The 62,137-nt window shown below is 36.6% G+C and overlaps 1 protein-coding gene across 1 annotated transcript; it reads right to left on the bottom strand.

Annotated features, from left to right (window-relative positions):
• Positions 1-4,073: 4,073 nt before the first annotated feature.
• Positions 4,074-36,238, bottom strand: LOC113639484 (neurexophilin-1). Its single transcript, XM_027141337.2, has 2 exons — positions 35,684-36,238; positions 4,074-11,257 (listed from the first exon to the last, which is right to left on the bottom strand). The coding sequence occupies exons 1-2, from the start codon at positions 35,735-35,737 to the stop codon at positions 10,463-10,465; spliced, it is 849 nt and encodes a 282-aa protein (XP_026997138.1). The 5' UTR covers positions 35,738-36,238; the 3' UTR covers positions 4,074-10,462.
• Between the last annotated feature and the right edge of the window lie 25,899 nt (positions 36,239-62,137).

Genomic DNA, 62,137 nt, shown 5'->3' with positions numbered 1-62,137 from the left:
TCAAATATCTAACTTTTTAAGCTCACTCAAAAGAACTCTAGTTAATTTTCAATTACATTTCTAATTGTTAGAGCTGTGAATAAAGACATTATGAAAAATAAAGTGTTGAATGGCTGACATAAAAGCTACCCCTTGAAAGAGCTAAACACTGAACCAGGATGTAACATGAATAGTACAACCAATTAAATAATGTGATTTCATTTGAAATTAACTCTAGATTCCAGGTTTCTAGCTTTGGTCTGGGGGGAAAAAATGAAAGCACATTTGGATACCCCTTCAGTCCTGTGGTAATTTAGGAGTGTGTGCAGTACTGTATAGCAGTGCGTCATCCAGACTTAAGTGTTCTGAAGATTATTTTAATTATCAGTTTATTCACTCCATCTTGTTCAGGGCCCTGCAGGACTTTTATTTCAAACAATCCCTCTCTCTTACTCGCTTTTCATTTCCCCATTAACTCAATTACCCTTTTCATTTAAATAACATTTCCTCTTATATTTTTTTGTTTTATTCCTGGGTCCATGAACTTAGCAAACATTTTCTTTTATTCCATATCCATTTACCTCTTCCTTGTCACACTCTCTCATGTTCTGTATTTGAGTTATAAATATTAAATAAGGGTTTATAGGTTTTTAGAGTTTTTTTTTAAGAAGAGTGTGAACCAATGACTCCATAATCACCAGTTAAAGGTTTCTGTGCTTTAGTCTGTTTTTTTAAATGTCATTAAGCCACCTGGCTACATTATCACCCACTCACTGTTGTCACGGTGATCATGAAATAATATTAAGATGCCTGCCCATGCAGCCACATACAGCAAGTGTGTGTATCTTACATGACCATACACACAACTCAGCAGCAAACTAATATTACTTCGAACAAGACATATTAGCATGCATTTGAACTGGATGAGTAAAGCTATGCTAGTCTCTTGCCTCTAGACCTCTTTGGTTGCTAAGTAACCACACCCCTTAATTGGTTGTAATTGATATGCTGTTCTTCTTCTATGTTTAATCCTTCCTTTCTCTCCCTTTTTGCCGCCTTATATGGTGTAAGTCATCGGAAACGTTATTAACCTTACAGTAAAAACTAATTTGGTTTAATCATGACATCAGAGCCTACTTCTGAATAGAGAGCTCCAAATGTGTGCGGACACCTGACCATCTCACCCACACGAGCAGTTTAAACATCCACTTTCATATTCAGTCCTTTTTGCTCTTATTATCACTGCTGTTATTATAAGCTTCACTCTTCTAGGAAGGCTTTCTGGTCATGGTCATTATGAAACAGATTGCTTGGACACCTTATTTCCAAAGTGTAATGCTACTATAATGACATGCAATACAACTGTGAGCTTCTAAATGTGCAATAATTTGGGTAATAACCACATATGGGTGTGATGGTCATGCGTCCACAAACATTTGTTCAAATGGTGTACATTCATGACTCACATAAACATATCAACATCTTGATTTTGTCTGTTTTGATGTCAAACACTTGCATCATGTGACACAGATTTGCAGAGAATTTCCCTGGGGTAGAAAATACTTGAGTAGCTGAACTGTGTTACTATACTTCGAGGTGTTTACACTCAATAACTTGCCTAAACCCTCCAGAAGCACTGCTCCTCTAACAAATCCTTTTATATCTTCTGAATATTTTATTGTTCTGCTTTTTAAACTCAGCCAATACTTGTTTTTGTTTGATTTCAGTTGTAGATTATAGAAAAGTGCATTTAATCTCTACACTGAAGAAAAGCATAACACCTCTGTTCCCAGTGGATATAACAGAATCATTCCACATGTACGAATGAGCTGTCTGTAAATATGACTGACGTGACAAATTTGGATTCTAGTAATAATTAAACTAAGCCACCTCCCAATTTAAATCTAATCCAGTCTGAATAGGGCTTTAGACTCCAAGCTGATGTATATGATCGCGATTTAGTTAATGTGACACAGCGTAAATTGCAGGGGTTTTCTGAGGGTGTTGATGATGAGCTACATTCAAATAAGGTAACTAAGGTTAGAGCACAGTTCATAAAGCAAACATCATCATTTTGATCCATCCAAGTTAAAGTCCATTAACTCGTGTGCACTAGATAATACGCCTTCCTTAACAGACATGTACTGTATTGCCTGTTCTGAGCTTGACATTTAATAAGTTTACTTGTTTGTTCTGAGAAAACTATATCAGTGACCTTCACAGTAATGTCTGAAATCAGAGCCACATCAGACCAGAATTAACTTGTTTGGTAGAAAAAGTTTATATTGTGTGTTAAATTAGTAGAACATATTGGAATAAAATGTTTCAAAGCAGACCCAGCTCCCTCCATGCCTTTGGTATGAGTTAATTTGTGCATTGATCCATTGCAACGGTTCCAGGCAGTGAAAGATGTCACCCTCTTGAGAGTCATTTAGCTTCTCACTGTATATGATCAACATCTCACAGTAAATCTCAACAACCTCAACACTACACAATTTACTGGATTTGCTGTTTTAATACACCTGGGAATACCTGGGTATATAAGCTAAGATATAAAGATAAGCTAATGTATAAATGAATGTAATATTTATTTTATCATAGTAGTTCTAGCAAGGGACCATTGTAATGTAATGATAATGTAAAAATCACTATTGGCTCTACATTTATATCTTTGTTCATCCTTTTGACATTAAAATGCAGATTCCCAATCAGGTCCTGAAAGTTCAGTCTCCACGGTTATGAATACAACTCATGGGATCACCAGGCTGCCACTGTCTCAATTAAACCTTCACTCAATTGTTAGAGGCTTTGGATAAAATAATTGATCCAAATGTGTCCAAATGTAAAAGTAAATCATTTTAAATCAGCCAATTATCAGGCCTTTCTGAATTGTGGTAAGTGTCTTAGAACACTAATATGTGACTAGGACCAGGGTCAGACATTAGAAAGTTCTACTTTGTTTTTTAAAGTGTACAAACTCACGAACCCTTGTCTAGAGTAAGTAACTTTAAGATCATTTTAAATCTACATTGTCAGATTTTCAAAGTTATGTGAAATCAAAAAAGAGATTAGTATTTAGAATAGACGCCTATATTTTGTCACATATACATTGCAGATCAGTGAATTTCTTTCTTCACATACTGGATCCCAACTTTGGATGTCAGCGCACAGGGTCAGCTTTGATGCAGCACCCCAGAGCAGAAAGGGTTAAGGGCCTTACTCAAGTTTCCAACAGTGGCAGCTTGGCAGTGCTGGGGACCTTAAAGACTTGAGCCATCATTGAATTTGAACAATTTGAACTACAAGCTAAACGTTAGCAGCATTTCATCATACTTCTATATGAATTTTCATTGTGTAGACTTGTTACTACAGGGTAATTGAGTGATGCTTAATAGGCAACTAATTGACTTACTAGCTTCTGGGCAAGGCAGAGCTTCTTTACTCTATCTATGCAAGAATTTTGTCAGCACAGCAGGTTTTACAGTGTCATATTTTCTGAAGAACAATGTTTGAAGAGATTTAGTTCAGAACAACTAGGAGGGAAATGTGATGGAAAAAATACCTGATATTTTAATTTGGGTAAAGTCTTTAGTTTTCAAATTGGCTAGTCAAAATTCTAAAGAGTCAATTTTAAAATATAAAGATTTTCTGTGTTTAAATAAAATTTGCTTGGTATTAAATGGAAAATAAGATCAATCCTAGTGTTTCCGATTAGAAATTAACAGTTAAAATTAAAGCAAGTGAAAATGCAGCAGAATCAACCGAACACACAGAACAGCAGAACTGAATAAAAAGACTGCATGAAATCCCATTTTTTCTTTACTTTGGGATGATTAATTCTAGCAAATAGAACAGGAGACTAGAACAGGAAATTTGCTGAGATTTTGAGACTGTATGTCCATTTATTAGCACAAATGGTGCATTGTTTTGTTCTGGCCACACTGGAAGCTGACAACTTGCTATTGGACCAAAGGATAAAATAAGCAAAATTTTATGCAAGACTGAACTTTGCGTCAAGTTGTGTAAAGCTTTTTGTTCTTCAAAATCCCTATAATGTATCAGAGGTTTTAGCATGGCCCTCTTGTGGTTTAAATATAACACAATGTGTATCTAAACATACAGGAAATTAACACCTTTTTTTAAAAGTGAAGGTTAACTTTATTTACGCAACATTCTCTTCATGATTTCCTTGTACACATACAAATGAATGTTGTCTTTGTCACTCATGATGAACACATCTTTTGTTACACATGTATTTACACTTTGATTGTGTTCCTTTAAATGTTCTTTGTGCTATGTTTTAAAAGATCTTTTCCTGGTATACCTTGGCCTTCTTTTGTCATTTCTAAAAGCTAAATGAAGATTGTAGGAAATAAATTGTTTTTATTTCAACAGGTCGAAAAATCATAGCATCGTAAGATCCATATATGAATGCCATAGTTGATAAAATGACACACAACACACAGCTGCTTTAAATCGTTGTAGAGAAATGTTCAGCCACAAGCTTTTTACAAAGAACATGAAGGAAAGAACTTGAAGGAAGGGATAAGTATAAGACAAACTCCTAGAAATGTCAGTGGCCCTGTCGATTAATAATGTGCATTTGGTAAGCCAACAATCTCAACCACAGTATGTACACAACTATAATGCAGCCTCAACAAATTTATAGAATTCAACAGATTCTAGGATCTTATCATCTACCCACGCTGATATTCTAAAATATTAAATTAACAGTATAGATTGTCCACTAAATTTAAAATAGAAAAAAAAAAAAATGAACAAATTAGCTGTAAATTCAGTGCCAAAGCAATATGTTTGATAGCCACTGCCTTAAAAGTTCTACAATTTCTTTAAATGTCAAAAACTTCCAAACTTTAACCTCTCGAATATGATTGGGGTAGACTTCATGTTGGATGAACAAAAATGCTGAGGAAAGGTTCTGACTTTAAAAGTCCATCCTCAAAATATTGAATCTTCAAATTTAAACCACTCAGTAGTTCAATAGTAAAAGACTGAGTGATAAAATGCAGCTAGAATTAAAAAGATTTCTGATTCATCTCATTGTTCAGACATCTAAATTTGTAGATTTAGGTCCATTTGGTCTTTAAAGCTAAATCATTTGTTCAGGTCTTATGATTCACTTTTCTAGAACAACAGTTCGAGGTTTGTTCTCGTTTTCCTGTCATTCTTTATGCTTTTCCTCTTTTTCTCTGTGCTACATTTTCGTTCATCTCTTGCTGGTTATTTGGCTTCAGAGCCACTCTGCTCTTTTAAATTACATTACATCGCGTTGAGTGGGAGCCGACCTTCCAAATTAGATCTACGTTCCCTCCTGTTGACTTTTTCCCCCTTCTTTCATCATTTTCACGAAGGTTATCTGGAGGCAGGCTGCACTCTTACAAGGGAATAAAAGGGTGCCTGCCTTGAGGGAATGAAGAGAGGAGAGGAGTGATGGATAAAGGAAGAGAGATGGAGAACGAAAAAGTTAGAGAGAGGGGAGTGGGTGTGAGTGAAATGGAGCAGAGAGGTGGAGGTGTCGATAACTAGGCTGTAATCGATCTTGTTTAAAGCTGTGTAGCATGCTGACTGTTTGAACTCTTCTGCTTGTTACCAGTAATCAAAGATTTAATTAAGGTGCCAAGCAGATTTAAAGTCAATTAGGCCCCAAAATGAGTGCAAAAAGTGTGTTCATTAATTCAAAACGGTGAGAACGTCTGAAAACAGAAACAGACACAATGCAGGAAGTGGGAGAATAATATAATAGAAAGAAGGTAAAAATATCATGATAGAATTAAAGAAGGCCCAAACGAAATTTGCCTCAGTTGGTACAGAGATTGTGTAAAATATTGTTCCATTAATCTCCCTCTAACACAATTTCTCTCATTCTCTCACTTGCATGCTTCTCTGTATGGATTATTACCTGCACCTTTTGTCCGAGCTTTGTGTTGCCGTGGGCATTCAATTGGAGTATGCAAATGCAGCGATAATGAAGACTTCCATATCAGGTCTGTCTGAAACTAAAGAGAGATAAAAGAATTGATACTTCGATGCTTTGCTGCCAGTGCTTTCTTTCATAGCTATGAACAAACCAAATGGAGGCAGCAAAAAGACATTACTTTATTGACAGCTGCTACCTGACGTAGTAAAATTAGCCTTTAATAATGCCTTTAATTTCATCTGATTTCTCACCAAAATAAAAATACAAAGCAGTCAAAACTGTTACAAATAATTGGGTGCCAGATTTGCAAGCAAGCTGTAAGTGGGTTAACATATATTTATGTATGATGGAATTAAATATTTACATAATGGCTGGAAAAAATAATGCACATACTGTAATCTGTGATCTCACCAGCTAATTTTTATCCGGAAAAATACATTTATTTACTCCTCTTCAGTAAACAACTTATCCCTTATCCTGCTGAAGCACACTGGGTGGGAATACACCCTGGATGGGATGCCATTGCAGGGCATTATGCACACAAACACACCGATTTACAGTTTAGTCTAGTCTACGTATTTAGTCCAATCCAATTGGAGGACACCAGAGAACCTGGATGAAACCAACAAAGTAACAGGCAGAACATAAACACTTCATAGAGACATTGAGTTCAGGATGGAACTGGAGACACAAATGAAAAATAATTTAGCATATATAGCTTATACCATAGCATACAGCATAAACTCTACCTGTTGTGTTGTACTGTACTAGCTCCTAGGATCACCCTGATATCATAAAATACAATTAGACCAATAAATTAAAATAAATCATGCCTGTGTTGATTAGTTTTAAAAAAATGTACAAATGCTAATTCTGCATCTAAATCCCATCCTAACTCTTATATTTTCATCTAAATTTTGCAAATACGATGCCATGTTGGCTAGGATACATAGCACAATATAAACTGCCCCAGAAAATGAGCAAATATTACATTTGGACATAGATAGATACCTTCCTATTTGAGAATAATGCAAGCATCTCTTCAATTTCTGTCACACTTGTGGACATGCATTTCTTTTTGCTATATCTTCGTCAAAACAGTGCTAAAACATGGATACTCTTCAACTCAGCAACATCCTACCTTATCTTCTCAGCTGATTTTACCCATATACAGTACATAATCGATTTGACGATTCTTCAGACGACTCATGTTCTTCTGCATGGTTAGTATGAAAACCCGCAGCCCCACCGACCCAGTCCACACTGGACACCCGATTTATTGTTTAACCCATTGAACTCAGAAGGGAAATTCAGCACACCTGTCTAGTTTATTGATATATTTTTTTTCCAGAGGTCAGAAAACCACAATAAATGCCACCATTATCATCCATACACTACATCAACATGATGCACATGGAAAAAAAAACAATGTAAAAAAGAGAGAAATAAACAAACCTTAAATGAGCTAGAGAGTCTACTTGAGTGTCCCATACAATAGATCCCGTTCCACCGCAGGGTTTGTGAGGATATATATTTATATATTTATATAATGATGTATTTTATATAGTATTGACAGTACCATCTACCATGAGAGAGCTCAGTCTCAGTTTGTATGGAGCACTAACTCAGTTCCGAGCCAAGTGTCCGAGGCTCCGTCCACACTTCACAGGGGCCGGTTGCTATGACAACTGGCACATTCCACCACTTGAACTTTTCTCCTTTTGTTGGCAACACCCACCAGCGCGTGACAGTACAAGTTCATCCTTTCCTCTCACTCTCCAGTTGAGGCCTATTGCTGAATTGCTGTCCACAAACGACAGCTCGCTTGATGACAAAATCTGTTTTTTTGGAGTGAAAGGAGCAAAGAACAGATGCTACATTATGTAAAATAATTAAGCTGCTTTAGCTTACTTGCTGAAGATAAAGTCCCACATAGAGCTCTCTGACCATTAAAAATCCATTTCTTTTGCATCTATATCTGAATAATTTCCTAAACCATGAGGTGTTTTTCTTCTCATTCATCTTTTTTTTTTTTTAACATTTGTTTAGTGACATGGCACTTTAAGGATAACAGAATCCCTCAGAAGGATGATGAGAATCTTGTATGATGGTGATGTTTAACAAGCAGTAATGTAAGATTGGGTATTGGTGATACATTGTGTGAATTGTGAACCATGTAACACATGTGGGTCCAGCTGCCCAAAGGTGAACATAGGTGAAAAAGCAGAAATTGGTGGTAAGAGAGAGAGCTTAGCTTAAGTTAGCATGTACATAACCTGGAGGAGATTAGATTGTGTTTAGACTAAAGGAGATTGGACTCTATTTATATATGAGTGGATTGAATTGTGTTTAAATTGGAGGAGATTGGATTTTACTTAAACTGAAGGAGATTAGATTGTATTTAAACTGAAGGAGATTAGATTGTATTTAATTTTGAGGAAATTCGAGTTAAGATAAGATAGACAAGATTAGACAGGAGGAGATTAGACTTAAAATAATTGTAAGAGAGTAAACTTTATAGATAAGAAGGTAGTTAAACTGGAACAGATTAGTGTGTGTTGATGATTCATGCTCCAGGGTCACCTGAAAGCCACAGTACAGTACACACCCACTACACCATACCTAGTAGGTATATCCAAACATATATGTCTGTGGATATGTTAATATATACAATATTATATAATTTTGAGTATAAACAGTTAAAGGACCATTAAAATTATTGATCACTTGCATTTGAATAATATAGTAAGATGGGTGTTATATTTGATTGAGTTAGCTTTTTAAGAACTCAAATAAAAACATTTGAAAAATGGTTCTATGAGCAGTTCCTAATGAGCCTATGTAGGATGCAAAGGGAATAGAGTGAGATAAATGGAATGAGTACAGTGCTTCATAACCGAGCATAAATAGACGTAGCGTTCAGGATGCTCCTGTCTTCATATCAGTGCTAATGTGCAGGCCTGAGGGGAATACACCACACTGGCTTCTTCTTCAGGAAAGACATGCTTTTAGACATAAACCCATAAAAAGTCTGCCATTTACCTTCTCCTTCTTTCTTTCTCTGCGTTTTTATTTTTTCTTCCATTGAATCAAACAACATGATGCTTTGATGTTCCACATTGTGCTATTTTCCCTTTTCTTTGTCTGTCTTCTTCACTTGGTGTTCTAAAAACACCCTAACTATTTTCTTCTGACTATCACAGTTTGTGTTACTATAGCTGTTCTTTCACGGTCTCCCATCCGTTTTTTTCCTCTTCTGTCTTTATTTTTATACTCTTTAACTTTCTGACCTCATCACCCACTATCAAAGTTAATCTGTTTGTTACAACATGACCTTAACAGAAATGGTCATTAAATTACACAGCTATTGAAGGTCAGGTTGACTGCTGATTTGTCTCATGCAGTAATTTTGCCTGTCAAAAGCTTTCCCAATGCAAATGAATATCTGAATCTGTCCAATCCATTGAACAAAGTCTTTAAATAAGTCTTAAATTATGCATAATTATCACCATAATATTCTGCTATTTAATCACAGATTACAGGCTGACTCTAGCAGAAAAAGGATGGAGCAATCTTGCATTCAGTAGGTAACTTATCATGCTGAGAAATCAGGAGTCCTGTCAGCAACAAAATGTAATCTTTTTCCCTCATCTCATATGGCTGGAACAATAGAGCGGATGCTGCAATTCATACTCAACATCTCTCTCTGCTTCAATTTTAATTAAAAAGTGTCTAAACCCTCTCTCACTTTTACCTTTTCTTTTTTTTTCACTTTGTCTTTGCTGTGTTTTTTTGCATGCTCCATGTCTTAAACATCTCTTTCTTCACTCTTTTATATTGAGAACACTTGCAGTTGAGGATACCCAGAGGTCACGTATTTCTAAGTTGTTGTTGTTGGCTGTTCTCGAGAGTTCAACCTGAATTATACACTGCAAATATAGACTTCTTTAATCCTCAGGAACCTGAACACCACCCCTAGCATCTGCATAGTAGGCGTATTGAAATCAACATAGTAATTGTTCTTTGTTTTATGATTTCTCAGATATGTATGTCACCTTGCCCTGATGTAGGCCCAGTGGTGCAATAAAAGCACACCGGTGGGGGTTGCCTGTCACCAAAGCCTCATGTTAGTGTGCTCTCTCTCACCCACATACCTGCAGCAGAGAGCTTGATTTGCATATGTTGAGCTTTGCAGTCACATTTGTCAGGATTTTTTAGAGAGTTTCTTTAAAGACATTTATCACAGGAGCAAAATGCCTTACATTCACCTTAAGAATTTTACATGATGATCAAACACAATCCATGGAAAAATGCTCTGTTTGCAAAGGGGTCTTTTTCCAAATGGGTACAATTCCCTAAAAGATCCCACATACACCCTGAAGAGAGCTTTTCTACAACATAAAATATACTCAGACCTCCCACATCAATACTTCCAACCTCTTCATTCATGTTCTTTTCTCCTCATCCCTCCCTCCTTGGTTATATCGCTCCTCACTTCTTTTCAAATCCCAACCCTGACTTTCTGCCCCCTTTGCCCATTCCCTTCTATCCAGAGGGAAGGTAGGGCATCTCATTGTGGTAGTTGTAGTCTGGACAGACTTTCTGCACTAGCCGGTAGTCTGTGCTGTAGAATGAGATGTAGATGCAGATGACCTTGAAGGGCTTGGAGCAGATCCAGGACACATGGCTCTGGGTCTGCTCCTGAAAGCAGGTCTTGGATGGATCATAATTGCACAGAGAGGTGCGCTTGCTGCGGTCCACCTTCTCGTAGTCCACGCGACAGTTAAAGATCTTGGAGTCCTTAGGGTACACCACACTCTGTCGCTCCAAGTCGAATTCCACCGCCTTCACAGGTGGTACCAAGCTGACGGAGATGTTGCCTTGGCCTGTGGAATTGTGCCGGAAGTAGACGCTGAATGTCCCATTGCCATGGTCCACAATCTTGCCAGTGATGAGCAGGTTGAGACGCACCGTCTTGATGTTGGAATAGAAGTCGCCCCAACCAAACATCTTCTTAAACTTGCCTGTCTTGACGATGGGACGGCGCTTGACACGAGAGCTTGTCGAGGCATCATCATCAGAACTTGTGTCAGGCTTAAGGAGGTCACTGCCCAGCATCTCCCAGAATTCTTGCTTGGAGAAGGGCACAGGTGAGCGGTAGGGTAGCTCTAGTGCTGAAGCATTGGCTGCTCGACTTCGGCTGTGCATCACCCAACGGCTGAGGGGGGAGACAGAGCCCTGTCCACCCAGAACACTCAGCGTCTTAGAGGGTTCTACAATAGAGGAGGACTTAGGACTCAGCGAAGAGGAGGAGTGGCGTTCTTCCTGTGCCAAAACCAACTACAGAAATAGAGGGGGAGGGATTTCAATGCATTGGTAGGAAGTGATGATTAAAGTGATGAAAGAGAAAATGATAAGAATGTGCAAGAGGTGGAAAATCCATGGTTTGATTGATATGAATGAAGAAAAAATAAGAGACAAAAGAGAAATATGTTAGTTTTAAAATATACCACACATACCTCAAATACTGCCTCAGCAGCAATACAGTTCATAATCCTACTCCATTTTAACTTAATTATGCAACCTCAAGTGTCCAGAGAAGAACCATAGTTTAATCACTTGTTCATGCAGTACTTGAGGGAGGAATATAATCTTTTTGTAAACAGAAAGAAATGTACAAATGAATAATTAACACTTTTAATATATTAATAAAATAGATCACAGTGCACAATGCAAAGTAGACAGGAAAAAAAGAGCCAGAGAATAAAGAACGATGAAGACAATTATATTAGGTTGTGTAGTTATTTTTATGTATAATTAACGTGTATATATGTGATTATCAACCACATATATGCGATTATATTAGATGAGTGTTCATTAAATAAATGTGCCTTTTAATTTTATACGATTTCTTATAGCTTGTTTTCCGTTGCTGTTTCTCAGGTACTGTGGTTGAGTGATTATGCAGCATATCAATGCAGCAAAAATGTGTATTTTAAAATACTTTCATCAGATAAATCTAAGGCAGTCAGTGCTAAATCGTAGGATAAAAATGTATTCGGTCTTAGAAGTCTGAGACTAATTAATCATTAGTGAGAAAAGTAAAATAAAATGCCTGCTTTTTTTATGGAGGTATATCGCATTGGGGGTTGGTGGGGTAGGGGAGTTGGGTTGGGGGTTTAGGGAGTCTCTATCTTGCTCCCTAATGAGTTCTTTATTTCCTCTGGGGGAACCTTCAAAGTTAAATCCCTTTCAGAATTCTTTCTAAGTACTACTGCTTTAGAAAGCTAGAAATGTTCATGAGTATCAGGGCCAGTTCCAGACAATTACATTATGGTGGGCTGGTACAACTAGTTAGTGGGCAATCAGAGGTAATGTTGGTGCACTTTGGGGCACTTGTTGAGGACTGGAGGAGGAGCAGTGCTTGTGGAGGGTAAAATGGAATTAGCTGTACAATCTGATATGATGCTAGCAACAGAAACACAGACAGCACTAGTATTACTTCACAGGCATAAAACAATACATCTCGCATCAAGTTGTAACGATAGTCAAATAAACATAATAAAAGTTAAAGGCGGTCAAATTACGAGCATTCGTTACCTGCTGCACATCACAAATTGAAAAAAGTAAGTAAACGTTCATTAAATAAAAAAGTCAGAACGGAAATAAAGCCTGTATGCATGTCAAACTGAAAGTAGCATGAGGCGAGTGGTGAAAAACTATTCTAATAGTAACTATTCAAATACAACATGACATTTTAATGACTTTTGGATTCCTGTACCTTTGAAATTAATTGCATTTGCAACAAAGGGACTCCAAACCAAAACCACCAAACACCTCTCTCTCTGTTGAAATGCCACAATAGCTGCTTTTTTACAGCAAATAATCAGAGCCGTGCAGCTTTGTGTCTGGTCTGCTACATAGCTATATTTCTATGTTACTATTTAAAAAGTAAGATGATTATTGTTACTGGATTAGACACATTTAAACATGAAAACTACTGTATGTGTCAAAACCTTATCTTGCAGATTTATTAGAGGGGTGAAGAAAGAAGAATGAAGAAGACTGAGAAAAGTTTACATTTCTGGCATTTAACAGACACTCTTATCCTGTGTAACTTACATTTATTTTTTTATTTCAATTTATAAAACTGAGCACTTGAGCTTTAAGGGTCTTGCTTAGGGGCCCGGCAGTGGCAGCTTGGTGGACCTGGGATTCAAAGCCATGACCTTCCGATCAGTAGTTTAATACCTTAAACACGGAGCTACCACATCCCAAACTTTAAATGTATGGAAGTGTGTGTTCAGTGAGATATTGAAAGGAGAGAGTGAGCAAGACATTATCTTCCCCTTGGTATATGCATGGCTTAGTGGAGTGGCAAACAGGGAGAGGGTGAGTGGGTGTAATGGATAATTATTACATGATAATGATCTGTTTGAACACAAACACTCATGCACACACCATCCACCTTCAAGAGCACAGCTGAAGAGCTCCTGTCCTTCAGATCAGATGATGGAGTGTGTGGGTGCTTTTTAAGTTTGTGTGTGTTTGTCTGTGTCTGTTTGCCTTTTCATGTCACTGTATTCATAGTGCATCAGTAGTGAGCGGTGTCTGTTTGATGTATTGTTCATGTTTTGTCTGTTCCTGTGCACTGTTTGGGTTGGATATAAAAGTATTGTCTGGAATATCATCACTGTTATTAAACAGACTATACTGACCTGATCATGGGTTACAATAGATTCATTAGAAAAATGCATCCTTTCTGATAATTGTAAAATATTTAAAAAGCCTAAGAGATTTGAGTTATGTGTGTTATAATTAGTTTTGATATTCACTTATTTATTTTTTATATTATATATATTACATGCAGTTTAGTATGAACATGATTTTTATAGTTCTTACTAAAGATTTTCTGAAATGTTGTTTTATATATAAATGTATTGCTTTAGACATTTTCAAACGCAAAGTTATGTCATGTTTTTTGTCAGGTCTTTATAGACAACTGACAAAGATGAATATGGCTCTTCATTCGGCATCAAGTGGTTGCAATATGGAAAAAAAAATTTGGATTGGTTGCAAGTTGGAATGCAATATAAATTGGAATGCAGTACTATAATTTGAAACAATAGCATGGATGTCACAAGGGAGGGTCCGAGGGAGGGTCCGAGTTGTCTGCAGAATCATTCGGTCACAACCAGGATTAAAGGAAATGGACCCGTACACAGGATAGCTTTAAATGAAGGAGGTTTAATAAATAATAAAGACAAAGACAGTAAATGACGAGAACTAAAGCAATACCGATGACGACACTTAACAATGACTACAGTACACGTAACCAAGCGTAACTAATGATTCCGCGCTGCCGTTGGCAATGCGGCTCAATTTATATAAAAGACAATGATACAATTGATACAATGATACAATTAGGATCAGGTTTGGAGACAGGGAGGAGCAGACGAAGGTGGGGAAGACACATGACAACAACAATAACACATGGCCAGAAGTCTGGGCTGATCCCTGACAATGGAATAGAGAAAAATAATAATGATAATAATAAATAATAATGTAATACAGTTTTATAGAAACTACATTTCAGAACTGTAAATTTTAAATTATCCTAATTCAGTCATATTGTTTATATGTGTTTGATCATGAGTACTATTTCAGAAAATAATCCTGATTTATCATTTTAATGGCAAAACTGATAAACAAGGAGCACTGAAAATGGAAACTCATGTCAGTAGTTCTGACAATCCTTTAGGGCAGGAAAAGATTTATCAAAGCTGTTTTAAGCACATTTCCATGATATCACTCTTGAGAATTCCATAAAATAACACAAATTGGACAGCAAATCTGCACTGTTGTTCACTATAAAGGAACTAAATCCCAATTTAACATCTGAGTCTAATAGCTTTGCTCTATGTGTGCTCATATTTTAAAATAAGGATTAAAAAAGACATGGGGAGAGCACAGCTGGTTGTCTGTTTTTGTTGTTTTTTCAATCTCACACCTTGACTGATGCGCTGGCTGACTGCATGTGATTGTGCATACATGTCCTTCCTTCCATGTCTGATCTAGCCATCAGAATATATGACTTTGCATATTCAGTCAGTGTATCGCTGTGTGTTCTGGGTGGCTGAGTGTCTGAGTTCCTCTCCCTGGCAGAGCAGTCATATCCTCTGCATTTAAGCATCTGTCTCCTCCATAATGCATGGCACAGTGTCTCAGCCCTGATCCCCGTACCCACTCTTGCACTCCACACCTTCCTTATTCTGGCTTATTCCAGCTTATTCAGGCTTACTCACGCCTTCCCTGCCCCATTCCACCTTTTTGTATCTATTTCTGATCTTGATAAGACAGACTCCAGTCCATTTTGCTCATCCAGGATTAACGTGAAGCACTCACTGTAATTCCGGCTTACATACTCTTTTTCTGCCGGTTACTCATTCTGTTCATCCACCTCTGACTCCCTACTAGTCTCTGTTTCACCTACAGTAGGATTTTCAACGAAAACAAAAAGAGGAAAGAAATGGAATCGCTATACAGCAAAACTGTTGGATTAATAGCTGGCCATGGCATGTGCTTAATACCTAAAGCCCTTTTCGCTTGAATAATTCTTTAATATTAGATGGATTTCAAATCCACTAATCTTCAGTTTCATAAAGTAGCTCTCAGAGTGGTGGAACATTGGTTAATTAGAGTTATGAATACGAAATTGAATTACTTAGCGCAGTTCCTTTGCTCAGTAAATCATTCTCCTAGCAGGAGGACCTAAGCTGTGGTTTTGCGGCTTGGGTTAAATCCAGCCATGTGAAAGCTAATGCAGTCTCTCTCCTTTCTGTGTTGACAGTTGGACCGAGTGGGGCGTCATGTCTAAAAGAGTATAGTATTGATTTCAGTGCCCTTGTTTTACCCTGCTGCAGGGGGCTGTGGCTTTGGGTATTAGAGAGCTGTTTTTTTCTTAAATGATTTTACTCCTTAGTACAGTGGTGTGAGATTTATAGATGTAATTACAAATGGGTATAATTAACCACCAGGTTAATTGTCATAATAATGAACTCTATAACTTCCACTATGCTTAAATATTATATTTGAACATTTAAAACTTCAATTGTTTTACTGTTCATTCTCTTTTTTATTGTTCAACCACTATCAAAAATCTTATCTTATGAAAACGATTTATATTAAAATAAATTTTACCACATCAACCTGAGAGTAATGATTCAAAAGATAATTTTTTTTTCCAATTCTACCTATACTTTACAGTAATTTATAAGAATTAATAAAGAGAGAAAACATACTCCTAAAACTGACTTTTTCTTTTTTATATCATGTCCATATCTGCCACTCCAGAATTTCCAGACTATTCCCATGATCCCCAGCCTGTCAAATGGTCACATGATCACTAGTCAAACCTCTTATATAACTCCATATAAAACCCAGACTCATGTTGTGTCTTTACCGAGTGTCACTCCCGTATTGAGCCTGTGATCTTTCCTGCCTCTTTTGCTGTTTTGTTTTATCCACACGCCTGCTCCGTGTTTACTCCTTTAGCTGTGACTCGGTTTATGTTTATTTGTTAACGATCATTTGACTCACATTCTAACCCTTTTGTTTGTCTGTGTGATAAACCTGCACCTGCTGGTTTATCATCTGTCTGCATTTATGAAATTAGATAAGCATAATACGCCTCATGATGCTCATAAATTGTTATTAAAATTACTTCCTAAATGACAGCTCCTCCTTTTCAGACTATAACTGAAGACAGAATGACCTGAAGTCAAACAAGAAAATATGCCCAAGATGCATTCCAGATTTGAATCTGAATAAAACTACAAAATCAATTCCATCAGTTTTTCACAGGAAACATTGCCACAAAGCAGCATTAAAGAAATCCAGGTTTAAGTCTCTGCTTTAATGAGCTCATAAAATGAATGAAATCTCCCAGCAATAGAAGAAGCAAGAGGTACTGAGAGGAGCCAGACTTATAAAGGAATCCAACCTCATCTAGGCCAGGCAGTAATATGTTTTTAGAGGAAACATTGGAATTTCTGTTAATACACTGAATATATCATTAAATTTGTGCTGTTGCATTATGATAGTTGGCAAATATCTCCATTCTGTAATTATAGCTGCCAGGCAATGACTCGTACACTAAAAAGCTTTGACTAGTTCCGAGTGGCACATGGCCTGTCCCATGGGCTCTTCCTACAGTTTGACTCTGCGAATGCACTAATAGACTGCCTCTATTGTACAGTGTGAGCCAGGCTTAATCCGTCTAGGGGATATGTGGCACACTCCACCTTCCCCCGCTCAACCATAACAGCCTGCACTAGAAAAGCCTGCCAGCATATCTGATCTTCCTGATATCCCCCATGTGAGACCTGTGCTGGCCCCGGATTAATAATGAATAAAAATAAGAGGCAGAGTAGACGTATTGATTTTAATCTATTCAGGCCTCTCCTTCATTCCTCTCATTTATTTTCTAACTCTTTTCAAAGAGGCAAGGTTGGCGTGGAGTCAAAGCTGGGGTGGTGGGTTGATGAGAACAAACTGTAGTATTCCCCTGTACACCTGCCCTGCCACTCTCACTCCATCCATCCATCTCTCTCTCTCTCTCTCTCTCTCTCTCTCTCTCTCTCTCTCTCTCTCTCTCTCTCTCTCTCTCTCTCTCTCTCTCTCACTCCTCGGGTCATTGCATCTGTACTCTCCATCAGGGATCTTTTCTTTCTCAAGCTAACTCTTAAAGTACTGAAACAACACCCACATATGTATTTCGTTAAAAACATCAACTTTACCAGCAGCGGCTAAAAGACAGAGATGACACATGATGTGATTTGACACTTCTAGTACACTAGAAGTCAGTCTCAGCAGGGGAGCAAAAGCAGCATTAGACATAAACAGCCTATTATGAAACCTAAAGAGCTTAGAGGGCCCACTGATGTCTTTTGCAGCGGAGGCAAACTGCAGTTAGTATACTGTGGTACAGAGGCATAATTATGTGCAGTAGCTAGTGTGAATATTGGATATTCACTTCAGTTTGCAATCTGAAACTGATAGAATTCCCAAACAAGGATACCGTATACATTTTCCCTCAATATAAATTTGCTTTAGAGTGTTTACCAGATGCTTAAATGTAATTTAGTGATCAAAAAGTCTTGTAGGTTTAAATATAGATTTTTAACGAAATTCCTATCTGCTTTTTTTAATTGTTGGTAGCTTGTGAAATAGTGTGTGTGTTTATGCCCTGCGATGGATTAGCACCCCATATAGACTCCAGGTTCCCTGTAACCACGTGTAGGATAATCAGACTTGAAAAAGGACAGATGGTTTAATTTTCTTTTTGTTGACTTAAACCAGAAAGTTTGAATATTAGCAATGCCATTGTCGTCCATGGCAGAAGTCAAAAGGTCAAAATTGGCCATGTTTGTGGGTGAGAGGGATGGCATTACTCTCTCTCCTGTCCACAGTGTCTCTAGCATCTGTGAGCTCATATAAGTATGATGTACACTTTCTGTATACATGAGCTCACAGATACCCATGAATGACAAGCTGGCCCTGAATGTGTTATGTTGCATTATCACAGATGTTTTTGGTCATTTGCTATTTGCCAGAATTCAGCTGCAGCATTTAATGAGTTATCCCAGACCATTATAATGAAAACATGATCCTGTAGTATACCTGACCTAAACATTTTAGTGTTCCTATTTTATTGCACTCGTGCTCGATTTTTAAATAGGTGATTTGTTGGATATTATATCCAGCCGACATTGACGGAAGCATGTGTTTGCCCCACCATCCCTGGTTGTGGCTAATAATTGAACTACATAAGACATTGCAGAGTTACAACTTCTTTGCCAGAGAATATTAACTGAAATTGTATTGCACAGTGTTTTGCTTAAAGCAAAAATCTAATTTGGACTAAACACTGTGTTTACATACTACAAATATTTGTATGAAAACATATGATTATGGAATCTAATTAATAATCAATTAATATAATGAGAAAATTATCAAGTCAAATAATCCTGATTAAATAAATAAAATAAGTTCATACATATATATACTGATGGTCTAGTATAAAATATGTTGTATTGCCATCTTCATAATAGCATAAGAAGAAGAAATTGCTCAAAACAACCCAAAAGGGAGGCTCAAGCCTTCAATTTATGTTATAACCTTTAAAGTCTAAAACATGACGCCTTAACATTAAACTTAACCCAATACAAGCTTGTCAGCAAAGCTGCCGCCATTTATATTCCTCTCGGCTGAAGTCCTCCAAAAGATGTTTAAGGTTTTATGTGCACAATTAAATTAATTTCCCATAAGACTGATCTTACAACAAGCCAACTGATTATTGTTATAGTTGTTCTCAAAGCTAAATAAGTTGTAACACAACTTCACACAGTGTTTCAATCTTTGTGATTGGAGAAATTCAGAAATCAAAAATGTTAATGATAATTTCTTATGCTGCCTTCTGTAGTCTCTCTCCCCCTCTCCCCCCCTCTCTCTCTCTCACACACACACACACTCTTTGACACATATACACACATTATAACAATATGATACATTATACATTATGTCTGCTGTAATGCAATAAAATATTAGATTAGATCAGAAAATAAATTTGCCCATTTTTAGCACACAAAGTTGAGGAGCTTTAATAAACACAATCACTGATGCCATTAATCAACACATCTGCCACGATGGCAGCATATGGAGAGAAACACATTAGCGAACGTCTGCTTGATGTTCAAATTCATAACAATCTGCAGGAGTGGGGAGAGAAAACTCTGTCTACAAAATGTGAGCCAAAAACATTTGTGGTGTTAAAAATTTCTTTGACGTCGCCATGCTGGAGATGAGAAAATCAGCTCACTGTTTCCATAATAAGTAGCTACTACAGTACTTCATTCATTTATTTTCTTATTTATTTATTTGTTTGTTTATTTATTCTCATATCCAGGTGAATGTAAGTAAAATTTATAAACATTAGCATTTATTTATAACCTTTTGGCAAAAAGATGATTCACACACAAAAAAACAAAAAAATATATATACTGTATCATATTGCCAAAGTTTGAGCTTTTATTTTATGTAATTCTGAAAATTACATGAAAACAATTAAGCAGAAGTTAGTTAGTTAAAAATAATATTTGAAGGTACCTTTAGTTTTTAAAACCAAGTGGTGTTTACTGATTTAATTCAGCATCTTATTAAATAAATTAGAAACATAATCAATAATGTCTTTGACTACATGATCTATGGTTATTTTTATCACATCTTTTATTCTTAAACTGCAGCTGGTTAGTAGATGTGTAGTATGTGTTAACCTGGTTTCTTATTGTCTTTTCAGAAAGTCAGCAAAACCTTATTTTCTTTATAGTTTACATATTTGTATTTTCATATATTAGATATGTCAAAGTATGTTATAAGCAGAAAACTCCAGTTCTAGTAAAAAACAGGTTTTTTGGTTATTATTCGCCAGAATTCAGCTCTAGCAATATCTGCTGAATTATTCCAGACCACTACACTTACAATGTTACATCAATGCGTCTTAATCCTGGTCGTATACTACACCTGACCTGCAGGTTTTAGTGTTTTTACTACTTTAATGCATACGTGCTGGCTGTTAAATGGGCGATTTGTCAGATGTTGAATCTGGTGTATGACATCAGGACAATAAAGGGGCAGGCTGTACTACATGAGCATGGCCTTGAATCACACACTGCATTATCTTTAAAGACCATCATATTTAAAGCAAAACTCTAGGCATGTCAGCCAACCCAGTGCAAACCTTCTATTTTACAAAAAGGAATAGACATTTTCAGACCAGATGCTATGAATTAGGCCAAATCATATGCTCCACTGCAAATCTCTAAACTCTAAACTCACATTATTAATATGACTCATGAATCATTTTCAGTAACTGTTGTATCCTGGGAACGCTGGGAGCGAGGCAATAGTACACACTGGATGAGACACCAGTTCTCTGTAGAGCACCATGCAAACACACACACACACACACACACACACACACACACACACACACACACACACACACACACACACACACACACACACACACACACACACACACACACACACACACAGACACACACATTCATACCAATCCATCTACTGACATGTTTTTGGAGAACAGAAAACCCATGAGGACATTGAAAGAAGATGTGAAACCACAGAGACAGAATTCTGAGCTCTGAATCAAACCTGGAACCCTGGAGCTATGAAGACCAACAGATCCAGATTAATTAAAAAAGTATTTCCAGTAATTGTGGTTGTCAGTATTTCATTCAGATAAAAAATTTAAACATTTGTTCTAATATTCCAAAGTGGCAGACCCTGCCTTAAAGAACCTTTTCTTGTATGTAGCATAAGCAAGAATTCATCATAAGCAAGAATTAAAAACTAGCTTCTGACATTTCTCTGTTAGAGAGCCAACTGTATCCAAGGATCCAGTGCAGGTAAAATCTGTACTGTATGCCCAATTTCAGTGATATCACCTTAATGATAGTAATAGGCTTAATGTCTATAACTCAAGACTGTCTTGGTCATTTTATTCCATGCCGTAGTAAATCATTCCATCAATCGATTTAGCTGATGGCTCTAAAGGTCATGTTTAGCATGTGGTCATCATCATCATCATCATCATGTCTCAGAAAGGAAAGTGTGTATTGTGGGATGATCCCGGTGGGTGAGATAATGTGATCTCCGGCTCGGCTGGCTGAGCAGCGCTCTCTGTGGAGATTAGGATAGAATGTAGCCCGGGGCTGAGGAACACCATGTGGGACTGAGAGTATTGCAGCTGTCTAGACTTTGCAGCACTTGTAATCCTTAACTCCATCTGTGAGATGGCAGCGCTCGAAGGAGAGAGCCAAGTGAACAGCAAAATAGAAGGGTGAAATGCCTGAGGTGCTTGCTCCATTTAACTACCATTTAGACTTTTATAGGGATCACAATAATTCTGACATTATATTGTTTAGCTATAATGCACAGAAAATGTGCATGCATTACATATTCAAATGAAGAAAAAGATCTTTAATTGTATGCTTAAAGTTTTCTGCATGCTCATTATAACCTTGGGGCACAGAAGCTTTTAAAAAATGTACTGAAATACATATGAGGTAATGAGGATGAATTCAGACTTTCAGTGTGAAAAAAGGTATTAAGTTTTTATTCCTTTTAAAATGAAATATAGTTAAATTAGTAGTTTTTGCTCCTGTTCTCAATGCCATATATCTATAGTGTATGGATGGATAAGTGGAAGGAACTCACAATTATATCAAAATCAATCGTGATATTTAAAGACTTTCGAGTATTGCGATATCAAATATTGTGAATTTTTACTTATGCTGCAAAACAAGCAAGCTTTAAAGCTGCACTGTCAAATTTGACTTTTTTTTAGTAGAAAAATAAAATTTGTATTAATACGACTGTATAAAATCCTACCACAGTAAAAAAAAAAATCAGTATTTCCACATGCCTAATACATGGATGGATGGATAGATGGATAGATGGATGGATAGATATACTGGTCAATTAAAAGATCAGACAGATGGATGAATGGATGGGCAGATATAGAGATGGACAGAGGTATAATGATGAATTGACAGATAAATGTATGTATGGATGGATGAGTGGATGGTAGATAGATGGGTCAGTGATAAATGAAAAAATGGACAGACAGATGGTTCGATGCATAGATGGATGTATGGATGGATAGTCTACAGTGATCTTTGTCTCTCCTTATGTTAGCGTATATTAGTGTAGAAATGGAAATGGTGAAAAGAGGGGGTGATTGGTATTTTTATTTAACGTATGATGTGTCTTTCTCTCTATAATAATAATAATCATCATCATCATCGTCATAAGCAGCAGCAGCAGTGTTAGCAGCAGCAGAAAAGCATGCATGTTTATAAGCATCCTTACTAGCTGCTTACCAAGATGATAAAATATGTGATAAAACAAAAGCGGTCCACAAAAGAACTCTGCTTCAGGCAGCAGATGGTGAATAGTTGAGAAGCGGAGTAGAAGACCAAATGTTAAACAGAAAGATGTGGAAAGGAAAAAAATTGCTTGAGAAAAACAAATATATAAATAAATCTGTATGAGTTCAAGTTGAGTGAAGTAGATTTAGAGGTTTTTATGCCACGGGGCAGGCAATATGTCTGTTGCAGGGATGTAAGTCAATCTTAATACATTATTTGGATTGAAAAATACGCACAATTGATTGATTTTCCTGATTGTACACGGCATCTGCTTGAAATTATTGTTGTTTTTTTGTGAACTCAGATCCCATGGGCCACAAACAGTATATTGAACAATGGTCCTTAGTAACTGTCTGGTCATGGGGTCACGGTGGTTTAAATTAGACTACCAGTTTCTTATTATTTTGAAAAATGGAGCCATTCAATAGAACCAAAAACAAACAAAAAACAATTGATGGAATTTTAAAAATTCAATCTCAAGTTGAGACCAATTATGAGCTTGAGTGTACTTTCAGATTTCACAGACCATGCTTTTCTACCTCTCTGGGTTTTCTATATTTAAATAAAAGGAATACCTTTGGATCTAGGCTACACCCTGATCAGATTTCACTATGAAACAGATACATATAATAGAATTGTGTACATCTCCAGCCTGTAGATTGTATTATAGAGAGCTCCATATTGGGACCTCTAACAACTGTTTTTAATTAACTCTAGATAAATAACCCATTCTTTCACTGAATCATGTCAGAGTCCCTCTGTCTCTCTAGCACACCATAGTGACATTATTGAGCCGCTTGTTTGTGTACACTTGTGTGTACTGTTCCGGTATTGACCCTGTCTATTTCGTTTATTCAGTTCTGCCTTGCCTAGTTAAGTCTGTCTGATAATTTGCCTGTCTATCGACTTAGAATTTAGTTTGCCATTTTAGTTTTGTCTGCTTCATTTAATAAACCCATCACTTTTGTTCAACCCTGCACCGGCCTCACACGTATCAGTATAATACTCCCTTACACCACATACACACTAGCACAATTCCAGAAAACAATTCCAAGAGTTGGCTCAAAGCAAGAATATTTAACAAATGTAATGTCATTATCCAGTGATACAGTACAGACTTGAATTTGTAAAACCAAAGGAGCTGATTAACTGGCATGAAGGCAGACGAAAAATGTAATAAAAAAAAGATGACTTCTGGCCTGTACATGCGTAAGTGTTTGTGAGTGTTTGCTGGAGTGAGTGATGTTGTTCATCAATATGAGTCAATAAAGAGAGAAGTCGAATATGGAATATGGAGAGGTGGGCTTCTGCTCTCTGGGGGTCTGTGGGCTGAATTATTGTTGTGGTAATTGTGACTCATTGAGCGAGTGCCTTCTTTAGGTGCAGAGAGAGGGGGGGGGATAAGCAAGAATCAAGGAGACGGGTAGAAAATAGACAAAAGGGGATATGAGGAGAGAAAGAGAAAAATGAGGAGAGGGACAAAGGAGTGGAAAGTGGAGATGACCAATGCAGCCTTGTCAGATCCCAAGGCAATAAACAGCCCTTTAAAGAGACAGGTACACACTTTTAGCTCGGCCAATTAAAGAAGACGAGCACAACATTTCTACCTGAGCTCTTTGTAAGCATGGCTACAGCACTCTTCTGAGGGCATTTAAAGAGACAAGTGTGAGTATTTACTGCTTGAAGATGAAGCCACAACATCCCTGTATTTTGGCGAGATCTAAAAAAAGGACACTCTTGGAATTTCTAAATTTTCCCTTGATGCTTAAATGCCAGCAGTTGAGCTCTTATGACTGGAGAAAACGGCATCTTCTTGCGAAAACTAAGACTTTTACTAATGTTGACTTCTGAGACTTGCAGCGAATAGCAGGTTCTGTAGTACTCCTGATATGGAGATCTTCATTAAATCCTTTTTTTATCCCCAGGTGAAAGAATTCATGAAAATGCCACGACATTGCTAAAACCTTCAAAGTACAATGTTAAACAGCAAGTCTTCTAAGTACATTATAATTTACACATAAATTGCTTCTTAAATAGCTCAATTTGCATAGACTTTGGCTAGAAAACATAACTCCTCTTGGTGGCAAACATGTCACTGGGAGTCCACTCTGAAGTGTACATTTCCATACGATTTTAAATAAGGTTCCAATTAGCTTCAGAGTTGTCTCTTCTGCAAGTAACCTTTAAAAACCTCAACCCCATGGCTTTGGAGGACAGGAAAAGTCCATAACGAGTGTGTATGTTACTGTGTTCTTGTGTGTGTGTGTGTGTGTGTGTGTGTGTGTGTGTGTGTGTGTGTGTGTGTGTGTGTGTGTGTGTGTGTGTGTGTGTGTGTGTGCATTTTGTCTGGCATCCTCTGAAATATCTTCCCCTTGGCCATTGGGGGAAAAATACAGCATTTCAAAGTTTCTCCCTGACACTAGCTAAGCCAAGTACATGCTTTTGCTTCAACTTCTTAAAGACACAGAGCCCCTGTTTTATGCTGTTTCCAGGGGTTATTGCAGGTTTCCAGAAGAAAAGGTTTGATGTCTTATATTAATTCGTTCTGTGGGGTCTCCGTAAATGAGTCCTGAAGCAGAGTTTTTTCAAGAGCAGACTTTATAACAGTAAGATGTTATTGTTTTTACAGTACTAAAATACAAATGTTAAAATTGTGTAACTGTCGAGCGATATGTAATTGTGTAAATACAGTTTTTTTTCTATAGCAAGAGATTTATATTTCAAATTAGTCTCTAAAAAAATTGTCCGTAGTGTGTGAGTGTGTGAGTGAATGAGAGTGTGTGTGTTCCCTGCGATGGGTTGGCACTCTGTCCCGGGTGTATCCTGCCTTGATGCCTGATGACGCCTGAGATAGGCACAGGCTCCCCGTGACCTGAGGTAGTTCTGATAAGCGGTAGAAATTGAATGAATGAATGAATTAAATTAGTCTCTGTCATATTTTAAACTTTCCATAAAGGAAGAGTCTTCTACTAGCACTTTTTAGTTTCCCAGTAGCACAAGACGGTACATTTTTGGAGGGATTATTATCTTCAGTGTGTGAATAATGAGGCTTCTGTGGGAAAATTTATAGCTGCTATAACATTAGCAATAAGAGGTAAAAACTTCATTTCACGGATGCTCCACAACATTCGTAGTAACGATTAATGGCTAAAATGCGCTATGTTATTCTATAACAAATAAAATTATTTGTAAATGAATTTTTTGTTCTGTAAGTGGGAAAAAAATCTTTGTAACACACCTTTATTAATAAATTTAAAATGAATACATTTTGAGATGGTATTATACCATGAGATCAATGATTATTTTCAGCAAACCCTGTCTCATTTTATTCCTTACATAATATACTACTTGGTCATTTTATACTATTAAACAGCATGATTAAAAAAATGACACACGCACACACACACACACACACACACACACACACACACACACACACACACACACACACACACACACACACACACACACACACACACATGCACACACACATCCCACATCCCACTGGTGAGGAACTGATTTTAACCTGAGTGTCAAATTAAGTTTGAATATTACCTCTGATAACAATACATATGAGATTAAATTTTCATTTTCTAAATCACTCTGTAATTGAAGGAGAGGAAGCAGTGAGTAGCAAGTATATATTTTCTCTTTCGGTCTTTCACTTGGTCTCTATCTCACTTCTTTTTCATCTCATCTGGCCTTTCTTTTTAACTCTGCTCCCCTTTCTCTCTCTGTCTCAGTCTCTCTTCCTCTATGGCTATTTGTCACTGTTTCTTAATAAGAGCTCATTGTGCACTTTGCACCTCTGTTTCCTCCAGCTGCCCGATTGAAATCTCCAACTCTAATATGGCATCAATTTTTAATTAAAGGCCCCAGCTCTCACTCATAAACCTAAGTACTGGCCAGTGTTTTTCTTTCTCTCTCTCTCTCTCTCTCTCTCTCTCTCTCTCTCTCTCTCTCTCTCTCTCTCTCTCTCTCTCTCTCTGTCTCTCTCTTTAATCATACATTTAATCCTTTAATATCACGTCAATCATACAGACGTAATATGTTCCTATATTAAAAAAGTCAAAGATATAGAATAGATGCTCAATGCTAGATAACAAGATATCAAGGTTTAGCTTTTCAGATGTCTTTTGAGAACAGTAAAAATGTAAGTGGTTATATCCAAGATATGAAGCAGAAAAGTGTGTATATTTCTGGGGAAGCAGCAGGTTTAAGGAGAACAAACACTCTTATGCCTGTAAATTCATAACTCAAATTCAAAATGATGAAGTTTAAGTGTATAACTGAACTGGGGTTTGGTTACTGGGGGAGTTTCAGTGCGGGACAATTCCAGTCCAAACCCTGTCATGCTTTCATGACAGTGGGAATATTATTCAGTCTGATCTAATGAAGAATTCATATAAATGTAAACAAATGATGGTGATTTGGTTGGATTTCTCTCAACTGCATGCAAATAAGGATGTAAAAATGGGATTAGTACTAACTCTCACCTACATTTTGTTATCGTATTTTGGCTCCATCAAGAGACTGAAACAAACAAAAAAGTAAAATATATAATGTATAATTATGTTTACTCAGGGACAGATGTACTGTATGTGGTGTCTCTGGTCAGTCTGTGTTGGTTGTATGCTCTGTGTGGAATGTCATGGCGTAAGGGCAGAAATCCACCCATTTATCACAAAAATGATGCCCCATGTGATGCTAAATGAAGTCGCTCTCTCGGGGAGAGAGCTAAAGCATATGGAATGAAGGGTCATTTGAATAACAGTGCTAACAATGTCAGGACATGGCCAGAGGCTCAGGGTGATTGTCAGGCTTTGGCCTGAGCAGCTGTGCATCAGAAATGGAGGACAGTAGATGGTTGTTGTGATTCAAACTGCACAGATTATGTACTTATGTACACATGTACTTATATTTGGTACCTATTTTTCTGACTTTTGTGTTAGTAACATTATAGTCTTTACAATAACCCCATAAATTCACTCTACTCATTTCCTTTCATAAAAACACTCATCCATATTCAGCGTAGATTTTTGGACACTGGTATTGACAGCACTCATTGCGTACATGCTGTGCAATTTCATGCTGTGTGCTCTATGCGATTACTCCCAACTGAGGCATATGACAAAAGTGGTGGATGAGGGAATTTCACAAAAAAAAAACAGCCCCTTTGACTCTTAATGAATAATTAACATCAATTTCAAAGAGGTCACTAATGTCCAATAATCCACTGCCCTCGTGTCCTTACTGTCTCTGTGACAAAGACCAAACGCTCTTGCCCTACTGCCCACCCCATCAAGGAATGTCTTCAATGAACTTGCTTCACATTTGTCATTCCAAGACAGACAATAAGCCCTTAATGAGGGATCAGATAACTGTATAACACATAATTGTGGTCCCCTAAACATCTATAGTAGAAGAGCCAGTAGTTTCAGATGTAAATCTAAAACTACATTATTGTTTCTATAGTAACTCAAATCAAGTAATTGTATCTGTATAATCTAAAAAGGTCTAAATATAAACTGATAAAAAATGTGCTCTTGTTTTAACAAAGGAAAAAATGTAATAAGATGCCATTTTTTTTGTAAATATATGTTTAGATAACATTTATAAAATGTTAGGTGTCAGGATGTTGTAACTGTCAGTTTTCCACTTAAGTCAGAAGACTTTGAAATGTCTGTTTTTTTTAATAGCATGACAAGATGCATATTTCTCTCTTATTATCTTTAAGAGAAAGAAACCCAATGAAGCTGCTATAATGCAAATGATCGGAGATATATAACCTGTCTCGCTGATTGTTCATTAATAAGTGAAAGAAAAATGTATCTCTAGCAAATCACTATGTTTATAAGAGGAATAAAACACTATAGAAAATGTTGTTATAGGAAATTCTGAATATATTATCTATAACAGCCAGTATTGTCATATATTTTAATCCTTACATCCTTACAATCCTTTTAATCCTTACTAAAATAGAGGTTGAAGTCTGCTTACTTTTATTTCAATAAAGTTGGTGACAAACCGTTCACCTGCTAACCCTGGCAATAGTTCTTAGCATCCTAAAGGGGTTTTACTTGAAATCATCTCTGACAGCATCATGTCTTGTTGTACATAGAAATTTACAAGATACAGAGATGGATTACGACTAGCATAAATGAATTATTTCATTTAATTCATGATTATCCTAAAGAAATAAATTGTGCGGATGCTTCCTCCACAGTCACAAGACCGCCAACCTCATGAATAGTACACACCTCTGAGTTCCTGTCTACCCAGTCCTACTTGTGCTTGTGAAGATTCTTCACAGAACACACTGTATATAAAATACAGAGAAAGAATGACTGACAGAAAGCCATGAAACTGCACAGAGTTTCATTGAGAGCCAGAGAGCAGTGTGTGTTCATTCACTACCACTATTCAGTGAGGAAGAAAGAGGAAATAATATGTGAAAGTAAATCTGGATGATCATCAAAAAAATAGAAGGCTGAGGGTAGAAAAACAGACTCTCCATTAAGTCCTTAGTCAATAACGGTGTCTGTCAATCTGGACTAAAAATGAATGGGAATTTTTATAAAAGGATGAAATAAATAAGCATTGATAATAGAGTGAAATTATGGCCTTCGTGTAAAGACTATAAAATGACCCATTAGTCGTCAAAATGTGTACACAATCTATGGAGTTTGAAGCACAACACCCATCCCTGTCCATCGTTTCTGATCCACAGTTGGTTGTGTTAAAGCCTGACAGTAGAGGTGTAAAGGGGTTCACTTCACATGTACATTTTCAGCATTTACAAGGCAGCAGCAACATCTTCAAAACTCAATTCACTCCCACACCAAAAAATGGCAAACATGGTTGCCACAAGAAATACTACATTTCTACAGTATGTGCAAACCTTGCAACGCTGCTCATACAATACTGTACACTGGCAGCACCGCAAGCCTTAGTACTGTATATGGGAACTGATACCACTGACCAAGCTGCTGCTGTTGAGCCCTTGAGCAAGGCCCTTAACCCTCAGTAGTATAAATGAGATAAATGTAAGTTGCTCTGAATAGGGGTATCTTGTAAATGCCATACTATACCGGTAACATAGAGTAATGGGGAGCCTGCAGATAAACATGCACCAGGAACCACTAGAGTCACAGTTTTTAAAAAAACTAACTACACATTAAGATAAATGAATTCATATCGCATGGGGTATGATGGATTAGTGGTTAGCACGGTTATCTCTCACCTCCAGGGTTGGGGGTTTGCATTTGCAAAGTTCTAATAAACTCTGTGTTCTCTGGTGGATTCCACTGGGAATTCCAGTTTCCTCCCACAGTATAAAGACATGTGTTGTGAGATGATCTATGTGGCATTTCTAAATAGTCAAACCTCTGTAGGACAAGCAGTTCAGAAAATGGATAAATGGGATTTCTATTGCATCAAGCCTGACTTGTATTCTATTAGATGTGAATTAAAGTGTATCCATATTTTTCTTGTTAAACTGTATAGATTTTTTATCATAATGTATACGCATCAAGATACGCAATGTTTAAAAATCTGAAAGTGAGAAATTCATTCCTGAGCCTCTGTCTGTCCCGATGGTGTGTAATGCGTAATGAGATGCAGATGCAGATGCAGAAAAAAAGCATCTCTGTTTACCCAGATGGTAGCAGATGACTGCTCTTCAAATATCCCAGACATAGCAAAGGTGCTATGAAAAATGACTTGTCTGAGCAACACCCTAAACATCCATTTTATATCTAAAAGCCCCTCAGACACAAACAAATCTGCCGCCTTTACCCAGTTGCCATCGATCGGACACTTCAGAACTGGATGTGTGTTGTTATTTATTAAAACTCTCCCTAGGATGCTATTAGTACATTTATCCCATGTGTCTGTGTGAGGATGCCAATGAAGTCCAAAGCTTTATTACAAAGACTGAATGTAATTCAGTGTCGATTTGATTGACAGATTTCATCTCTGGGAAAAATCTAGACACCCTTCTTGGAAGATTCATAGATGTATTATTTATCTCCATGTATGTGTGATAGAATGTGTCTGTTCTCTATATGCTTTATATGAAGAGAGGGAAATGTGATCAAACAGCTTTGCTCTTTCTGCAGGCTGTGAGTCTGTGAGACATCGGGTATGTATTTCCCTGTATAGACTCCGGAGGGAAATCCTGCTTGTGAGCTCTTTACCTCTTGGGTTGGGAGTGAGCAGGTCCTGAGCGAGGAGCTCTGGGGTCAGCGGGACCATGCCTGTGCATAAATCAACACCATTTAACACCCTAAGCAGGCAAAGTCGATGCCTGTCTAATGGAATCACTCGGTCTCTCTTTCCTCCTAACTTGCTTTCTCTCTCAGGGACAGAACTAGAATATCTGAAATTGTGGCTCAGAGTTACAGAGGCATCTGCTGATGTCATTGGGGTACTCATAGTCACGTTTCAGGCTTTGACATAACCAGCTTTGGATTAGAAATGGAGGACATTGGATAGGTGCTGTGGTTTAAACTCTACAGATTATCTACTTATTTTGATGACTGGTGGGTGCTCATAATATTACAGAAGTGTCAGATGGCAAGTGGGTAAAGGGGACAGATTTGTTTGTGTGTGAGGGGCTTTTGGATATGAAATAGATTTTGAGAGCACCATTCAGATATATCATTACTCATGACGGCCGTGGTGGGTCTGGGTTTATTCAAAACACAAGCATCTGCCACCAACTGGATAGACAATTTCTTTCTCTTAAAATCTCTTAATGCATAACCGAAGCATGTGATGACATCATCAGGGTGGAGGCTTGAAGCTCACAGTGACAGATGAGCAGCTGTGTATCTAAAATGAAGAGTCAACAGTGGGGCATGTGCTCATTTTGATGACTTGTTGCTTATTTTATAGTCTTTACATTAAGGCAACACATTCACTTTATTATCACTGCTTGCTGATTTACTCCTTTCATAAAAAGTCTCATTCATTTTCAGTGAGATTTGTGAACAATCGCCTAGTATTGACTAAGGACTTAATGGAGATCGTGTTTTTCTTGCCTCAGTCTGTATTTTCATCAAATAGATGCTTCTAAAACTGACATAGCACAAATGAAACGTCTACAACGTGACAATCCAGCTGTATTACTTTTGCGTACTTTTGTCAATATTGTGTGTTGTATCTTCTAACAGTATTTGTGGTATTTAGGAATAGGAAGGGATTTTTAGGTCACTTTCTGATATTCATCACAGCAAAAAAAAAAAAATCACCAAATATTTTCTGACCTCAGCATTATAAATTGCATTCTAAGGAAATGTCATGAAATCTAGCAGCTTAAATATCATTTTCATTATTATTTCATATATTATTATTGAGTTGGCATTTGAAATGTTTGACCATTAGACTGATGAGAAATTTCGATTGATTTGACTACATAACTAAATAAATTATTTATTTTACACACGTCACAAGGCTTAATTATGATTTTTTTTTCTTCTAAAATCTCAATCCGCTTAGACCTTCACATTTTCACAGCTGTTTTCACACCAGTGCAGATACTTAATTTTATATTGCTTGAAATAAAAGGTGTGTCTGAAGATGAGTTTCATAATCTAAAGGAAAAACTACTCAAGTGAGTCCTTTAGCCAGCAATTAGAGTGACAAAATACATATGTGCTTCCATGTCCATGTGTACGCCTGTAAATAACAGTGTTTGTTTTTAGGTGTAGCAGGCAAAAGCGGTAAAGGATGGACACCTATAAATTGGTTGATCTGGACAAACAGGACAAAACTGACTATGGATCCCAAAGAATAGCTGAGTCACAGCACAGTTTTTGTGTACAGTGCAGCCAAGTTAAGAAGTACTTGATCACTGCTAAATTGTATGTACAGTAATCTAGAGTGTGTCAGTGTTTGTCAATACACCAGTCACCTAGAGATGGGATATTTCTATGTGTAAGCGTGTGAGATAGAAAAGACACATCTTTACAAATCGATGCATCCTTTGTGAATAAATTATTGCACAAGATTACCTGTAGTAAAACATCCTCCCCTCAGCATGCACTCTCAGAAATGAAGGTAGTAAATGGTATTTTCCTTGCTGCTAGGGTCATATTGACAAGGGTACATCTTTTCAATCTGAATCAGAATTTGTTATAGGTCAAGTATGCTTAGACATCCACGGAATCTTTTCACAGTGACAAACACAATGCTTACAAAAATCGGTGGACCTACTTGTACATTGGACTATATTTACTATACATTTCATATAGTGGACTATATGTTAATGTGTGTTATATGTGCGAATATTGTGTTTTAATGTACATAATATGACTATTATAGCCAGGCATATGTAGGTATATATATATATATATATATATATATATATATATATATATATATATATATATATATATATATATATATATATATATATACTGTAGGTACTACTTGCACTGTTCCAAGTAAAAGACAAATAATAAAGGTACAGAAAAAGATGTATTCTTCATCACCTCAACACTGAGGAAGTGTGTTGTTTGGTGCCATTATTACTGAGATTGTGTTGAACAAAAAAAGCACAATACAGAAATATGTTACACTCAAATGTGCCCTGCTGACCTGGCTCTGCGGTGTGAGGGAAGATCTCATTTGGTTCACTTTTTCTCTCACTCTCTTCTTTGTTTTCAATCACACCCACACACCTACATGCCCTGGACAGTCTTGTCCAATTTGGGTAGCATGGTTAGTTTATTTTCACCCATTACTCTGCAGCAGGTCAGCGCCTGGCTCCGGTAACGCTGCATCTTGTAACTGAATTAATTTAATAAGGTGGTAATGAGAGAGATGCCACACCGGCAACACCGCTATAAACAAATTTAATGCTGTAATTGCCTGTGAATTGTAATCGACTGCCTGGTGGTCTTTATAGAAAACCTATTTAAACTGTTAAAAAGTGGATTGTAGCAGAAAAAAGATTTTTTTTATTTAAATTGATTTTAACGACAGTAAGTCCTACACTCTCTGAAATAAAGCTACCAAATTGTGTTTTTCTTTGTTCCTGGCCTGTAACAATCAAAGATTCATCTTTTGTACTTTTATGCTTTTTCCATAGAAACATATACACAATGGGACCTTAAGGACCAAGCTTATAAGCTTCACTCTAAAAGATCATTAAAGGTGCACCACATATACAGTACTTTCCTAAATGAAAAGATGTGCACTTAATGGAAACACTCCAACAACAAGAAAATGTAGCTCTTTTTTCTTTTACTCTAAGCAAGATTTAAATAGCACAATTAGATTTTTTTTTCGATAATTGCTATGGATTGTATCTAACTGGTGCTTGATCCTGTGTTTATGTCTCCATGTTGGTGCACTCTAAATAAAAGGAACCAAAAAGTATTTTTCCTTGTTGCTGGTGTGGTACTCTGCAATTTGATACTTTTTGAAGCACAGTATTTTTTTTATTACCTGTGAAGCTAAAATGGTACTTCAGTGGTAATTACAGTCCACATATACAGCTTAAATTGTTTTAATGGCAAAAAGACACAAATTCAAGGTACAAAATAGTTAAGCTTGGTTGTACCATTTGAGCAACACTCAAAAGAACAGTTTAGTACCCTTATTTCTCAGAGTGTAGGATGATGGCCGGAAGTGCTTTATTCTACCCTTGTTATGTTATTACAACTATAGTTTATCTGGGATGATTTGGACAAAGAAAGAGCTTCTTAAATCCTTTTTTTTTGGCGCAAACCACTGGACCGCTTAACACTCCACAAAATGGATGGTGATTTTTTTTTATCTATTCCGCATGTCTGTTAATCGCGGGCTATAAAAGATGAAAAATATCATTAATTACTTAATAATTTATCACTGTCTCGCGCCAGAAGAATTACCCAAGCCTCCCTGCTGAGGCGCGCGGGGGCGCGGAACATTGTCTCTCTCGCGCGCGCTTCTTCCTCCAATTTAAATAACGTGGCAAATTAATGACCAGAAGCCGTGTAATAATTAGGCTAATTACATTATTAGTGTCTTTGCCGATATTGCCTAGCTGATTATAAGCCTATCTTAACGCGCAAAAGTGGCCGTACTCCGTTTCCCTGGAGCGCGTAAACGCCTCCGGTAATGACGCACGTAGGTGTTTAGTAATTAAACTCAGGGACATTTGTCATCTTTATTCCTTTTCGGTTGCACGACAGCAGGGCAAAGCGGGGCGACTGTTCAATCTGCCTGCGTGACGCCATTAAAGGGAAAAGGATTTCAGTTGTCTTTAATTGGAATTAAAATCCAGGGTCACTTGTTTTTCCCTGCAGGCTGAAAGTGGATTAAAACGGTTTGGTGCTATTTCAGTGTTATATAGATGATTCGCATCAATTGCTCTTAATGACACCAGTAAAACTGTATTGCTATCACGTTTTTGCGCCACTACGTTTGCATGGAGCTGACATCTCTAAAGCTAATAAGTTATTGTTCTAAGTATAAATATTTAATCCGATTTCTCTAATGATTGTGATTAATCACGTTAACAGAAATAATTGTGCTGGGAATTAATTTAGTTAGTTAGTTTTCCGCAAGAGATCGAATTCTCTGTTTGCTCAGACACATCATCCAGATGCACGACCGCGCAGATTGAGCGCGCAGAGCAACGCAGGGACCCTTTTGGTCACCTGCACCTGTGCCATACATGACACATGGGGAGACCACATATACATACACTCTTGTAATTCTCTCACTCTAGATGGACCCACGTGTCCCCTTCCCTGTCCCCGCTCACCAGGCACGCCGTCCCGTTGAGGAGCAGCAAAACGAAGCTGTGCTCGGTGCGCATGGCTCCGGTGCGACGCACCCTGGTTCTCCCGACACCAACAAACAGCTCGCCACTCAGGACGCCGATCCTTCACTAGCGTATCCCACTCGGCCCAGGCTTGATCCCATGTCCCACACAACACTCTTGAGCGCAACTTTCCCGGTGTGACCGGACCTGGCACAATGACTCCCCGCTACTCAACGATGCCACCGGGGCACATGACGACATCCGTAACGTGGCCCAGAGCTGCGAGTGTGACACCTTATCATCATCTCCGTGAAACGCAGAGAGGATCAGGAGCTTACAGTTTTACTCCGATCAGAAGTGACGAATTAAGGTAGTTGAGGGCGTCTTCCTCATCCTCGCTGTCAACATTACGGTAGGGATCCAGACGGGAGCGAGACGGACCGTAACGCACGGAAACTCCTTTAACACCTCGGCGCGCATTCTATCAGTAATCGCGCTTACAAGAAGCGGCGCCGTTTTTAAACCCTACATCGCCTCCCCTCCCCTTCACAAGCCCATCACACGCGCACACGCACACGCACACACACACACACACACACACACACACACACACACACACACACACACACACACACACACACACACACACACACACACACACACACACACACACCGTGCGCGCTTATATGCCGTTCTATCCCTGTAAGGACCTTTCACTAACTGAACAATTAATACAGATAATTAACACAATGCCTACACGTTAATGCTATCTGGATCTTAAACTCAGTAACCGACTGCCAAATGTTTCTTTCTTTCTTTCTTTCTTTCTTTCTTTCTTTCTTTCTTTCTTTCTTTCTTTCTTTCAAATAAATGCTGCTGTTTTTGAAAAGCGACTCATGAGGACCAACCGAGTCCCCACAAAGAAAAAACTGTCAAAAATTTATATTATTATGCACATAGACACACACTAAAAAACCTGTTCAAGGCTGTAAAGAGTCTCTGTCTTTGTTAAATTGCCAGAGATCATTCAACTCTGTCTTCGCACAAACACTAGCATACAGAAGAACTGTGAATTCCTTTCTTCATCATGCACGCATTCCATGTACTTTAACTGTTCCTGAAATGATTCCCTAAATCCTAAAATATTGCAAGGCACATTATGCATATTCTGGACTCTCTATAAAGCTATTGTCCACAATACATGACATAAAAACTCTGTAGATCACCATCAAATAAACTTCAGAATGGACTGGATTCACTTGAATGCAATGTACTTAACCTTTATTTCATCAGAAATTTATCACCCAAATTGATAATGGCATGTTTTGAATAATGTGACTAATAGCACTGCAAAGTACATGTCAGCAAAAATTTTGGGAATATTTACAACAGGGAACATCCAGACTATTTTTGGATACTAACAGTGCTTTGTGTTTTGGAGCTCATTAACTATTCTTCACTATTTGTTCATTTGGCTGGAACTGTCATCCAGACATACTTGGAACGGAGACAGAATACAACAGAGCAGTTGAGGGTCAATAGCTATGCTCAAGGACCCAACTGTGGCAGCTTGTTGGTGTTAGGATTTAAACTCATCCTAACCCGAACCCTAACCCTAACCCTAACCCAAACCCTCAACCACTGAGCCACCAACTATATTTATAAGTAAAAAAAATAGTGCACTTTAAAGTTCCTGGTGAGCTGTGTTAGCAAATGATGTGGCATTCTTGCTTTGAGCTTTAATCAGTTCGTGCTGCAGCAGCTCTTCCCCCTATACTGTATGTAGACAGGGCTCAATTCTCTACAATAAATCTCGAGCAAGATTTGGCTGTAGCACCCTGCATCTCGTGCCATAGCTAGTCATAGTCGGGCCGATATTCAGTATAACCAAAGAATTGCATGCATGCTTCTGATGTTCTTTGCAGTTCTAAAAGAAAGAAATAATGAATATCAAGTATGTGACATATCAGACACAATATGGACAAATATTTTGTTTATTTTTTCTTTGCTAGCAGAAAGGCTCATTGGCTGGATAGTAAGCTAGCTTGCATTAAGTAGTACATTCCCTTTAACAGTGCTTCTGGTTCAATTCATGTTCAACTGAGTCTGTTAACTTCCTAAAAAGTATAATTTGCCATGTCAGTTGCCGATGTTGGTAACACTTCTGTAGTAAGGTTTCAAAGTAGGAAGTGGAACTTTTATATACAGTACACATTCATGGAAATAATTCGACCAATCAAATTAAATTAAGTTATAAAGTGTAATATATGATAAAAGCATTAAAATTACTTCAAACTAAATTACTACACAAAAGGTATGGCAGTGTTTCTTCATTTCCAGAATGTCATCACTATGCATCCCATAGGCACCTGATTAAAATATGTTTGCATGTTGAAATGTCAGCCTTTGGACCAGCCAAGCAGTTCCTGAGTAAATAGTATTTGAGCTATTTTCTGAGGTATTGGATGTCATCTAGCTAGCAAGAGAACTATGAGCAGGCAAACAATAAATAAATAAATACAAAATAACGCACCAAATTTATAACACTGTAACTTTCCATAAGTAATATCGAAAGATGAATATTTATAAACAGTGATTTGTTGTTTCTGTTGCTGGTATAATTAGATTGCACCAGTTGCTGGTGATTTTATATAGTACCACAGGGTGAGCACAAATTGCAAGCTTCCTTTTCTTTGAAATAATATGAAAGCTGTAATAAAGTATAACACTTTTAAGTCCTAACAAGAGACCCAGAGATTTGCTTATGCTGTACAGCCAAACACTCCAGCATGTTTCATTGTTGTCATTGTAGCTTGTGTTGAACATGATGAACATGTCAAAACCATATCTACTCTAAACCAAATCTACAAATCTACTCGATCTTACACCAAGAATGCAATATGCCATAGCATGTGCTTTTGAATAGATATATAAAATTTATTCAGGCAACAAGATACTAATCAAGAGAGAAATAATTTTGCAGAAAAAATTGGCCAGTTAATCGAATTTTTTAACTTGGTTTTTATTTAGCTATGATCTTTTGAGAAGCTCTTACCAATACCTAATTTCTTAAGCAGTTAAAAAAATCTGTCAAAGCATACATACATACATACATACAGTACATACATACATACATACATACATACATACATACATACATACATACATACATACATACATACATACATACATACATACAGTACATACATACATACATTCATACATATACATACATACATGTTCAGTGACGTTTAAGTTTACACTTTGTACATAGGCCAAAGTGACAAAGGGACAAAGTGAGAAGGGATGATATCACTTTGTATGAAAGGAAATTCTTAGTCTTAAACAAGACTCTTACTTACAGTTTAAGATTATGCTGAGATTATACAGTTTTCAGATTTTCTTTAATCTGGTCTCTCTGTTTAGATTTGCACCCCATCCACCACTGGAAAGATCCACAGGACCAGTGACACTGACATGGTTGCATGAAGTTTCTCTGGTTTATCAACACTTCAGCGTTGTGTCTCAGATGAGCAAAAGTTAACCAAATAAAAATATCAGTCCTGCAGCTGTGCTGATGTAGAAAACTGACAGTGATGAAGGATAGAGAATGATGAACATAAAAAAGAGGAGTTGTATCCTCTAACTGTACACCTACACGCTTAAAAACCAGTTATGCTGTGCTACATGATCCACTCCTAGCAGCACCACACACACAGTCTCTGAGATCCACTTCTTAAATAATATATAATCAGCATTTGTTCTTTTTTCGATGATGGCCATGGTAGAGAAGCGCTGAATAGACCAGCTACAACAAGGAATTGTACACTTGTAAAGTTCTACAAAGTGACCTGTGTGATACATGTGCCTATAAAATGGTTAATTAGTGGAGCTATACCCAGCTCCCCCTGAGAATCTATTAGTTGGAGTGTATTGATTTGGAAAGTAACTGTAAGCTCGCGCCTCATATCGGTGGAGTCACATGCTGTGAGACTAATTTAAATATCACGTTGTTAATATCTGAGTGAAGCAGAGGCACACAGGCTGATTACTGTGCATTTGTTATGCGCCACACTCATTTGTTTATGTGTGCACCATGGCATCTGAGCACACAGGGGAATCCTGGCAAAGAAAAAAAAAATCTATTTATTTCAATGCTAATTTCTTTTTCCTCTGTGTGTGTGTATGAGTGTGTGTGTGTGTGTGTGTGTGTGTGTGTGTCTGCTGTGTTCACCCTGCCACACACAAGGACATTATTAGGTGAATTGAATTGATTTTGTGTGTGTGTGTGTGTGTGTGTGTGTGTGTGTGTGTGTGTGTGTGTGTTCAACTGGCTATACACAGTTAAGACACAAGGACTTTATTGGGTCAAAAATAAGCTTGAATTCATCAGGTGAAAAGCTTAACAGAGTCAATCAGTGTGTGCGTGTGTGTGCGTGTGTGCGTGCATGCATGTGTGTGTGCATGCACGTTTTATGTAGCCACCAGGAGGACTAGAGTCAGACAATGTGCTTTCATCAGCATTTAGCTTTCATCACTATAATGAAGGCCCTGGGAATCACACACACACACACACACACACACACACACACACACACACACACACACACACACACACACACACACACACACACACACACACACACACACACACACACACGTGCGCACACACACATACATACACATACATACACATACATACACACAAGACCCATAAAGCGTGTTTCAACTTGCAAATTTCAGAACATAAACTCACACATTTCTTTTTTATACGTCAGCATCTGAGGATAACTGATGAGCTGAATTACATCCATCATTAAAGTCAGGAAGCTTATATAACAGGTCTAATGAAGGCATCACACGAGAGAAGTGTTTTGACTCTCACTTTAAAATTCTCAAGGAACGTGTTTGACTTGAACAGATTTCAGAGAAGTATTTATGTCCTAAATAATAAATAAAAATAATTTAGATTAAATTGTCATAACATGATAAGGCACTAACAACTAACAAATCTTAATAAAAACAGAAATAGTTCCTGCTGTTCCATTTGTGATTTTTCATAACTTGTATATTTAGGGTTGCTGATGGGATTATTTTACATTATAAACCATTGTTTTTAGTTTACATCTTTTTAACGTGACACAAGAACGAGCGGAGAACTTTGGTGCCATCTAGTGGAACATTGATGTGGTAGCAAGCGGCATTTTGCGTGTAAATTTTTAATTGAGTAATTATTTCAAACAGCAAAGAAAGAAAGAAAGAAAGAAAGAAAGAAAGAAAGAAAGAAAGAAAGAAAGAAAGAAAGAATCCTTGTCATGAACAATGTTTCCATTTGTATTGCTTTCTAATTTAATGCAATAAATGTCATTATGATACTGACAACACCTAATTTTTGGAATCACATTGTTCACACATGTGTCATGAACACAGATATAATCTCATAATACAAACCTCATAATTCATTTCTGATTAAATCCATGAAAGTTTACCTAGAAGGACCTAGGAATAGCACAGAACACTGAATAGTAAATATTTTAAATATATTTAGATTTTATATTCTCTAGAAACATCTGTACATAAAAAAAGGTTCTAGATTCTTGGTGTAGACTTCTGGTCCCCACTGTATATTTGTAAACCCTGCTGAAAAAGCAAAGCACTTTTTTCTTTGAGTTTTTGTATCTGATTTAGATTTTAAAGCTGTTTGTACTGGTAGCAGAAATTTAGAAAAGTTTAACAGCACTGTCTGGCTTAAAAGGCCTATTATGATCATGCAACGTGTTTTGTCAACTTGTATCTGGTCATAACATGCAGGTTATTCAGTGTAATTCAAGTTAAACTCTTTAAAATAATATTCGTTGTGGGCCACCAATTTGGATTTGGACAGGAAAACGGTGTTGTAGGTTTATGACAAATCTTTACATGATTTCTTCTGTGAGACAAACCAAAGAAAGGTCTTGTCCTGGGTCAGATGTGTTCGAGTAACAGAAACCTGAATGTTCTAACTAAAACACTAGAGGGAGATAATGTCACACTGAAAAGGTACAGGCACTCCTCAGATGTACAGTTTACATTTTCTGTGTTTGACTGAACATCTTTATCTTATGATAAAACATTTCTGTTCATATTGACACTGACCAGTACTCAAACAAAATCATACGGATTGGAAGAGTGGTGTTTCTTTACAGCGGTAGAGTTTTAGGCCCAGTACTTTTCTAAACCTCTTTATGCTATTTTTTTATCCATTTTTTCTTCTTTTCTTACCCATCTGTGGCTCTTATAGATATACATCTAACTGACAGGCATCAGTTGAAAGTCTTGAATCAGATTAGTTTAAAACTTTGCGAATTTCACATACATATTTTAGATTTTATTCATTTCCTTGAATATAAATGCAGCATTAATACAAATAAGAAACATGTTTAGATTTGATTTGATTTGATTTATTTAACACAGATCTTATTTCTTCAATAAACAATTCTGATGGTGGATATTTTTTAAAAAAGAAATCTGTCCTGCAGTTATAATGAAGGAATCACAGAGCATCCCATGCTGACCATTACCAGAACAATCCCACTGGAGCCCCTTTTTGGAAGTGTGTGTTTTTCTTAGTGCAGTGTCCTTTGTCAAATCTAATGTGACATGATGATATGTTTCAGCTGAATCTTTCCCTAGTGGAACGTTTGGTGTGATACGATTTCTTCCCACCTAAAACACACATATATTACTACACAGAGAAAAGTGTAGTTGAGAAATTGTAGTAGAGAAACTGAGTGACAGATGGAAAAGTGTAGTAATATTCTAGCAAACCTATCCAGATTAAATATGTCATATATGTGTGTATGTTTCTCTCTCTGACTTTTCCTGTCCTACAGTATAGCAAAGTGTAGTGTAGCGTAGTATAGTATAGTGTAGTATAGTATAGTGTAGTATAGTGTGGTATAGAATAGTATAGTGTAGTATAGTGTAGTGTAGTATAGTGTAGTGTAGTATAGTATAGTGTAGTGTAGTATAGTGTAGTGTAGTATAGTGTAGTGTAGTATAGTGTAGTATAGTATAGTGTAGTGTAGAATAGTGTAGTATAGTGTGATGTAGTATAGTATAGTATAGTGTAGTATAGTGTAGTATAGTATAGTGTAGTGTAGAATAGTGTAGTATAGTGTGATGTAGTATAGTGTGATGTAGTATAGTATAGTATAGTGTGGTATAGAATAGTATAGTGTAGTATAGTGTAGTATAGTGTAGTGTAGTATAGTGTGGTATAGTATAGTATAGTGTAGTATAGTATAGTATAGTGTAGTATAGTATAGTATAGTGTAGTGTAGTGTAGTGTAGTGTAGTATAGTACAGTGTAGTGTATTGTAGTGTAGTGTAGTGTAATGTAGTGTAGTGTAGTGTAGTGTAGTATAGTATAGTGTAGTGTAGTGTAGTATAGTATAGTGTAGTGTAGTATAGTGTAGTATAGTGTAGTGTATTGTAGTGTAGTATAGTGTAGTGTAGTATAGTGTAGTGTAGCATAGTATAGTGTAGTATAGTGTAGTATAGTATAGTGTAGTGTAGTATAGTGTAGTGTAGTATAGTGTAGTGTGGTATAGTGTAGTATAGTATAGTGTAGTGTAGAATAGTGTAGTATAGTGTGATGTAGTATAGTGTGATGTAGTATAGTGTGATGTAGTATAGTATAGTATAGTGTAGTATAGTGTGGTATAGAATAGTATAGTGTAGTATAGTGTAGTGTAGTATAGTGTGGTATAGTATAGTATAGTGTAGTATAGTATAGTATAGTGTAGTATAGTATAGTGTAGTGTAGTACAGTGTAGTGTATTGTAGTGTAGTATAGTATAGTGTAGTATAGTATAGTGTAGTGTAGTGTAGTGTGGTATAGTGTAGTATAGTGTGGTATAGTATAGTATAGTGTAGTATAGTATAGTGTAGTGTAGTGTAGTGTAGTATAGTACAGTGTAGTATAGTGTAGTATAGTGTAGTGTATTGTAGTGTAGTATAGTGTAGTGTAGTATAGTGTAGTGTAGCATAGTATAGTGTAGTGTAGAATAGTGTAGTATAGTGTAGTGTAGTATAGTGTAGTGTAGTATAATGTAGTATAGTATAGTGTAGTGTACTGTAGTGTAGTATAGTGTAGTGTAGTATAATGTAGTATAGTATAGTGTAGTATAGTATAGTGTAGTATAGTATAGTGTAGTATAGTGTAGTATAGTATAGTGTAGTATAGTGCAGTGTAGTGTATAATACTATAGTGCAGTGTAGTGTAGTGTAGTATAGTGTAGTATAGTGTAGTGTAGTGTAGTGTAGTATAGTGTAGTATAGTGTAGTATAGTGTAGTATAGTATAGTGTAGTATAGTATAGTGTACTATAGTGTAGTGTAGTATAGTGTAGTATAGTGCAGTGTAGTATAGTATAGTGTAGTGTAGTGTAATGTGGTATAGTGTAGTATAGAAAGTGTAGTATAGTGTAGTGTAGTATAGTGTAGTATAGTATAGTGTAGTATAGTGTAGTATAGTACAGTGTACTATAGTGTAGTATAGTGCAGTGTAGTATAGTATAGTGTAGTGTAGTGTAATGTAGTATAGTGTAGTATAGAATAGTGTAGTATAGTGTATAATAATATAGTGCAGTGTAGTGTAGTGTAGTGTAGTATAGTGTAGTATAGTATAGTGTAGTGTAGTATAGTGTAGTGTAGTGTAATGTAGTGTAGTATAGTATAGTGTAGTATAGTGTAGTATAGTACAGTGTACTATAGTGTAGTGTAGTATAGTGTAGTATAGTGCAGTGTAGTATAGTATAGTGTAGTGTAGTGTAGTGTAGTATAGTGTAGTGTAGTGTAGTATAATGTAGTATAGAATAGTGTAGTATAGTATAGTGTAGTGTAGTATAGTGTAGTATAGAATAGTGTAGTGTAGTGTGGTATAGAATAGTGTAGTATAGTATAGTGTAGTGTAGTATAGTGTAGTATAGTGTAGTATAGAATAGTGTAGTATAGTATAGTGTAGTGTAGTATAGTGTAGTATAGAATAGTGTAGTGTAGTATAGTATAGTGTAGTATAGAATAGTGTAGTGTAGTATAGAATAGTGTAGTGTAATGTAGTGTAGTTTAGTATAGAATAATGTAGTGCAGTATAGTATGTGTGGTGTAGCATAGTACAGTATAGTATAGAATAGTGTAGTATAGTATAGTGTAGTATAGTATAGTGTAGTATAGTATAGTGTAGTATAGAATAGTGTAGTATAGTATAGTGTAGTATAGAATAGTGTAGTGTAGTGTAGTATAGTGTAGTGTAATGTAGTGTAGTATAGTATGTGTGGTGTAGCATAGTACAGTATAGTATAGAATAGTGTAGTATAGTGTAGTGTAGTATAGTGTAGTATGGAATAGTGTAGTGTGGTATAGTGTAGTATGGAATAGTGTAGTGTAGTATAGTGTAGTGTAATGTAGTGTAGTATAGTATGTGTGGTGTAGCATAGTACAGTATAGTATAGAATAGTGTAGTATAGTGTAGTGTAGTATAGTGTAGTATGGAATAGTGTAGTGTGGTATAGTGTAGTATGGAATAGTGTAGTGTAGTATAGTGTAGTGTAATGTAGTGTAGTTTAGTGTAACGTAGTGTAGTATAGTATAGAATAGTGTAGTGTAGTATAGTATAGTATGTGTGGTGTAGCATAGTACAGTATAGTATAGTGTAGTATAGTGTAATGTTGTAAAATATGGTGTAGTATAGTGTAGCATTGTGTAGTGTAGTGTAGCATAGTGCAGTGTAGTATAGTATAGTGTAGCATTGTGTAGTGTAGTGTAGCATAGTGCAGTGTAGTATAGTATAGTGTAGTATAGTGTAATATAGCGTAGCATTGTGTAGTGTAGTGTAGTGTAGCGTAGTGCAGTGGTGTAGTATAGTATAGTAGTGTTCAACAGCGTAGTATTCTAAATCCAATAGGATTTAGCAAAATCTCCTCTAATCTAGCAAAATTGCATTTATCTCTATTTCGTGTACACACAGCCACAAACCCAATTGTATCTACAAAGATCTGTTCACTGTGTTTCTGACAGCACACACATCACACACACCATCAGGACATTCACATGCATGATGTGGGCAGCATATATCAGAGGCACTTGGAAATTTCAGTGTAAATTTTAAACAAAAAATATCTATTGTTATTTTCCCTGCTCTGTATTATCCTAATCTGTCTCATGTGTCCCATGTGTCTTACATGCCTCTGTATGGGACAAATGAATAGAAAAAACAGCAATAATAATAATAATAATAATAATAATAATAATAATAATAATAATAATAATAATAATAATAATAATAATAATAATACAGATAAATAAAAGTACTTTCAAGAATTTCTAAAGCTCATGTAAAAATACATTATACATTATCTAAAATATAAGAGAAGGGAAATTCTGAAAATAAAGATGTCATTTTACAGAGAAAGGAAAGTGTGAGTGAACTGAGAAGTGGGAAAGTGGGGAGTGTTTATAATGGCGAACTAGTTTACTGTTCTCTAAGGATTGGGCTTTATGAATTCACATAAATACACTATTTCCTTGACTGCAACTTTCTTTCAGGTAAGAAAGAAAGACTCCCTGTCCTCAAAAACCTTTTTTTTTCTTCACAGTAAGCTCTGTGAGAAACTTTTATTCTGCCTATTTTCTTGTTTTAATATGTCACAACACAGTGTGATCGAGGGCATAACAGAGGTTAAACCATGTTGATTGGTGGCTTTAGCTCTTCCCTACTCTTTCCTTAGGTCTTTTACTCAAGTCAATTGCTTCCAGACGCTGATGCTGTCTGCTACAGACATGTTTTCTTCGTTTCATTGAACATGACCCCCTCCAGCTCACTCACTGCCCCCCCAACCTTTTCCCCTTTTCCCCCTCTCTAATGTCTCTGTGCCCTACCCCGATGTAGGTCACTACAGATTCGTATCCCTGCCTGCTTCATTGGTGGCTTTTATTGATTTCAGGAGCACAATTCAAGATAATCAATATGGGAATGTGCCATTAGCTGGGAATATTTATTCTTTTAAGTGCTCCCTACTTCGCCATCCTTCTTTAAAAATAGCAGGATAATGGATAATGTGTTCAGACTGACACAAAGCCCAGCCGACTCCATTGATCTAAACTTGATTATTCAGACTTAATATAAGACCTTTAGGATTCCAAAATAAAAGAATAGCTAAGAACTTTCTTAGCATAGAGCATTCTTTAAATATCATATGACAGCCTACTTGGCTTATGAGATGTTTAGTACATAAATAAAACCAAATGCTGCATTTAAGTTGAAACATATGTATTTATTGTTAACATTTTCAGAGTATTCATGGAGGTTTCTGCTGTTACCAAACTCCATTAACCTGGTTATAGTAGCTATCTAACATCATATGTTGTGGTTGAATTCTGAAAACACACTGTAATTGAAAATTAACCGTGAACATTTTTGGGTTTTAGTTTCATTCCTGTGCATATTTTCCTGTACATACTACATGTATGCAGGCAGTTCAACTTTATATAAAGAACAAATCCCTTAGAGGATTCATCCAGAGTATTTCACCCTCATCTCAGTCTGCTGCATCTGTAGCACATGTGCATTTACCATTTGTAGGACATAAACTACACAAAGCTCTCAATAAACTAAGCTTCACTTTGTATAAAGCTGATTAGAATTCTTCATAGACTTGTAAAAAAAAATCTTGTAAATATATTTTATAAATCATTACTTTATAATAATGGCTTATAAAGCTCAGATAATACAGAACCAGTTACTCTGATCTTTTTTAATTTGATTAATATAGTTTTATTATTTATTTTGCCATGTAGTGTACTGTATAACTTTTATAACTTACAATCACCTGTAAATGATTATACAGCAACTGTAATACATATTATAGAAATATGTAATCCTAATTATATAAATAATATATAAATACCTATTATATAAAGTTAGACAAAACATAAAACATAAGATGAAAAGAGTGTGAACACTGTATTATATACAGTAGCTATAGGTCCTTTTTTCTTTCGTTCTTTCTTTCGTTCTTTCTTTCTTTCTTTCTTTCTTTCTTTCTTTCTTTCTTTCTTTCTTTCTTTCTTTCTTTCTTATTTTTTTACTAGACTAGAAGTAACGGTTGCTTTTTACACCATTTTTCAATTTAAAATAAATCCAACCACCTCCTTTCTGTCTATCTCTTCTACTCTGTTTCTTCCTAACTCTGAAATCAGTAAGTAAAAGATTAGTCTAATTAGCATAGTTGATTGAATGTGATGGCAAATTCAGGCCAATTATAGCTCATGCTCAACACCGTCACCTCTATGTTTATACTCAGCTCTTGTGTGTTTGTATGTGAGTATGTGAACCATCAGAACCAAAATATCCTGACTGACGAGTAAACTGTCTTGATAGGACCATCAAAATGTTAGGTTTTTATCTTCTGAAATTTTTGTAGTTAGGGCTCGATGTGAGATGATGTGAGGAAATTATTATTACGAATGGTTAGTTACAAATACACAATATTTATTATAGTGGATAAAATGTAGCATAGTAGACAATATTTCAAGAGAAACTATATTTTTTTTGGAAAAAAAAAAACATTTAAGGTTATCATAGATGCATAATCTATAACATATACAGTGGGGTCCAAAATGTTTGAGAGCACTAGAGAATTTTTTTGTATACAAATTTGTATACAAATTATTTAAACCATAACAACTCAAAGAAATGTAGGAGCTTTGAAATAAATAAAAAAAATCTTTTATACAAAGCAGTTAACATCTACATCACACATTTCCTTATTTTTAAATATTGACCTTGAAATAATAACATAAATTTGAATAAACAATTTTAACTTTAACTTTATTTCTTCAAATCACAATTTTTTTTGTGTGGTCTCATATTTTTGGAGCACACTATAGCTTACATATGCACTCTATGTGCTGAAAGGTCTCAAAGTGAGTAAGTAAGAGTGGAAGTGTATATGAATGACACAGAAAATGAGACGGAAAAAGAAAGGAAGAAAGAATTTTTGGTATTATAAGTATTATAGCCTCCTCACAAAGCAGATCTGTCAGAGGTTTTCTCTGTTCTAATGATGACTTTCATCTCTCACTCTTGACAGCAGTGCTAAGAGAGTTGGTGCCTCTTTCGTCTGATGATTTGCTCTTCTTTTGTCGATACTGCTTCAAAAGGATTGCGCAGGATCAAGGCTCTCACTGTTAAATGTTTTCAAATTGAATGACCTTTTATAGCAGTTAAAAGCTCATTAATAATTTAAGGCATATTAATTTTTAAAACAACAATAGTTTTACTGCACAGACCTATTTAATGAGACAAACATCCTACTTAATGAGATGAGACAGTACTGGATCTTAAATATACTGTCGTTTCTGGGGATTCTGCATGAGGACATCACGCATTAGTGCATTAGTGCAGATATTATAATAACCACAGCCTTGCTTTTTTTTCCTCTTCCTCTCTCTCTCTACCACTTTCCATCCATCCCTCTGTTTATCCTTTCAGCAGGAAAAAGAACAAGCTGGTCATGTCCAAGAGAAAGCAAATGAATGAGGCAGTATTGTAAGAGGCCCGGGTATTGTGGTTATATGACACACAACTCTAACAGGATGTCAGCACTTGCCCTGAGCCAGAGAGAGAAGGAGATCCCCCTTTAACCACAGACCATCCAGCCTGAACAGGGAGCAGCCATGACCTTTTGAAACAAGGGTCAAACAGAAACGATACCCTATTGAAATAGGTGATAATTAGATTAGTGCCTTCTTGAGTGTGCTGGGGAATTGGGTTAACTCTGTCAGTGTGCTCTCACACACACATTCACATTTACGCCCTCAGAAATAAGTAAAAATAAAAAAGGTGACAGTCTACACATGCAAGTAATACTGGTGTTACTTGACAGATAGATAACAATTCACATTGTCTCAAAGCAGCTTTACAAGCGTATAGAAACAGAAAAGACAAAAAAAAGAAAAAGAATAAAAGTAAATAAATGAATACATACATTTATAGTTTAAAATTACTTTCAAAATATTAGTTTAAAATTTAAAATACAATATATCTGTAAACATCTATCCCTAACGAGCAAGGCGGAGGCGACGCTGGCAAGGAAAAACTCCCTGAGATGATATGAGGAAGAAACCTTGAGAGGAACCAAGGCTCAGAAGGGAACCTCATCCTCATTTGGGTGACACCGGACAGTAAATAATGTAAACGTAAATAATGTCCTTTCTACAACAGTTTATAATAGTACACCCGAGAGCTCCTGAGGAACTGGCTCAGCGTGGACTCTGAGTTCAACACAGACCCAACACTAATTCCTTACTGCCAAACACTGATCCAAGATAATTAAAGCTAGTGTCATATGACAGTCTGGGAAAACATTTTTCATATTAGAGTTTCAGTTTTTGGAAACTACTGGGATTTCTAAACAGAAACATGGTTCTCTTTGACAAGTTTTTCAACCACAAGTAAAATTACTATTTTTTTAAATTAATTTTTTCTTCAAATTGGTTACCTGACAATTCTCACCCACCAAAAGTACATATTTAAACCAAAAAGCTAACTGCAGCTTTTTTATCTGTTGCATATACAGCATAAAACATTAAAAAAGATTTTTTTCCATCCTCTTCTACAGTACATACACAAGCTCACAAACACATGTGAATTGCTTGAATTACTGTGATTTCCAGAAGAGACCTTTTCGTTCCTTGACCCCACAGTTGGCTGTGACTTCTTGGTTGCAAGTTGTATCATTATGGCATGTTGTAGCCGGTTTTAGCATATTATAAAATGTAAAAGTACAAAGAGAAAATTGCATTTAAATATACCGTTCTGTGTGTGTCATATCATCTATCATGGCAGCTATTTAAAGACTTGATAAAAGCAGGACATTTACTGTGTGAGGAACTCATTGTGTCATATAAAGATTGTTACTTGTCACACTGTAAGAGATGATTCCGATCCCAATTTCTCCATCATTTACAAGCAGAGTTCTCCATTGCCAGACTAAAGAAAATTAGAGAAAAAAAAAATAAAGAAAATTACTATTATTACATCATACAGAAAAGAAGCTTGCATGGATAGAAACAACCCCCTGGAAAGTAGAACCAAAGTAATGCAGAAGAAAACATTTTAAACACAAGGAACAGGAGTTCGGAGCTGTTTGTGAGTAGCTAAAGGCGGACAACATAATATGGCCATTAAGATATTACTCATCCGTATTTTCACATTTATAGCTGTCCTGTGGTTTTAATCCTTTGCTATCCTCCTGTTGATTGCTTTCTGGCAAACACTGTAACAGATGAGATTTTAATTAAAAACATTTCTAACACTGCCAGAACTTTATCATCAACTACATCATTTGGCTGCACTGGCACTTAATGAGCTACCAGTGAGAATGACACATTAGGTTTTCTAAGACCGATGATGTTTAGTCACGACCAAAGTATTCTTTTACAATGTGCAACTTTTATCTGTGACAAAAAAACAAACAGAAAATGATAGCGTGTAAAGCCTGTCTTTAGCTCGGATGTTTGGTCTGTGGTTGGTCATTCACAGTATGAGTCACATGACCTCTTCATTTGAATGTGGGAGATTTTTGGCAATGTTGAGTGATGAAAAAACACAATCCAGGAATAGCTAGAAATATTCTAGCTTTCATTATCAACTTTTATGTTGTTTCTCTCTCTCTCTCTCTCTCTCTCTCTCTCTCTCTCTCTCTCTCTCTCTCTCTCTCTCTCTCTCTCTCTCTCTCTCTCTTTCTCTCTCAAAAGGTTATGGACAACAAAGACTGGGCTTATTAGAAGAGCCCTCAGCTTCTCTAACACACAAGCCCACTTTGCAGAACTGTTTTGCTCTCTGTGGTCAGAAAGGAAGCACCTGCCAGCACAGAATATAAATCCAGCTAATGCAGTGTGCTGGTGTATGTGGTTCGGAGAGGCCTTTTTGTTCATTAATGAAGCCTTTGTCAAATATGGCAATATACCATTCTGTTGAAAGGCAATGCACTCAGTTGTGCTGTATGTGACTCATCCTCTGGGGGCTGCGGAGGCTCCTGTGGTTTAATCACTGAGTGAACATCCCAATGTGTGTGTGTATGAGAGAGAGAGAGAGAGAGAGAGAGAGAGAGAGAGAGAGAGAGAGAGAGAGAGAGAGAGAGAGAGAGAGAGAGAGAGAGAGAGAGAGAGTGAAATGGCCATAAAATGGATAACAGTTCAGAATTGACAGGAACCCCATCTGACTATTGATCTAAACTTTGACTAGCATGCAAAAACAGTCCCTTATGGCCGCAGAGTGAAGGGTAATGAATTGTGCCCATACAACAAATTCACTAATAAATCCTTATATCGTATGTGTATATACACGTGTGTGTGTTTCTGTGTGTGAGCCAAAGGAATATACACATTACATAAAATGTTAAAATGCAACAAAGGTGTAAATGATTTGGTGTGAATTTGTTAACAGTAGTATGAATTTCTTCACCAAGCATTGTGTACGTTTCTGATTTTTACTGGTGTGTGTGTGTGTGTGTGTGTGTGCAGGTGTGTGTGTACAGTATGTGTGTGTAACTGACTAATGGAATTCATAATTAAAAAAGCTTTTAGTGTTTGGAATGCTACTGTGGCTGAGTAATGAGGAGCAGACTCTCTCTCTCTCTCTCTCTCTCTCTCTCTCTCTCTCTCTCTCTCTCTCTCTCCCTCTCTCTAACATGCACACACCCACACTCAATCACACACACACACACACACTCCCAACCACCCACCCAACCACCCACACACACACACCCCCCCCACACACACAGACATCATACATACAAGGTGGTTTGTTTGTAACTATCTTGTATAACCAGGAGCTAAAGAATATATCTGTGAAGGAATTAGCGGCCTGTGATGTCTTTTGTAGACTCCTTAATAAGTTAAAAAAAAAATCTATTTAAACCATATACAATTTGCCTGGAAGCCTCATGCTGCCGTAGCTACACACTAGACTGACATGGTCTGAGTTCTGGTTTCTTTGCTTCTCCCTATAGCCACTGATACTCAAAGTCCATGGTAAGTGGTTCAATCAAGTGACAATCAAGAAAAATGTTAAAGAAAAACAGTATAAGTTATTAGAACCATAGATTTCCAAAATAGGGTTTGAAATGTCTAAACAGCCTTCAGCGTGTTTTTATTTTTTATTTTTAAATCTCCATCTGCATCAAGTTAGAGCTTCAATACCACTCGAGCCTGAATACTGAATAAGTCAGTGTAAGAGTTTCACTTTTCTTTTGATGATATTCATCGAGAAATCTGTCATCAAAACCAAATTTTTGCACGTCTACACCTAACGTTATCTGATTTTCAGTTGCTCAAAGTCTAAACCCAAATTTCTCCCGTTGAAAGCTCAACATATTCCAATATTTTAAAAGAGCCTATGTGTTAATGCAGCTTCTTCTATAACTAGATGCTGGCCGCTATTAAAATACTTCACAATCCTAATAGAAAACACGAAATGTTCGATTTTCATATAGTACTTTAGTTAACTAGGGATATAAGAGTTTAGGGAATATTACATCATCTGTATCTGTATATGTTTAGTGCTTCATGAATAAACGTAAATGTAAATATTCATATCTGTATCTGTATTTGGATTTAAGTGTGGACTAAACCTCAAGGTTTTTGAAGTTATATATCAACAATAGAAAAGTAAAGCACTAAAAAAACCCCTGACGAATACAACATCTAAAAACAAACTAGAGCTAGAAATCCCAGCACTGTGATGATGATCTGTGACTGAAATCCCAAACTGGCTTCAACTAGAAATGTCAGCAGGACTGTTTTAATTCCTCTTCCTCTTATCCTTTTGTACCTGTTGACGATTTTTTCTAACAAATTTAGTTGATTCTATTTCACAAAATATAAACAAACTAGTAATCCAAACCGCCATGACCCTCACCAGAAAGTTCTGAAAATAAACTAATCAATTAACAAATGAATGCACTTTACAGCAGCAGGATTATTTGAGTGCTTACTCGCCATCTACATAAAAAAAAAAAAAACAACAACTCCTGTTTGGGCAGCTTGTTTGTTTCCTCCTACAAGATCCACGGACCAATGCAAACTACAAGTTAAAAAAAGAAAAAAGAAAAAGACATGTATATATTTCTATAATACAGGTATATGCATGTGTTTAGAACACATTATGTGATCAGTTGTTCCTACTGGGATATGTCCATCACCGAAGCACAAATTCTAAATATGTATGATAAAAAAGACTTTATTTTTTTTATTTCTTCACATTATTAAAAAGATGGAAAAATTGATATACTTTATGTTTTTGACAATGCGGCACCCAGTTATGTAGAGTATTCTTTACTTTAGTCCAACAGATTCAATTAATTTATTGATTAACTCTTCACAGCATTCAAAGTACTAACTCTGATGTTTTCCTAAATGAATACAGCCAGAATTAAAAATCTAACCCCCCCCCCTTCTTTATCTTTGTTTAATTATCTACATCTGTGAAGCTTCAGTTATTAAAGCAATGGATTAAAAAAACTGTTCAGGATCCTCGTCATATTATAAACTATAAGATATCAAGTCACATCAGGCAAATTTTTTGATTTGCTTTCTGGGAGATTTCATTGCATTCCCTTCTCATATCTATCTTGTTCACTGGGGATCCAACTCTACATTCATATTTCAGTACAGCAGCTTTGTGACAATACTGATAGTTACTGTAAATGTGCTACATAAATAAAACTGAATGGAACTCTATTGAAGTGAATGTCTGAACAAAAGTGGTTGTAAGAGAGAATTTGTTAGAGGAGGAATGAGACTACACAAGAATGAAGGTGTCTGGGTTGAGATGTCGGTCATGGACGCCTCTACGTTTACAACACAGAGGGCGTCCGATACACCGCCACAGAGATCTTTATTAAACTCCACTGAGCCATGCTTCAGGTTTCATAGGGGTTAAACTCCAGCGTGGATTGCAACGTGTCAAGGAAAATCTGGAGAGTGAAAAACAAAACCAGCTTTGAACTTTGCTCCTTCACTCCAGGAGCTATTTAGGATGTCCAAGTTCAATAGCGGGGGGTCCTGACAGGATTTTTGTGTCCATCAAAAGAGTTGATGAGCATAATTTGGTTTATGGATTTATATACACGGCTGTGACGCACTCGATTTGCATGAGTTTGAGTTTGACTGCACTGGGCGCAAACGTTGCATTACCTAGCAGCTGAAGGAAATTTATTTGTTCTAGTGGTGAGGACAAGCAAACAGAACATAGTGTGGAAGTGTGTATGTGTATGTGTGTGAGAGGGAATGACAGAGAGACAGGAGGATGTTAAAGGGAGACAGCTGTGGTGACAGGAATCAAAGACTGCAGTTATGTAACATAAAATGCGTAATATGAAAAAGACAGTTTTCGGTGTCCGACTGAGAAAGAGGAGGAAAAAAATTCAGGGAAAAGCAGACTGAAGATGATTAAAGGAGATGTGTGTGAGAACCCACCGTCTGTTCTCTGTCACTGATCATCTTTTCTCCCAGCATGCTGTAGTGTTAGTAAAGGTTGCATACTGATATTAAACCATGCATGTGTGGTTCGGTAAATTATGACCAGCAAGGGAAAATTCAGTTGGAAAGACTTTTTGTATTTCATTGTATGATATATGACATACAGCCTTTGTGTGTGTGCATGTGAATATGTGAATCTGGAGAAAGACCAAGAACTGAAAGGGAAACTAAACTCTTATGAATACAAGCATTTGCACAGAAACAGAATCACTGACAAAAGGGAAAAAATAAAAATGTTCAACTTGAGAGTCAATTGTCAAATTAAGAAAAAACTAGTGATGGTGTAATAAGATCATTTTGTAAAACCAGAGCGTTTTATTCTTCAGTAAAATAGTGTTTCAGTGATCTTTTGAGTGTAATAATTAAAAGGACTTATCTTACCAAAAACAAAGGTTTCCCTATACATTGCTACCTCATGAGGACCCGAGAAGTCAGATCATGGTATTTCACACAAATGAACATTTTAGGTATTTACATTATTTAGTAGCCTAAGGAGTTTCTCAAAGGTTTCCTTTCATGAAATGTTTCAAGTAGAACCCATTTTGAAAGACAGAACCATTAACTCTTTCATAGAACTCTTTAGACAGCACCTCATGTACAAATGCACAAAATGAACATATAGCAGTTGAATATTTTAGTCAATATTATGCATTTTTTTGTGTCTCTATAATAATCAGCCTGTGTGTGTGTGTGTGTGTGTGTGTGTGTGTGTGTGTGTGTGTGTGTGTGTGTGTGTGTGTGCGTGCGCGCATGCTCTTATTTGCTTTTTTCCTGCTCTTTTAATAAAGTACATGCCTAATCTATCTTTTATTCTAGCTCATCTTGTACACATATGGATGCTTTCTGTTAGTCCTAAACATGTCTCTCTTCCTCTCTTTGGGGGGGATTAACCTTCAATATCCTTTGGTGGCTTTAAACACAAATATTTGCCCTTAAGTAACACTTCTAACTAGTCTAATTCAATACAGCAGTGCTTGCTGTGTGTCTGTTCGTCTTTCTTTCTCTCTTTATCCTTCTTTAATGGCTTTATCCATAAAATCAATAAATCAAGATATCGACAATAAAAGAAACATTGAGTTAATGATAATTCAGACTGAGCTTATGGGAAAACTTTACAACCAAACAGAAATGCCAATGAATTACAGAAGATTTTTACATGTATTTTTTGATGACTGAAACACATGATCAAAATATATAATGTTGAAGCTTATTAATTATCAGACATAGTGAGCAAGTATAAGCCCTTGAATTTGATTATTAATGAATAAATGGTATATTCAGGTACATTTGTCATCATAAAACCACAAAATCACTGATTGAATCATGGCTACTGTGAGTGCAGCTTAGCCATTCATTGTTTCCTTCTTCTCAACCCCACAACTTCACCTAAAATGTAAGAGTTCAGTTAATAGTTATTTGTTAACAAAGTTCCAGATGACGTCATCACACAGGTACGTCAACTAATAATTAATCCAATAAATGCGCTAAACACTTGTTTTATGTAAAATACGACTTAGAAAACAACCACTATTTAATGAATACTAATGAATATTATAAAAAATAAATGTAAAATTATTATAATGCGTTTAAATGTAAACTCGTTTGATAACACTTTCAGTATATCACACTGACAAACTTGTAACTTAACTTTTAATGATTAGTTTTAGGATTTTAGGAAGAAAAGAGTGGTTATGTTACAGTATGTCCCAGTAGCGCTCCTTGTTGTTTAAATTAGCACCATGGTGTGTGAGGTATGTCTGTTTTGAGTTTGAACACATACATACATCTGTTTAAACATTCTGGTTTTGCCCTCAATTTTTTTTAATATATACCACATCTTTAGTTCACTAATAAGACCAGAGAGAGAAAATCAAATGAAAAGTCTGTAAAATCTTAGCGTGTCACCCAGAAGCCAGTTGCAGGTCCAGTGAGCTGCCTTCAGCTAAATAATTGACATAAATTCATGTTTTGGATAAACTGCATCAGTGGATCTGCTACAGAAGCCAAGATGATTCATGTTAAAAAGTTATCTCCTACCGTATTCTGACAAGTCATAATTAATTTACTAGTCCACAAGTTTGTAATCCCTGTTTAGATCTCTTTCTTGGCTTCCGTAGAACAAACCTTCAGGTCTGCAATTTTCTACTGATTATACACTGCTTTTTCCTTTACTGCCTCTTTCTTCAGTTACATTGTTAAGTATAAAATATATTTATTATTTATTTTTTCTTCTAGGATGGCAGAAAAGTCCATGTTTCCTCTTTCCCTTTCATTTCTTACCTTGTGACAATCGTAATAGGGGGAAAAAGAATGAAAATAATGCAAAATTGTTTGGAAACTAACCAGGCCTTCATGACTACATAGAAATGAGTGGCATGGGTCAACTAAAGGAAACCCTATAAAGATTCTGCTGATTGCCCGCTTGGTGTGGTGACTGATTTGTGACAGCCTTAGGGGAAGTGGAGGCCTGGGCTGCTCAGTGTAATTATAGAAATCTTCATTCATCTTAAATCCATAAACAAGCATGTCACCTCACTATATGCCTTAGTTCTGTTATACAGCCATGTCTCAACATTTATTTCAATTAGCAGTTTTTTTGTACTTTTTAGAATTATAAATTACAGAAGGAGGGGCACCAGGGCTTTGTGGTTAGGCTCACACCTACCGGAGGGTTGTTTGAGTCCTACCTTGGAGGAGTTTGTGTGTGTGAACTTTGCATGTTCTCCAAGTGCTTTACTCTGGGTACTCTGGTTTCCTCACCCAGTCCAAGGACATGCATTGTATGTTGATTGGTATCTCTACATTGGGCACGTGGTGGATCAGCGGTCAAAGTGCTGGGTTACTCATCAGAAGGTCGGGGTTCAAGCCTACAAGCTGCTAATCTATCAACTTTGGATCCTTGAGTGAGGCCCTTAACCCCACCTGCTACAGGGGTGCCGCACCATGGCTGACCTTGGGTTCTGACACCAGCTTGATAGTAAGTTGGGATATGCGAAAACCCCTCAAGTGGTTATGGCTCTGGGTTGTTGAATCAAAGGATTGGTGTTCAAGCTCCAGCACTGCCAAGCTGCTGCTGTTGGGCCCTTGAGCAAGGCCCTTAACCCTCTCCAATCCAGGGGCGCTGTATCATAGCTGCTCCTGCACTCCAACCCCTCCTCAATTAGAATATGCAAAGAATAGAATTCCACTGTGCTCTAATGTATGTGTGGCTATAATAAAAGCATGGAAGCCTATATTATAGCCGCACATACATTAGAGCACAGTGAAATTCTTTTCATATATATATATATATATATATATATATATATATATATATATATATATACATTGTCTAGTGTAGTGTATGAATGATTGTGTATTTGGGATTGTGTTTGCACCCTATCTCTCCTGTGCTCCAGGTTACCGGCAATTCTGTATAGGATAGGATGTATGGATGGTATTACCACACAGATGAAAAACTAGCTAATGACATTGACAATATATTCAGATGTGGTGTCTCAGGTAAGCTGACAAGAAACTTTACTGATACACTTTTGGTGCTGAAGGTCCCATTCCTCACCATATACTGCAGCTCAAATTGGGTGTGATGATTATATTACTCTCTAATCAGTGCATGTGCTGGAGAACATTCAAACACCAGAATGTTATCTACACAATTTGGGCACTGCTGATAAAGCGCTGATGGACAATTCATCTTGCTGAGTGATTCTTGTCTCCAGGATACACTTTAAGTTCATCCATCTGGACTGTGAACCCAAGCACTGTCTTTGTGTTTTGATGAGATCCAGCTATTTTACTCAGCTTTTTCATCCTATATCCTGACATTAATGGATGGATGGAGTTGCGTTTATTTTCTTCCCAACTTCCCCACTGAACATTAAATAACACAGTGTCCAAATGTAACAGTGTCCAAGTGTAGTTGGGGGCAAGATGGAGGACTAAAATACACAGTCACAAATCACAGACCTTGTCTAATAATATACCCAACAAATAACAGGCCTACTGCATTTGTATTCAAGTGAGTAGCCGAATAGGTATGTTTTATGCGATTGCTGTCAAATGCTTGGCAGCGTTGTGTAAATAAAGATTTTGCAGACTTCATTCACCGGTTAATCATTTAATCACATAGGAACAGTGATGCTGGACTGCATTGCTGTCAAGTGTGATGTGAAGCCTATCATAATGCTAACTTTCAGTCAGTTCTGCTAGTGGAGAAAGTAAGCAAAAATGGCAGGGGAGCACAAATGGAAGTGGTTTAAACATCCACAGGCTATTTTGACCAACAACTGTTTTACTGTTTGTTGCATAACAAGGTTTGGACAAAACCAATGTTGTGAGCAACAAATTCAAATAAAATCAGGTGACTGTACTGTATTTATAAATTGTATAATTCTGTTAGAGCCTTAATTTCAAATATCCATCTCTGCTGTAAATAAATGATCATTAATTACCCCGTTTGATATATGTCTCTGAACGATTCCCCCAGTTGTTCCACCATTTTAGCAAGACTGTAAAGTGACATAACACAGATTCAACCACTTTCCATATAAACACGTTTTCTGTAAATGTGTATTTTTTGACCATGCACTTCAAAGACCAACATATTTTCTTGTCAAAGCTAAATGTATGCAGCTCTTTTCTAGAATGAAACCTAAACCACCCTCTGTTTGAACCAGCATCTAATTCTTACACATTTGTTTATTTTCCCACCTTTTTACAACGCCAACCTTCTTGAATCCTGTTTATTTCTTTAGCACTTGAAATTGAGTGAATAAAAGCCTTTGACTTGAAATTGGTGCCAGCTCACACCCAGTGAAAAAGGAGTGGGGGAAAGTGTTAGCGAAATACGACTGAGGAAGACGGATATGATGCTATTGCTGCTGGGTGGCCAAAGAGGATTTAAAGGAAGAAGACAGCAAGTGGTCGGAGTATGTTTGAGAAAGAGAGAGAAGATTGTTTTGTTCTAAAATTACTAGCAGCTAATTTTGCTAGTTAATTCCATTATCTGAACTCTGGTGCTGCTGTGTGCTCTTGCTACCTCTGATGTTCTGTAGGCTGTATTCCAAGACAAACCACATCTATATATCATCTTATAACCTGTTTACAGAAACCCCAGAAAAGGAAAACAACCTAAAATACTGATGCAAAATTCGGACCAAGCGATTACAAATGTCAAAGCATTCAGATGTATAACTCTCACACACTACGCACATATTTGTTTGCACGTTATGAGATTCAGATGTAAAATTCAACTATAGAAAAACTGCAGAATGTACATACATACACACAGATTCCAACCTAAGCCAGCTAACAGTTCATTCTAGGAAAGTGTTAAAAATCAGCTTGTCAGCACATGATCATGTATCACCGTCTGATTAGGAGAAGGAGGGGAAGAGATTCTCCATGGAGGAGCCAGGCTTAGATGAGTTAATCTCATCCTGGTGTGGGGAAATGTTATTAAGGCTCTCTGTTTCAATTTAAGCCTGGCTCTGGTTAACATCTCCAGGATCACAGCTTGCCAGTCACAACCTACGTCGGGCAGTCCAGCTAGACACGGCTAATCAAGAACATAAAGAATAACCCTGAACTTGGTCACCCTTGATGAAAAGCCTGAGGTCATACCCTCATGTGTTAAGAGTATAAGGTGATAACATATTTGTATTACATATACTGGTTTAATCAGGCTCATGTTCACAAAAAAGATTGCGAGGTCGGTTTGGTTCGTCAAGTTTTCATTTATCTTAAGTGTGCAGTAACGCATGGTCGAGAATATTTAAGAAAAGGAAGGATTAGTTTTGGATAATGGATTACAGTGTATGTGAATTTGAGGGTTTTTTTTTTAGGTCTGTCAGGAGGGCTAGATATACACCTCCAGGGGTATTTTCCTCTAATGGATGACCTTTTCTTCTTCTCCATCCACAAACCAGCTATAGCTATATATATATTACATGCCTTACTTCTTGCCACTTGAAGCTGTCTAATTAACCAAAAAAAACAAAAAAAAAAACAACGTAAACAACGTTAACATAAAAATAAATAAAAAAACACACAAAAAACCCTATTAAAAATGAGAAAAAACAATAATAATAATAATAATAATAATAATAATAATAATAATAATAATAATAATAATAATCTTATCAAATGGTAACAATCTTCTTCCTTTGCGTAATGAGATCTTCAGACCAGGGAATAACTGATTACAATTGGGTGACTTGTCACATTTACATTTAGAGGACAGTATAATCACTAGACTGAAAGACCCTTTAGACCCTTTACAAGATCTTTAAAAAGTTTTTCAAGAGATTTGTTTGAAACAGCAATCAGCAAATAAGATAATGTTGAATATAATAATAATAATAATAATAATAATAATAATAATAATAATAATAATAATAATAATAATAATAATAATAATAACATGGGAAAAAGGTCTATGAAAGATGATTGTTGTGGAACATATCAGACAAGATATTGGATGTTTAGTACTTTTCTGAAAGGTAAGCACTCTGCTGCAGTGGTCCTACTGTTTCCTGCTGAAGGATGATCTACTGTACAGAGATTGAGATGGAATCTATTTTAATGAGGAGCAGTTTTTAAGGAGAAGTCTTGCTCGGTTGCAATATCGAGTGCAGGTTGGCGACCGTTTCATGATAGCAATTAAATGACATGATAGCTAAGCCTAATTTTATACGCCAACATGTCATACATCCCATCCCCATACCGAGAAACTAGAAATGCCGCTATAAGGAACACAAAACCCTTTTGTATGAAAAAGTATTTACTTGTGCTTGGAAATCTTCATCAAGCTGTTTTTGCACCACTAAATAAATCCCAACTTGATTTTAATGCCAATATGATAACATCT

This window comes from Tachysurus fulvidraco, chromosome 15, assembly GCF_022655615.1.
Source record: "Tachysurus fulvidraco isolate hzauxx_2018 chromosome 15, HZAU_PFXX_2.0, whole genome shotgun sequence".
Lineage (NCBI taxonomy): Eukaryota > Metazoa > Chordata > Actinopteri > Siluriformes > Bagridae > Tachysurus > Tachysurus fulvidraco.
This window is presented reverse-complemented; position numbering and strand designations above follow the sequence as displayed.

Bases quoted from the DNA above. Each gene is read 5' to 3' on its own strand.
- LOC113639484 (XM_027141337.2), bottom strand. From the start codon at position 35,737: ATGCGCACCGAGCACAGCTTCGTTTTGCTGCTCCTCAACGGGACGGCG. The intron at 11,258-35,683 runs GTGAGCGGGGAC...CTATTTCTGTAG, and splicing joins TCAACGGGACGGCGTGCCTG to TTGGTTTTGGCACAGGAAGA.